Source organism: Amborella trichopoda, chromosome 2, assembly GCF_054954075.1.
Source record: "Amborella trichopoda isolate Santa Cruz 75 chromosome 2, AtrichopodaSantaCruz75HAP2 v2.0, whole genome shotgun sequence".
Lineage (NCBI taxonomy): Eukaryota > Viridiplantae > Streptophyta > Magnoliopsida > Amborellales > Amborellaceae > Amborella > Amborella trichopoda.
The window spans coordinates 13,095,543-13,156,490 of record NC_142337.1 but is presented as its reverse complement, the minus strand read 5'-3'; the positions used below and the strand labels follow the sequence as shown (position 1 = coordinate 13,156,490).

General features: G+C 34.5%; 3 protein-coding genes, 1 non-coding gene and 1 pseudogene across 19 annotated transcripts; 2 read left to right on the top strand and 3 right to left on the bottom strand.

Annotated features, from left to right (window-relative positions):
- The first annotated feature begins 2,164 nt into the window (after positions 1-2,164).
- Positions 2,165-15,507, top strand: AAH (allantoate amidohydrolase). Of its 15 annotated transcripts, none has more exons than XR_016049200.1 (13): positions 2,165-2,502; positions 3,114-3,239; positions 3,508-3,599; positions 5,436-5,539; positions 6,952-7,036; positions 7,136-7,252; positions 9,255-9,364; positions 9,700-9,788; positions 9,896-9,982; positions 13,784-14,026; positions 14,306-14,431; positions 14,623-14,784; positions 15,161-15,507. XR_016049200.1 is itself a non-coding variant. In XM_088858079.1 (12 exons), the coding sequence occupies exons 6-12, from the start codon at positions 9,349-9,351 to the stop codon at positions 15,287-15,289; spliced, it is 852 nt and encodes a 283-aa protein (XP_088714205.1). In that variant the 5' UTR covers positions 3,156-3,239; positions 3,508-3,599; positions 5,436-5,539; positions 6,952-7,036; positions 7,136-7,252; positions 9,255-9,348; the 3' UTR covers positions 15,290-15,507. The 15 variants fall into 15 exon arrangements, 13 of the variants coding, with proteins under 13 accessions (XP_088714205.1, XP_011628473.2, XP_088714207.1 ...); XR_016049199.1 differs by having other exon boundaries at positions 2,284-2,566; XM_088858079.1 differs by lacking the exon at positions 2,165-2,502 and having other exon boundaries at positions 3,156-3,239.
- A 3,275-nt stretch (positions 15,508-18,782) lies between these two features.
- Positions 18,783-24,935, bottom strand: LOC18448078 (actin). Its single transcript, XM_006858154.4, has 5 exons — positions 24,852-24,935; positions 23,940-24,026; positions 22,949-23,342; positions 19,321-19,934; positions 18,783-19,003 (listed from the first exon to the last, which is right to left on the bottom strand). The coding sequence occupies exons 2-5, from the start codon at positions 23,997-23,999 to the stop codon at positions 18,938-18,940; spliced, it is 1,134 nt and encodes a 377-aa protein (XP_006858216.1). The 5' UTR covers positions 24,000-24,026; positions 24,852-24,935; the 3' UTR covers positions 18,783-18,937.
- Positions 24,936-33,047: 8,112 nt separating this feature from the next.
- TRNAM-CAU (transfer RNA methionine (anticodon CAU)) lies at positions 33,048-33,119 on the top strand. Its single transcript has one exon. It is a non-coding gene; the product is annotated as a tRNA-Met (tRNA).
- An 11,315-nt stretch (positions 33,120-44,434) lies between these two features.
- On the bottom strand, positions 44,435-44,874 carry LOC148783113 (PRA1 family protein B3 pseudogene; annotated as a pseudogene).
- Positions 44,875-53,541: 8,667 nt separating this feature from the next.
- Positions 53,542-57,530, bottom strand: LOC18448073 (zinc transporter 8). 2 transcript variants are annotated; one of them, XM_088858072.1, is made up of 3 exons: positions 56,811-57,145; positions 56,465-56,614; positions 53,542-53,943 (listed from the first exon to the last, which is right to left on the bottom strand). In XM_088858072.1, exons 2-3 carry the CDS (start codon positions 56,489-56,491, stop codon positions 53,638-53,640), a joined length of 333 nt encoding a protein of 110 aa, XP_088714198.1. In that variant the 5' UTR covers positions 56,492-56,614; positions 56,811-57,145; the 3' UTR covers positions 53,542-53,637. The 2 variants fall into 2 exon arrangements, with proteins under 2 accessions (XP_088714198.1, XP_020531515.1); XM_020675856.2 differs by lacking the exon at positions 56,465-56,614 and having other exon boundaries at positions 56,811-57,530.
- Between the last annotated feature and the right edge of the window lie 3,418 nt (positions 57,531-60,948).

Here is a 60,948-nt window from a genome sequence, read left to right as displayed (position 1 = left end):
TGAATTTCGGATCTTCAACATATGAGATAGGGGCATTTTGGGCAAAAATTTAAAATACAAAAAAAAGGCGTGCAAACATAAATTTGAAAATCTAAAAGGGATGTTTTTAATAATGATAATTTAGAGGGATATGCACATAAATTCCTCTAATTTATATCTGAAATTGTAAGCATCAAATACCCATATAGAGCAAATGACCAAATTGTCATTTGGTCAATTTTTCCTTGATTTATTTTCCTTTTTATGGGGCCTTGGCCAAGGCCTCTTTGGCATTGTCAGGTCGCCCCTACGCGGACTAGGGCTAAGGCCTGCTCCGCCTAGGCTCTGCCTGTTGCCAGCCTTATTCGTAAGGGATTTCAATCCCATAAATGATATTTTCCCAAAGTGAAATAGATAAATGCCATTCACTCCCTCAAGTAAACATCTATTTGGGGATGTCCTTACGATCCAATTTTAGGTATATAACTTCCTCAACCTAGGGAACAACCTCAAGAAAACAAGAAAAAGAAAATTGGAAGGCACTTTCTTTGTGTCTTAAAACAAATAATGTGATAATTTTGAATAGAGATCATTCAATCGTTGAACTATCAGATCTAAGTAATACACTTTCTCTTTTTAATCCTCTAGTGATTCTTTCCGAAATTTCAGATTTAAAAAATCATCTAACTAGCTCTTTTGTAGGAGGGAGCAAATGTACACTGTGGTCCCACACGAGAATGCCATCTGCGATAATAGTACCTCTACGATGTGATACTTCCTTAACGTGGCTGTCCATCTAGGGCTCACAATGGGCCGGGCAGCCTGGAACAGTGGTCCGAGAGCCGTGCTAGGGTCAATGCCAGCCCATTACTTTTGTCCCAGCCTGCCCTCTTTATTTATTTATTTATTATTATTATTTATATGTTTTTGTCTCAGCCCTAACATTGTCAAGGCCATTGCGATGGGGACAAGGGTTGGGCCAGGGCCAAGACATACCCGGCCCATTACCACCCATACGTCCACATGGTTTAGAGAGATTAGTTTGGCCACCAACTAATTTAGTTACCCACTCGTATCATTTGAAAAGGGAGGGACCAAAAACTGTGTGGGCAAAGTACAAAGAAAATGGACTATCGTGACTAGCCTCTTAAATTAATTATTGGTAGTTTGCCACAACTTTATATCCTAATTGCGTGGCCACATTGCCACTTAACCCAAGTGACCCCCCACTTTTATTTGTCAATTCACCATTATTCCTCACCATGTATCCAAATTCTCTCTCTCTCTCTCTCTCTCACACCTTTCCACCACTTTATAAGTACAGGAGGAATGGAAATCTCTCTCTTTATCATATATATATATATATATATATATATATATATTTTATTGGTTGAGGTTTGTACAATGTATCAACTTTATATTATTGAAATAAAGTGGTCCATTCATTGCCACAAAGCCTAGCAATGATATAAAAATCTATTGTTGTTTCCTATTATGACATTTGAAGTTGGTGACGATCAAACATATCTATAAATACTAGAACATTTTGAAAATATACCATCCAAATAATATTTTAAAAAAGTGATTATTTTTAGGACTAGAAACGTCATTTTTTTCATGTCTATAAATCTTGAGGTCGAGATTATTGATTTGAGGGTTTTCCAGCATTTGAACAACCTTCACAAGTGGGATTTTTAAGTATAATGTACCTGTATAATATAAGGTTGAGACCTTATATACACTTTTTCAAGGTGGAGACCTTATATACACTTTTTTTCGTATATTTTATTGAAAAAATATATATATAAAGGAGAACTATCCCTCTCCTCTAATGATGAACATCTCGCTCTAAATATTTATAAAAAAGGGTGCGGTTTTCATAAGGTTGCAAACTTTAAACAATCCAGCTCATGTGTGACTTCAAATTTTATCATAATATATAATTTCTAAACATTTATAAAAAAGGGTGTGGTTTCCATAAGATTGCAACTTTAAACAATCCAACTAAAGTGTGCTTTTAAATTTTATCATAATATATAATTTTGATGTGAAATGTTTTTAGTATTATTTCAAAATCTATTTTTATATCTAATTATAAAATTTTAAATTTCAAAAGTAAGTAAAATCATGCAGATCCATAAACAAATGCATATCTTAAAAATGGAGGGTGTAGATAATAGGTTGTAAAATGCATATTTTTTATATTTAAAATCTTTTTATTTTTCACGGTCATACATCTAATATCAATTTCGAGATGATCAATTACTTTTCCACATTAAAACTACGGATTTTTGAGGTGCATCCGTAGTTCTACATTATAAGGTTGCATCCTTAGATAAACTTTTTCCATAAAAGGAAATCCATTCCTCTCTCTGATGATGAACATCTCACTCTAAATATTTATAGAAAAAATATACGGTTGAGTGCTCTGCAGCTGCCATGGCTTCTGGTTGTCAATAGCTTTGGTTTCCAAACCATTGCTTATGAAACCAACATTTTTCTGTCTTATTTCTCTCTTCCATGGTAGGAGCAATGTTACCTTTCATGATTTCAACCCTCATCCTCTATCCCTTGTTCTGGCTACCTGGTAAAAGCACTAATTTTAATAAGGCAGCCCTCCACTAAAATTTTCGTCTTCACCATCACAGTTCTTTTTCTCCAAGTTTCATTTCATATGTTTTGTCTCCTTTTCCTGTTACCCACTTTACATTTGCTGCTCTCTCTCTCAGCTTACTTAGTCATGCTTTCCTTTTTTTTAATTTATTTCTCCTTTCTGTTTCTCTTACTGTTTGGGAGGAAAATTCATCTTTCTTATTGTGAGATTTATTCAATTCTGGACCATGGGAGAATCCTTCTTCTTCTTTTTTTGAAACCATTTGGGTTATGTGTTCACTTTTTCAATTATGGATGAAATGGGTTGCTCTGAATATCTATGTTATATGTTTCATTTCTTGAAAGAAATGCATTTTACTACCGAAAATAAGACAATGCATATAATTGAGCTTAAGCAATCATTTGATTTATTGGTGTAATCGTTCAAATTTCAATGAGGTTAGTGGTGCATGTATGTGTTTTCCGATAGCAAACTTTATAGTAGTGGTTTTCACTAACTATAATTTGATGCTGAGTTTTAGTGGTCCATTCGGAATCTACAACTTGGAATACAAATTCTGAACACCAAACTGTTGGAGAAAATTTGGGCTCTAGACTTTGCATCGAAGAATCTGACACTCAAACCATGCCTCGTCATCCTTCAACTGGTAACTAATAACTTTGATCCTTAAAATGTGAAAATCTTTATGTTCTATTTAAAATCCAAACTTTTAGAATGTTTTGTATCAATAGGAATGCAACTAAAGAAATCTGTCATATCCATGGCCATTGTTTTGTACTATGATTGGGGTATTGCTTTCCTTTCTGATTTGGCTAATTCGATTATGATTGGTGTAGTATTTTTTAATAAGCATTTTACGAAGAACTCTTAGTTGGTACTTTTGTACTGTTTAACTGTTGTGTGTGTTGGAGCAGACTGGGGCTTGCAAATGGTTCAAGGAAGAGATGAAATGTACAAGGCGATATTAAGAGATGATGCAGTTGCAAAACTTTATCATCTTGGCAAGGTATTGACACTTTTCTATATCTTAAATTAAGTTTTCTTTTCATCGTGCAGTCTATAGTGGCTTAATTTAATGAATTTTTTGTGTCAAATTTTCATGACAAGAAATTCAACCCATTTCGGAATCTTTTGTGGTGCACTCAGCCCTGGCGATAAATTTCAGATTGGATTGAGACTTCAGACTTCTTTTAAACAGTATTATTGAATATTGTATCATTGAATGAGTGAAATAATCAGAATAACTTAATTGATAAGAGAAGGTTCATCTGATTATTGCAATCCAATTTACAACACGGGGGCCTGTAGCTTGTTGAATGCTTATTTGACTATTCTGTAGAATTCGTAAAACCAAGTTAGATGCCTTTCTCAACTGTGTGGCAGTTCAACAGTTGCATTTATACAGCTAAAGGATTATCTTTTAATATCTTGAGTGAGGAGCATCATATTGCTTCTATAATGCATTTGGTTCCTTATTTGATATTTACAATATTTGTGGAAGACATGGTTTTCTCCTGCATTTAAGGTAGTATTCAGGGACTTACTAATTACAGCTCCGTACATGTATGAAAAACAGGTGCAACTGTAAAAGTTCTCCCATCTAAGGAATGGCTTAGATATTGGTATTCTCACTAGATATCATGTTTTCTGATTAATGGAGTTCCGGAAATTAGAATTAGTAATGGCGTGAACTCCCTGTATTTGGATACCATAGTTATTGAGATGGCAATGGCAGTCAACAATTGGTCACAAATTTTCAGTGCTAGGGATTCTTGCAGCCTAGATATTTTGTTCACATTCCATCAGAACATGAATTTCATTTAAAACAATAAAATGTTAGTCAATTGAACAAATTCTCTTCATTTATAAGTGCCAACAAATGCCGTTAATTATTTATCATAAACAGTGTTTCAAAAAACGTTGGGCGGCGCCTAGGCGGCCAGGGGGTCCAGGCTGCCTAGCGCCTAGGCGGGCGCCCAAAACTTGTGTCGCCCAGTGAAGTAGTATTTCTTTTCCTTTAATTTTCATAAAACGCAAGATGTACTTCATTTTCATTGTTGTGCAAGATGCACTTTAATTGCTTGCTAAAACGAGGCTAGACAGAAGATCTCCATACTCTAAAAGAGGCTCAAATGAACCTAAAACCCACCATTTTCCCCCTTTTTTTATTAAAAATGACCCAAAAATGCTCCTCAACAAGGGGTATTTCCTCCCCTGGCCCGCTTATTTGGGCCGCCTAGGCCTGGGCGAGGTGGTCAGGCTCTCTGGACCGCCTAGGTGCTGGGCAGTCCGGTTGTGGAAAATTGATCATAAATTTGTGCTTCAGATGCACCAAAAAGCATCTTTTTACCTAAGAACTCCAAACTTATTGCTTCAATACGTGTAATTTGTAATAAAAATGATGAATTAGAAGGAAATGGTAAAAGGAACGGAAACAGAAAAGAGAGAAGCTCTTATGTGATACTGTTCATTGTACATAGGATTATATGATACCATTCATTTTTTTAGGAACCCTGAATGCTTTCAGTAATGGTGACGGCATAAAAGTTAGCTACACAAAAATATTATCAATTGTGCCATATACCTCAATTGTGCAGTTGAATATTACACGTCAAAGTGATTCAGTCTGTAGATTTAAAATGAGATTTCAGTTATTTACATTGGTGATATATCACATTGTACTTCTGAATTGAAATTGGAGTCTGTAGATTTAAAATGAGATTTCAGCTCTTTACGGGTTGTTCGAGAAATGGATATTATCGGTTACATTTATTTGTTGTTTCTACTTTCATGCATGTGGAATTCTTCTAACCATCATGTGTCTGTGTATATGTTTTATCAGATAAGTGATGCTGATGGTTATCTTGAGCGCACATTCTTAAGTCATGCATCCATACAGGCTAGCAGTGTTATACGTGGCTGGATGGAGGACGCGGGTTTGACAACGTTAGTTTAGTTTACTATGCTTTATGTTCTTCTTTGATATATTCCAAATTTGAACCAATCATCATATACTTTTTCTTTATTCAGGAATTATTTGGAAAAAGTTGCCAATAAATGCTATACACAACCTGTCAATATCATGATAAGATGTGGCAAAGTTTTATGCTTGCTTGTTGCTCACCTCTTTACCCTGGCTTGGGATGGGCTAAGGGAAAGTTTATGGTCCTCACCGTTATTTGACCAAAATAACCAGTTAATATGTTTTGAAAATTTTGTTGAAGCTCCAAAAGACTTTATGGGAAACTTTCAGTTGTAAACAGTGTAAAAACTTGGGGGTGAGCCCGAGTGAGTTCACTTGGACTCGCCTGAGTCATTGGTACTTTGTACTGTCCCAAGCCCGGGGGAGTAATTTACACAAAATAGCTTGAGTTAATGAAGTAACTCAAGCGAATTATTAGAAACTCAGTGAGTTTCTTACAGACTCGCGGAGTCCGACGCATTTTTCAGTTTGAATGGGGCGGAAAACCTACCGACCCTCCCTATTTCTCCCAACTGAACATCGTTATGCTCTGAAAATTAGGGATTAGTGTGGTTTTTGCATCCTCTGTTTATTAGAAAGATCAGAATGGAGAGAAAAATTAACAACTCTTGTTGGATTTGTGAGTCTATGATTTTCAAACTAGGGTCTGGCTGACATTCAAAGACTTGTGATTTCTTAGCAACCCTAGCTCGATCTTCGTAGAAAATTTCCGCTAGGCCTATTTTTTATTTCTCTATTTAGTCAGAGGCTTATTCTTCAGAAAACCACTCAAATCTCAAATTTGTGTGACTTTGAACACCCAAACACTCTTTGGCTGAAGATAGTGTTTTATGCTTTTTTTTTTTTTTTTTTCAATGTCACCCAAAAAATAGTGGTTCAGTTCCGAAAAAAAAAAAAGGAACTCAAAATCAAAGACTTGCTGTTTTTTGTTTTTCTTTTGTTTTTCCTACTTTTCGAATTTATATGGTGTTTCCTTATTTTTTGACTCATCCAACTCAACCAGACTTGGTGTGTCCGTTCGGGATTCATCTAGCTGACTTTCTCCAGGCCTTTGGTGAGTCCTAGTTAGTCCAAGCATTCCTACATTTGTACTACATGTCACAATTTTATGGTCTATAGAAATTGATAAAAAGTCCCTGCACCCACCAATTTTCACATGGTATTTATCTGAGTTAATGTCTTACATCCCTTTTTTTTTTGGGGTTAGTCAATGGGGAGAGGGCTCCTACCCTTTGTAGGAATTGAGCCTAGGATGTAGCGTTGCAAATCGTCAAGTGCTAACCAATTAAGCCTGGGCTCTTTTCCTAATGTCTTACATCACTTGCATTAAGATAAACTGGGAATGTTTGAACTGATCCTTTCAGCAGATTTCCAGGTGGGTGGACCAGATGGGCAATGTTCATGGACGAACTGAAGGAATGAATGCTAGTGCGGAAGCTCTGCTTATTGGCTCTCACTTGGTTGGTATAAAACATGACTTTTTACTCAATTGCCATGCATAAACACAAAAACAGTTTTTTGTTATGACTTGCTTTTAACAACTTGCTTGTATCAAACAGGACACTGTCATCGATGCTGGAATTTATGATGGGTCCCTAGGCATAATTTGCGCAATATCTGCAATGAAGGTATTGAAGATGAGTGGGATGTTAGAAAAGCTTCGGCGGCCGGTTGAGGTCAGTTATTATCCAGCCAATATTTATCCAAGGCATCCTTTTGAGAATTGTATACCTTCTAAAGGTTATATATTTACATACAATCGAGAGGAAACACTGACTAAGCTAATGTTTGTCTGTTTTTCCTTGATGAAATTTGGCTAAGAAATGCTTCATGGTCATATTTCAGGATTTTTATTGTAGGGTGTCTGTGCTGAGGTTATGCTATATCTAATTCATTAGCGCTGTGGTTTCCTGTTATTGTCATTAATAATATTTTGAAGATGTGTATCTAAACGAAGCTCACTATATTGAGGCGGCTGAGGTCCCTTATGAAAAGTTGTAATGTCTGTAGAACTTGGGGCAACTTCATTTATTGTCATAATCCTCTCCATTAAATGGAAATGCATTCATTTGTCTATTGCCATAGTGGGTAATTGTTTGCATCTCTTATTCCAGCTATTAATATGGTCAAAGTAACATCTTGATATGTTTGTATTTTGTTTAGTTTGAATATGCTTGGTGTCTTATCATTCATTGAATCTTTGCACATTATGAATAGAAAATCCGTAGTTTTCAATTTGTTGTGAGAAAGCTGGACGTCCACTTGTTAAAGATCATTACCTCCTAGGTTTTACATTCGCGTTGGGGATTTGTGCTCTCCTCAAAGAAAGCATTAGTGCATTACTAAAGAAACGATGCACAATCATTTGATTCCATTAACCTTGCACTTTCTGTGCCTCTTTTGGCCAATAACAGAAACTATTGTACCCATTTTCCCAATGGTTGTGGTTTTTGGCTGGTGATATAGGATAGGATACAAATTATTTTAAAGCATGTCCTTTTTTTCCTTTTCTTCATTTGTTGTGTTGAGTCTTTCACCCTTTCTCATCATATTATTCTGTACATTTTTTCATATACTCTGTTGTTTCTTTTCTTACATGCTTAATCAGTTAATCCACTTTAAAATGGACTATTATCTTTGAGCAATTCCCTTGCTAGCTTACATTTCACCGAAAGCCCAAGGAGAAACTAGAAAGTAGTTGGTATCTCCTCCTTGACATTGTGGGTCTGAAGCCAGCTTATTCCCATTCTTTATGCATGATCGGCATAGTGGCATGTTGAGAAAACGTGTCCATGTGTGTGACTGTTGTCATTTCCTGATTTTCCAGTTGATTTCCACGTGGGTTCTACAATCCATAGTGATTGACTTTGGTGTGATTTTGAAGCTGAGAATTGACCAAGGCAATCCTGTTTTATTACTTCTGTAGAATGTGATGTAGTTGCAATTTGCAGGTGCCTCTTTTAGATGATACATGTGCATTGTATTTTGATTTTAATCATCATTCTATTTTTCACAATTTAAGGCATACCTAAATCGGTATATTTCTATTGGATGTTGTACAGATTCTTGATATGCTTAATGCACTGTTGTCATTTCATATTGGCAAGTGTACTGATACTGATACTCATAGGATAATTGTAAATAATAAATTACAAAAGTATAAAATTATATAATATGATTTGAATTTGATATTAAACATTTGATGCATATATTTATGACTCTACAATAAATGCGAATTCACTCATATCCATATGTGTCCTAGATTTCAAGAAACACGTATGTATTACCTTATTTGGGTGTTTTGAACCTGCAACTTAATGTATTATCAATACAGAGATTTCATAAAGCCACAAGCCTTTGATTTTATTTTTTCTTTTATTTTTTTTGTTTTGTTTTACTGCTTTCTATTTGCTTCAGTTGATCTTAAGTAGCAATCATACCATTAGCTGCAGCAAGTGCATCATGGAAATTTAAAATTTTCATGCAGTTACAACAGTTCATAAGAAGCTTGTCATTTTCTTTGTCTTGTCACTTATTTTGATTTCTAGGTCGTGTCACAACATGACCGCTAGAGTTCCATGCCTACCAAGGTCAAGCTAACATAAAAAAAAAAAAAGAGAGAAAAGAAATGGATATGAATTCTTGGTCTACATTACCATTATTGATCATGGTCAGCAGATTATTGCTTTTAGCGATGAGGAGGGTGTACGATTCCAGATGACTTTCTTAGGAAGTGCTGCTATATCTGGAGTTCTTCCAGTGACAAGCCTGCATGTATCTGACAAGAGGTATCTCTGATGCGTACCATGCTTTGAATTTAGAAAAGTATACTAGTCCAATGGACTATGCAAAGACATCATTCAATGGGCCATCACTTCTCTAATGGAATGATGCATGGTGATGGTAAACAATAGACGCAACATTGGGATCATGCCATGTTCTTGTAGCAGCCATTGTGTTTACATCTCCATCCCTTTCATCTGACGGAATGGCCCCATTGGATAATGATTCTCTGTTTCTGATTAGACTAAGTATCCTTTTCCTTAGATTTTTCCTCGTACCACTTTTTCTTCTTTAATCAAGTAACTAGAGAGAATCATTTGCAGTGGCTTAACATTAGCAGATGTACTCAAGGAAAACCATTTTGAAGCTACAGAGGAAAGCTTGCTCCATCTCAAGTATGATCCCATGTCAGTGTGGCGTTATATCGAGGTAAAGTCAGCTTATTTTTCTTACTAAAATCTATAGTTTCGTCGTGTAACAAGTTATTGAATAAAAAATAGGAACTGCTGTCAATTTTCACTTTATGCTTGGGACAGGTTCACATTGAGCAAGGCCCTGTCCTGGAATCACTTGGTGTTGCTCTTGGAGTTGTTGAAGGGATTGCTGGGCAAACACGCATCAGGGTAGACCCCCCTTTTTGTTCTCTCAGTAGTATCAGTAATTATTGTGGTAACTATCCAAATCAATCTTAAAAATTTTAATTATATTATGTGATACAACAGAAATCAATCTTAAAAATTTAAATAATATTATGTGATACGATAGACTTTCACACCATTAGTGTGTATCTAGAATTATCTCTGTTTTTTTAGAGGTCAATTAATGTACTTTGTATGGGTGGTAAACATGCATTGAATGCACTCACTCGTATCCAAATCTTTAACTGCAACATGCACGAGAAATATTCCGGTAACCCACACATAGGAAGCCCTTATATTCACACTTACCCAAGCAAAGGGACAATAAAAATGAGATAAAGGCACCATAAATGGAATTCTGACAATCTATCGAAATCCAAATTTTAAACCTGAAAGCCTAAGGGCCTGTTTGATAATTGGAAACTTGAAGTTCTCTGGGAAGTAGAAGTTCTGAACTTTTAGAAGCTGGATTTTTTGACGTTTAGAATTCATAATATTGTGTTTGATAACCTGTCTGGAATTCTAGGAAGTCTAGGAACCTGTGTTTGATTGAACATGGGATTTTTGAAACCTGGAGATCGGAAAATAAGTCAGTAATCATTCATTGAAGTTTTTATCATGACACAATGATATTTGTTCAATGACCGATACTTTAAAATCATTAGTCATGCACCATATTTTTAACAAAATATACGGTCTAGATCACATAAGAAAGAAAAAAAAATGTGGTTGTAGGTCGTCACAAAACAAATGGTTGAGAGCAGTGTTTAAAAAAACGCCGAGTCGAACCAGACTCGCCCTGTTCGACTCGGGAATCGCCATGGACGGATCGAATCGGCGAAAAAAACGGGAATCGTCCGGTTCTAGAGAGAACCGGACGATTCTGTACAGTGACTCGCCGATTCACTGTACGGAATCGGCGAGTCCGTACAGTGAATCGGCGAGTCTCGTACGGAACTTTTTTTTTTTTTTTCGTAATCCAGGATAGATTTTTTTGTAATACTTGATCGATTTTTTTGTAATCCATGATCGAATTGTTTTTTTTTTTTTTTTGTAATTCATGATCAAATTTTTTGTTTTTTGTTACTCATGATCAAATTTTTTGTTTTTTGTTACCCATGATAGAATTTTTTGTAATCCATGATCGAATTTTTTGTAATCCATGATCGAAATGTTTGTTTTTTTTTCTTGTAATCCATGATCAAATTTTTTGTTTTTTTTTTTTTTTTTGTAACCCATGATAGAATTTTTGTAATCCATGATCGAATGTTTTGTAATACATGATCGAAATGTTTGTTTTTTTTTTGTAATCCATGATCGAAATGTTTTTTTTTCTTTTTTGTAATCCATGATCGAATTTTTGGTTTTTTGTTTTTTTTGTAACCCATGATAGAGTTTTTTGTAATCCATGATTGAATTTTTTGTAATCCACGATCGAATTGTTTTTTTCTTTTTTTGTAATCCACGATTGAATTTTTTGTTTTTTGTTTGTTTGTTTTTTTTTGTAATTCATGATCGAATTTTATGTAATCCATGATCGAATTTTATGTAATCCATGATCGAATTTTTTGTAATTCATGATTGAATTTTTTGAAAATTTGTGATTTTTTTTTTTTAATCCATGATCAAATTTTTTTTTGTAATCCATGATAGAATTTTTTGAAAATTTGTTATTTTTTTTTTTTAATTCATGATCGAATTTGTTTTTGTAATCCATGATAGAATTTTTTGAAAATTTGTGATTTTTTTTTTTAATCCATGATCGATTTTTTTGAAAATTTGTTATTTTTTTTTTAATCCATATTATTCAAAGAGAAAATGAGAGAATGATGATTCTGAGGCCACCCTATCCCAGCCATATTATTCACATATTGAGTCCCAACAGCAACAGTGTAGGGATGAGCATGACAGTGCAGGTGAGCATGAAGGATGGACAATCTTCGGGGATTTTAGATTGGGAACACAACAAAACACTAACACTCAGGGATTTGGGAATAGTCAGACGCCTATTAATATCGATGATTCGTTTTTAGATCGAATCAATGAATTGTTAAACGAATTCAATCAATGGCACCAGCGTGACCAAGAAGAACAATAACGTCGTCTATCATTTTATTTTTAAATCATATGTTACTAATTTTATGCTACATTGTAGTCCATGTATGTTGATATACTTATTCCATGATAATTCTATGTTTATCCTTTTGTGTGATGTAAATTAAATGCTGAATGGCGGTTCATGCAGGGAAAGAACATATCAATATTCGCATATTCATTCAAAAACATGAAAATTCTTAATGGAGTACCCTCATTTCTTATTGAATTCCTAAAAAACAATATTTATAATGAATTTTAATAATTTTTTCGGATTTTTTTTAAGCTTTATTTTGACCGATTCACCCGATTCCCGATCCGGATCGCCGATTCGCCGATCCGGATCGGTTTTTTGGAAGCCCGATCCGGGTCACCGATCCGTTTTTTAAACCATTGGTTGAGAGTATGTCTGATTATCTCACTTTTTTTTCTTCTTTACATTGGGTTGAGCAAATAATTTAGGTATCCGTACTTTTCACCCTCATGCGCCTATAAAAACTATAAAAAAAAATATATCAGAAAATAAGATGCTAAAATACCCCTTAAACTTTGAGGCCTATTATGGTCATTTTATTTTGTTTGAATTGTTTCTTACATTTTTTTTATAGATGCACCTGAATGAGGTGCACACACACTCCACATTTCTTCTTGATTTGATATTGAGAAAATAATAATGAATGAATATACGATGAACATTTTAATTGACCAAATCGTCCACATTGTAGTTCAACTAACAAGCTATCTTCTCAACCATAGGTTAAAATTTATCTTTTTCTGCATACATGATAATGAGGTGAAATTTTGGGCATCCATTCTTCTAGCGCCCACACACCTCCAAAAAAATATGAAATAAATAATTTGAAAAAACTAAAATGAGCATAATACCTTTAAAACCTTGAGGGGTATTTTGGTCAATTTTAATTTTCTCAAATAAATTTTTTTAATGGTTTATAAAGATGCACCCAAATGAGGCACACAAATCTTCCAACATTTATTTAGATTTTAGTTTCATAAAAAATTGAAATAGAAAATGTGTAGAAAACAAAATTGAAAATGATGCCACAGTGGGAGTGGGGTTGAGGTCGTGGTGGTAGCACCACTTGAGTCTCAGCTACCGGTCTAGGTTTCCATTCCCACTGACGCATTCGAAAATCGCTAATTATTTCTAAAAAGGGATAGGGCCTATATTCAAAATGATGCCACAGTCCATGAGCCATTTCCAAATTTCAGTATTCCATGGGGAGCTAGAAAAGGGTAAGGGGTAGATCCAAAAGGATATGGTTAGAAGTAGTGAGAAAAAATATAGGGACTTATGACCTCTCTGAGGGTATGACCCTTAATAGAGTAGAACGACGGACTGAGAATTGTGTAGCTGACTTCAAATAGTTGGGAAAAGGCTCTGATGATGATGAGTAGTCTTCCATGGGGGGCATGGAACTGGCAGTATCCACTTTTTGTTGAAATTGAGAGTTCCAGACAGGCCTCTCATTTTAGCACTTCCTGTTAGCAAACAAGGAACTGCTACAGAAACCTGAAACTTCTGGTTTCCACAGTTTGAAGTTCCAGAAATCAAATGCTCCATAAAAAGTTGCCTTGGAGTCCCGATAAACTCATCTCCAAAATTGAATGCTCACTGAAAACCTGAACGACTTGATTGAAACTTGGATTTTTTGTCCTGATATATGCTTGCAGGTAACTGTGATAGGTTCACAAGGGCATGCTGGGACTGTGCCAATGTCAATGCGCAGGGACCCCATGGCAGCTTCTGCGGAGCTTATTGTTATGTTGGAAGATCTATGTAAACACCCTGAAAATAAAATCAACCATGATCGAGAAAGCAAGGGATTCATAAAGGAAGCTTTTGCAGGATCTGTTGTCTGTACAGTTGGACAAATATCTTCCTGGCCAAGTGCTAGTAATGTCATTCCAGGACAGGTATTACCTCTCTTCCTAATGGTAGACCTGTAATTAACCTCAGAAAACCCTGTCACTGAGCTCATGGTTTGGACATTTCATTTTGTTCTCACTTGCCACTCGGTTGATAACTTGGTAGGTTTCTTTAGCATTTTGGTTTAATGGGTTGTGTTCGGTTCATGTTTTCTCGGGGCATTTTGAGGTCCCCTAGCGTCTTTTCAGTAGTTTACTATTTGGGTGGGTAAGATGGGATTTGAACCAACACGTAAGGACAAATGTCCTCTACCGCTTTGATTACAGGTAACATTCAGTGTGGATGTACGTGCAAGTGAAGACAGGGCACGTGAAGCCATCATTTTAGAACTGGAGAATGAAATGCATCAAATATGCAATCGGCGATCAGTGTCTTGCTTCCTTGAACTTAAGGTCTGTGGGATCCAAAACCTTATGTGCTTTAATTATAGTCATAAGAAAAATGGAAGAAAAACTCCAAATGCTTCTTGAACCGGGTTATCTTGCTGTTATGACTCTAAGCTCTGTGTAGTTTGACAATTGCTGTGGTGCTTGACCCATTTGCTGTGGGACCATTTGACCCATTTTGTTGATTGATGATCCAGCATAATGCTGAAGCAATTCGATGTGACAAGGAACTGAGCTTGCAACTAAAGAATGCAGCACAAATTGCTGTAAAGAGTATAAGCGGTGATATTGGAGACAACATCCCAATTTTGATGAGTGGAGCAGGACATGATGCTATGGCAATAGCTCATTTAACAAAGGTTTAGTTCTTACACTAAATTCTTTTGGGGAAAGGTCCAATGTAGAATGGAAAGTCATACATAACATTCACAACTGTCTGATAAAATGATGGATGATCATGGAGAAAGAGTGGGACCTAACATTGCGGTCATGCCCTGTTCTATGGGGCACCTCTCTCTCTCTCTCTCTCTCTCTCTCTCTCTCCAAGGTTGTCATTTCATGGGATGACAATCGCCCCAATGGACTATTCTTTCTTCTTTTGTTTGGGTGAATCAACTATTCTTTCTTCATAGTTCTTTATACTGTGCTTTCCCTTATTTTGATAAACTTTGTGAACTAAACTTTAAGAAGAAACCCTTCTATCCTTGCTAATGGGTTGAATAGCAATGTTAACAGGTTGGGATGTTGTTTGTTCGCTGCCGTGGTGGCATCAGCCATTCATCTGCTGAGCATGTTATGGAGGATGATGTATGGGCAGCCAGTTTGGCAGTCTTGGAATTTTTGCAGACACAGATGAATGAATGATCATTTGTACTCAGTTGTCAATTCCTGAATCAAACATATTTGTTGTGTTATATTTGCAAATACGCATATTTTTAAACAGAAAATAGAACTCTTGTTTGGATAGAGCGTTTATTTGTGTACTTTCTGTTGAATAGGACTCAATGTAGGGCACCAACTGCAGCTTTGTACAGTTTCCATCTTGGTGGTTCATTAAACTTGTTTGTTTATTCTTCTGGCAATTTGGCTTCCATCTTGGTGGTTCATTAAACTTGTTTGTTTATTCTTCTGGCAATTTGGAGCTACACTGACAGACACAATGGGAAATCTATGATGGCCCTCATGGGCCTAGTCTTGGGCCAGTGCTGGCCGGGAACGGACTAGGGCCCAGGGCCCAAGGCTCTGGCGCAGTTTGCTTAGTTAGTCCTACCCGGCCCTATTACAGATTTCCGGTGCCGGCTTGGCCCCTGTGCCTAATTTAGTAACTTCGGCCTAGGCTAATTAGGTTTGAACTGCTTGGCCTCTCTCTACCCCTAGTTCTAAGCTTGGTAGGGAAGAAAGCCTAAAGAATGAGACAAATTTGTTTAAAAGGTAGTTAAAGCAAATCTATAAAAACAAGAAAGTCTTGGGGAACTCAGAGATTGTGAAACCTTGTAGTTCTCGGTTATCCTAGGGTTTGTTACTGTTGTGGGAAGGAAAGACAATGAAGGAAAAGACGAGAAATAAGAAGGTTGCAATCTTACATAGGTTGCCCTAACCGCAAAGTCTATTTGATTTAGACGGTTCGGACACTTTTTTATTTTTATATTTTTTTAAAGGGTATGGTTTATATAAATAAGGCTGAGGCTCTAAACAATCAGTAAGGCGCACCTTCAAATGGTGTCAAAAGATGTCGTTTCAGTATTGAAAATCTTTATGAGAGTCTGAAATTTTATTTTCATCTCTAATTACAAATTTAAATCTTAAAAATAGTTAAGATCAAGCAAATTTATGAACACTTGAAAATTGACGGTCTAGATATGCATTATAAGATGCACCATTTTAAAAAACTGGAAGTCTTTTTTTTTTTGTCCATATATCTCAAGGTCGAGATTATCGGATTTTAGGATTTTTTAACATCAAAACAACTTTGACTAATGAATTTTTGTGATGCACCTTAGTTTGATTGTTTAGGCCTCAACTTCATATAAACTTTTTCCTTTTAATAACTTTTATTAGTAGTCAATGGAGAATACATTAGATTGTACAACAAAAACTAACCCATGAGCAGAACGCAATGATGTAGCTCCACTCCCCTCCTTGCCAAGCTATCAGCCTCCTAGTTTGCTTATTTATACACATGCTCAAAAGGACAAACAACAATCCAAAATCTGCACCGACAATGACTTCAAAATCCATGCCTCTTCTCTTTTCTACATCATTTAATAACATTGAGAGAATCTCCTTCAACAAACATAGGCCCAACAATTTCTTTATCTCGACAAAGAAAAATATACCTTGTCAAAGAGATTGTAACTGTGCTTGACTTGCTATTGTGGAACCACATTCTGTCCAATTAAAATGAATGGTGTAGAACATTGCAAATCTCATTTTCAGAAGTAAGGTTGCCTCGTACAGATTGCATCCATGTGTATGCGATGTATGGACAGAGAGAGAGATTTTAGATCGGTAATAGATTTCCTTAAGAGTATACTAGGTTTTGTCAAGAAAAAGAAAATTCACCCCTTGGGATGGAGAGAGAGAGAGGGGGGGGGGGGGGGGGGGGGGGTTAAGACTAAGGGAGAGAGGAGGTGGGTTTGTGTGTGTGTGTGAGAGAGAGAGAAAGGGGCGGGGGGGGGGGGTTTAAGACTAAGGGAGAGAGGAGGTGGGTTTGTGTGTGAGAGGGGAAGGGGCTCAAAATAGAGAGAGGCGACTTTGAACATTAGGTTTGCAAAAGTTCGGTTGTTTCATAATTATATTGTACACTTCTATTCCTATATAATGTTTGATTTAGCAGAATTTCGAAATTTTTATACACATTTATTTTATAATGATTATTTAAACAAGATAGATAGCGACAAGTAGAAAAAAGACAGTTCAAGTGTTTCTTTTTGGGTTATTGAATGTGGGTGGGTTTTTCTTTAATACAGTGGCTGTAAATAGTGTGTAGAAATACAACCTAATTTTGCTGATTTTACTTTTTGTTTATTGTACACCTATAATTGTAAATAACACTTTGGTTAATGAAATATCAGTTTAACATTCTGAAAAAAAAAAAAAGAGAAAGGAAAAAAGAGGAATAGGCGTAGATGGGAAAGCATTTAAAAGGAGGTACTATCACTTGGTGTAAAGCTCGTTGCATTTTGGAAGGTTCGTCTCTATTGATTGGAGATATTAAGGTTCATCTACTGTTCACCTATTTCTCCCAATGCATTTAGCCCGTGCAATGCATTGAGTTTTTGGTGAAAGACATGGTTTCTTTGTACTCTCTCATGGGTTTGTAGAGAAAATTTAGGCTAACTAATGAACATCCAAAAAACCTCAAAATAGTTGCAGTTATGTTTGTGTGCAGGGAGTTGAAAAATACACTTTTGATAGCTTACCTGAATTTAAAAAGGAAAAAGTTTGTATAAAGCCGAGGCTCTAAACAACCAAATTTAAGCCTACTTAAAAAATTTCATTAAAAAAGACTGTTTTGATGCCCCAATATCTTCAAATTGATCATCTCGACATCAGAATGCATAGACATGGATTGCAAATTTTAAAAATAGTGTATTTTGTATCACATTTTTTGACCGTCAATTTTCAACTTCTTATAAATATATCAATCTGCACTATATTTAAAGCTTTAAACTTTATAAATAAATATGAAAATATATTTTAAAACTATCACAAAGATTTCCAATATTGAAACCACATTTCTTGACACTAATTGATGGTAGGCTCTAATTTGAAAAATCATGGTCCACAAAAGAATCAAACTGTTGGTTCATTCACTCTTTCACATTGGAGATATAATAGCTAGTGCATCCTATTTTATAATTCTGCTGCACATAAATTGCGGATGTTCCTTCCAACTGAGCCCAAGAGGAGATGATGAGGATGAGGAAGGTACGAGTGACATAAAAAATCGTGGAAACACAGAGAGCACAGGTAGCATTTGAGGGGAGAGAATTGGGGGTTATCTTATAAGAGAAATTGTAAAATAAAATTATTCCCACAATGATCCTTAGCCGTCACATGTAGAATATGGCAGTTGGGGGTGTCCAATTAACCATGTTCAAAGCTCAAAAAATATTCAGATTTAGGGCATTTACCCCAGCCATCCATCCTATGTTACAATTGACAGTTTGGGGTGTGTCTGCCCTTTCTGTGTGCCCTTCCTCTGCGCAACTCTCTCATTGTACAAAATCCCAATAGACATTGACATGCGATGTTCATCAATTGGGACCTCTGAGGCATATTGTCAAAGGGTCCCTCTCTGATATCGTATTGCATTTCAAATAATGAGGTATAAGAGATCTTGAGATTCTAGCCATGCTGTAAGGAACCCAAGCATCATATAGAAAAGGATAGTGAAAACAATAACAACCCAACCAATAATAATGTTTGACATGCATTCCGTTCACCAACTAACAACCACCTAACAAAGCAACACAAAAAAAGAACTGGATGGACGGGCCACTTGCAGCATCAGAAACACTTCCTGTGCACAATCGATGGTCCAGATTCATCGTACTCTGCCTTGGCAATCCACATCTGTATCCATAAATTGACGTCAAATGTTAATAATGACCAGAACAATTACCTTGTTGAGAATGAGAACCAGAAAAAAGAACCATTTCCAGAACAATTACCTTGTTGAGAATGAGAACCAGAAAAAAGAACCATTCTTTTCTCTATCTCAAGAAGATGAATCCTTCTTACACTATACATACATATATACGCACACGAAAAAACAGGTGGGCAACAACCATTTTGCAGAGAGATATTATAGAATAGTTTCAAAAAAAAGGAGGAAACAAAAGTGAAGCTCCTAGGCGAAGGTGAAGAGGCCACATAGAGAGAGAGATCACCTGTTGGAATGTGCTGAGGGATGCCAAGATGGATCCACCAATCCAAACGCTATACTTTCTCTCAGGCGGCGCAACCACTTTAATCTTCATGCTACTCGGGGCCAAAGCCGTGATCTCCTTACTCATCCTATCTGCTATCCCCGGGAACATGGTAGACCCCCCACTAAGCACAATGTTCCCATACAAGTCCTTCCTTATATCAACATCGCACTTCATAATTGAATTATATGTAGTCTCATGAATCCCTGCTGCCTCCATCCCTATCATTGAAGGCTGGAATAGCACCTCAGGGCACCTAAACCTCTCAGCCCCAATAGTGATCACTTGCCCATCAGGTAATTCATAGCTTTTCTCAACAGATGAGCTGCTCTTCGCAGTCTCGAGCTCCTGCTCAAAGTCAAGGGCAACATATGCAAGCTTCTCCTTCATGTCTCTGACAATTTCACGCTCTGCAGTGGTTGTGAAGGAGTAGCCACGCTCAGTGAGGATCTTCATAAGGGCATCCGTAAGGTCGCGGCCAGCAAGGTCAAGCCGCAGGATGGCATGCGGGAGGGCGTACCCCTCATAGATTGGGACCGTGTGGCTCACACCATCCCCTGAGTCAAGCACGATACCTGAAATGCAGTGATACACCCTGATATTATCTTGGTATAATCTTAAAATTATGGAGAAATGCATACTTACAGGGCTGACAATTTGATCAGTCAATGGAAATCTCTACATATATATTTTCTGTTGACAGCTGGTTCTAAATTAAATATGCAAACCATAGGGTGGAAGGATAAATATACAGTAAATCACAGGGTGGAAGGATAAATATAGAGTTTATGAGATGCATGCTGACATACCTAAAGTCATGATTTCTATGCAGATAAATACTCGACAGAGGCATACCTTTCAGAATTCTTCTTTCTTTAACTTTTGTGAATTCATTTTTTGCCGCTAGTTTTACACTGACTTAAAACCGGAACCGGCCAAGGCTTTGTCCAAGTAGGCTAGATGAGTCTTATCTTTAGAAAACCATATTTTTTCAAAAATATTAGCCGCATTTTTTGAAGGCTCAGATATTCTTGGGCAGACTCAAGCAAGACTCCTGTCAGACTCAGATCAAATTTGGATCACACTTGCATAATCTAAGCCTCGGCCATCAGGAATTGGTAGGTTCTGGTTCCGCAAGCAAGTTCGACTTGAGTTTCTAAACTCTTGTTTAACAACGCTTTGTTTACCTCGAATGATTTTGAGAAAAGTCACATTCAATTTTGAGAACTTTGAACTTCTTTGAGAAAATTTACATGAAAATGAATGAACCAAGATTACATAGAAATAGTAATATAAAGATAGAAATAAAGAAACATTCTCTTATATAGATTATTATCAACTATCAAAAGCAAATAAAAACATTCCATAAATTGATATTTATTATCACAATGTTATACACCCTAAACTTGATATCTTTTCTTACAACTATTAATCTTATATTTATGATCAAGTATAAGTGAAATTTTCAAGAAGTTGAACAGAAAAAAAAAATGAAGAGGAAAATAATGCAACATTATGGGTATAATTTCCAGAAAGATTTTAGAACACTTCCACAACATTTAGAAATAGTAGAATGTATGTCATTATGCTTTTAATGGCCCCAGTACTATATGTTAATCACTAAAGTAAGTTCTTGTCTTCTAATCCTTTTTTAAATATTAACATCCCCTTCATCATGAGACAAGTATTAGGGGCCCATGGGTATGAATAAACAAAGAAGCATATGCATAAGATCATAAAATATTTGATTCACATTTGTTTGTCCCACTGTGCATATTACTTTTGCACATGATGGACAAGGTGCAAGACAGCAGCTTTAATTCCATTATCCACCATGTGGGTGTAATCATGTCCGATTCCATATCCTTGACCAACATAGCATAAATGAGACCATTACAAACCAGTAGATGAAACTAATCCATGAAATTGACATTTATTAAGAGTTTAAAAGCTAAAAGCTAACAATGTCCATAAACAATGAGGTCTTAAAGTAATTCTTCTAAATTCTATGCCTCATTCAAGAAGATGGTTGCTTCCAAATCCTGGTTTTCCACTATATTCATGTTTGTTACATATAAAATGTCAAAACCAAGGGCCAAGGACAAGAAAATTTACTCATGGTTTTCTATATAATGTAAGTTGTGAGAGATTTCAAAATAAATTCATATATTCTGACATTCATGCATATGAATTTTCCGATGCGCCTCAGTAATCCATAATATCATTTTTTGACGCGGGGGGGGATCTAACCCAAGCTACTGGTTGTCTTCCAACTGCTGATTGTCCTATTACTTCCTCCCCTATGCAAACTAATACGGCTCCCCCCACCCAAAAAAAGACCCACCAAAAAACCCACCCCCAAAAAAAAGTCCCATCCAAAAACCCCATCCCTGCAGTCATATATTAGACCTAGGGTTGTAGAAGATAAACACCAAATTACAAGGAACCTAGGTCTGATAAAATGGAGTACAACAGTATAAAGATCACATAATTTATAGTGTGAAAGTCATAAGCATACAAGCATTGTCACTATTGTAACATAGAAGAAACCAAATATAAGTGAAAAAATTGGCAATCATAAAGTGGTAGGCCTAAATGTTATAATGCCATGCTTGTCATGATTCCCTTCAAATTTACATTTATGGTTTTTTGCACTAGGTTACAAGGACACGGATAAGCGAACAAGTGTCTCACTCAGATTTGAAGAATCTGATCCACCTACCTATATTTTTGCCAAGTCCAGTAAGACAAATGCACAAGTCCATACAAACACATACACATCAATATACTTACATATAAAATTAGTTTATGACTTTTTTATAATAAAACTATAAAAAATAAAAAAATGTGGATCAAATCAAAGGCGTATGCCCCAAATCAGACACATACCCCAAATTTTGCCAAAACAGGCATTTTACATTATACACGTCTTACAAACAATGTAAACAAACCTATCTTTTTTGTCCTAAATGTGAGCTTGAGTGTCATAGCAGACGCGACATGTCAGGAAAACACAAAAATGAAAATCTCTAGACATGTATGCCTAAATGAAATTTCTGTGTCTGAATGTGCATCTTATGTGTCAACAAGTGTGTCTAAGGCATTTGCTTTAAATTCTCCGGAATGGACATGACACACCTGTCATTGTTACATACCTTTTGCGTATTAATAAGCATTTTGCCACCATAGCTTCATATCAAATTTTCCATAAATACAGGTGAGTTATGTGATGTTTTGTGTTATTTGTATTGTGCAAATGCGACAGAAAGCCAGTTAAAAATTAATGACTTCCGTTAAGTGTATAACTGACAATTTCACACAAACAGTTATCAGAAATTCAATATCTTGCATGAAAAATATTTTTGATTCTCCATTTTGTGCATGTAGGGAAAATAATCACATCAATCTGGTCTCTAAAAACCAACTCTATGTGCGTGTAAGCCCAAGGTATTAATAGAACAACCAAATTCCAATCCACAACCAGCTAAGTCCACTTCATTTAAGTGCAAACCATCACCAGATACAGTTTTGTGTGTGTGTGTGTGTGTGAGAGAGAGAGAGAGAGAGAGAGAGAGCATAATATGCTTACCAGTTGTGCGCCCACTAGCATAAAGAGAGAGAACAGCCTGGATGGCAACATACATTGCAGGTGTGTTGAAGGTCTCAAACATGATCTGAGTCATCTTCTCCCTGTTTGCTTTTGGGTTGAGTGGAGCCTCTGTTAGGAGAACAGGGTGCTCTTCAGGTGCAACTCGAAGCTCATTGTAAAAGGTGTGGTGCCAAATCTTCTCCATATCATCCCAATTGGACACAATACCATGCTCAATTGGGTATTTCAATGTCAAAATACCCCTCTTTGATTGGGCTTCATCACCCACATAAGCATCCTTTTGCCCCATTCCTACCATCACACCAGTGTGTCGTGGCCTCCCAACAATACTTGGAAAGACAGCCCTTGGAGCATCATCTCCTGCGAAACCGGCCTAAATGCCAAACGTCCAATAAGTAGAAGAAAACATAAGCACAGATTTCTATATACTGTATTTTGCCGTATTAAGAGTTTAAAATAACTAAAGGGGCAAAGGCCCAAACTCCTTATGGAGAACCTTCTTGTGACACCAGGATACTTACCAAACACCCATTAGAAACAGAAGTTCACAAAAACTCAGAGTTATAATACATTCTGCAATACGAAGAAAACTAGAGTATATATAGAGTAATGCAGTGTCTCTTACTGAGAACTGTCCAGCAAAACCAGGCTAAATACCCAAACACCCAATAAACAGTACCTAAAAGATCAGATCTCTAATCAATTTCCAGTATTTTAGAGTTTTATGAGATCAAAGATTCTCTCTCTTTAATGAAAACTACCATCAGGCTAAATACCCAAACACCCAAAACACAGGGGACCGCGAAAGCACAGATTTATGTCATGATATGTAGTATTAAGAGTTCTACACTTGTATATATATACTAGACAGATAGAGAATTACCAAAGTGATAAATAAATAAATAGAGAGAGAAAATAAACCACAAAAATCAATGCTTGGGACTTTCGAGAGAGATTGAAGAATAACTACCTTCACCATTCCAGTTCCATTGTCACAAACAAGAGGCTGGATATCCTCACCGTCTGCCATGTTTCAAATTGCCGGTGATGCAAGCACCTAGACATCACATGTATATCTCAGACAATTTATCTTCTTTTTTTATAAATTATAATTACATAATCAGAGATGTAGTTTGAATTTCCCTTTTTTTTCCTGCCATAATTTGGAAGCATTTCCTCTTTGAACTAAGAATATAATCAAGTGAATGAAATCTTGGGGTCATGACCTCAGAATATATATAGATTGATATACATACATACATATAACTGCAAAACCCCATTTCACATCAAATAGAAAATATAATCTGGAAGCAGTAAAAGTTGGGATTCCTCATTTGAAAAACACAAAGCCACCACTAAAGTTATTAGGAATGCGATTACAACAAGAGAGACACATATATCCAGAGAAAGATTCTAAGTTGAAGATCAATACGAAACTGACCAAAAAAAGAAAGGAAAAACAAAATGTCAGATAGCACTATGAGGCCTCTCTCTAGTCAATCACGCTAGACCTTAGTTTTGCTCCCAATAAACCCTAAAAAAAGAAAAAAATGGTGAATTTTCATCCACAAAAAATAAAATTTAAACAAAAATGTCCACCAACTAACCCAACTTTAAACAAAGATCATCAAGCTGAACTAATAATCAATCAATGATCATTCGAACGAATCAACCGTATCAAAACCAGATCCAATCATCCTAAACCACAAGTTCACAACCAATGAACCCAAAACTAACAGAGAACACCCAATCAAACCAAAGAGAAACCCTAGTCTCCGCAGAAATTAAATCAAATCCAGAGAGATTTAGCCTTAAAAAAAAAAAAAGAGCAGCTTTTAACATGCAGAACAAATGCCCCAAAACCTCCATCAAAAGAAAATACCTAGAAAGGAGATCGGCGAGGTCTCTGCAACTCCTTCCAAGGTCTGCTTTAGAGAGAGAAAGAGATAGAGAGAGAGAGAAGCACAAAAGACCAGGCGCCTACTTTCAGGGGTTTTAAAGGCCGAAGATGAAAAAAGCCCCGCTTTTTTTCTCCATCGTTCGGTTACCGGCCGTACGATCTCCGACAGCCTGCTTCCGGTCATCCCTCCTTGGACGTGGGCCCCACTAGCCAAGTTGGTCCCTGCATCTTGGAGCCACGTGGATTCGTGGCCCACCTTTAGGATTTCTATTCCCACTCTGTGTTTTTCTATAACCACCCACATCCACATGTATTTACTTTCGGGCGGGTAATGGGCGAGCCGGCCCTTGTTCACATACGGCCAACCTAGGCTTGGCGCGGCTCTAAACAGGCCAAAGAGGCTCTGACCGCGGCGGGGCCCGCCGCCCTATCTAGGCTGGCCCGTACATGTATTTACTTTCGAGCTAGTAATGGGCTAGCCCAGCCCTTGTCCACATACGGCCAACTTAGGCTTGGCCCGGCTCTAAACAGGCCAAAGAGGCTCTGACCGAGGCGGGCCTATTTAGGCTGGCCTGGGCCGTGTCCAATAAATTTTGTTTAAAAAAAGATCAAGTCGAGATAACAAGATTGACCTTTGCCCAAGCCTAACCTGTCACCATCCTCGATTCATGTTTACCCGACTTTGGCCCAGCTCTCGAGCTGTACTATATGGCCTATGCCCTAACATTCTAGCGGTGTTCGCAAATTCGAACAGGAGCAGTTAACCCGAATGAAGTTGAAAATTAATAAAAAAAATGGAACCCATTTTTTATTTTCCAATGGCTATTTTTCAAATTTTTTAAAAAAGATGGAAAAATATAAAAGTGAGTATTAATTATCAAAACAATTTTTAATCTTTACCATAATGTAAAAAATATTTAAAAATACATTACAAATCAAAAATTTTATTTTTGAGAATTTATATACATTTTTTGAATATTTTCTTTGTTAAATACCGGTTGATCACTCTAACCGCCCAAAACCGGAACCGACCACTAGCCGATTCCAATCTAACTGCGCGGTTAGTGGTTAGATCAAGTGATTTTGCGAACAATGCATTCTAGAACCTCGTTGAACGAGTAGGGCCAAGCGACCATGCCAATTGCCATCCTTGGTCTCTAGGGGTTTGGCCTAGGGATGGCAACGGGTCTGGGTCCGACCGAACCCAGACCTGGATCCGAAAAAATGTTATGGGATCCAAATTCACCAGATACCCAAAAATAAAGTTTGGGACAACCTGATCCGATATGATTGGATCCGACCTAAAAATTAGAATATCAATTTATTTAATTATATTTAAATATATTTCATAAATTGGAACCAAAAAAATATTACTAAACCCGGACCCAGATCCGGATCCTGACCCAAATAATGTTGGAGCCTAAGATTTGGACCCAAACCCGACCTGCCGGTCTACCCCTCAATTCCCAAGTCGCTCCGGCTCTGGCTCCGGGTCCGGGTCCGGGTCCGGGTCCGGGTCCATTGCCACCCCTAGTTCAGCCCAAATTATGCGTGCATCCAATAAAAATGAACGGTGGCAATAGTAATCACCAAGGTTTCTTGGGGTGAATGTTTTTGAGTGAGACAGGGTTGGACAGAGGCAGGTGATGGGAGCATGAAAGGGCCTCACTTTGCTCAATTTTAAAAAAAGGAAAAAGTTAAAACGGGTCGATTTTAATAATTAAATGCAATAATTACGCCCAATTAAATTTCCAACTGGCTGGTGGGTTTTTGCTTTGCTTGGGTAATCACCGCTTTTACTTTTTGATGAGTTGGTTGTGGGTTGCTTTGATGAGTTGGAGCTTATTATTTTTGAAATCTATCCAGTCATTTTTTACTTTTAAGGGAACTGAATTTCTGAACTTTCCTATAGAGAATAAAAATCATATTACTATATTTTATTCAATTTTAATAAATTATTAGTTTTTCAACAAAAATTCTCAAGAAAGAATAAGAAAAGGGGAGTATATCAAAATGTTTATTTTCAAAATTAAAATTAAAATTAAAATTTCACAGGATTTTAATAAAATGCTTATATTTGCCATGCCCGTTTTAACCACTAGAGAGGAAAAAACAGGTAAAATGAAATAAATAGAATAATTATGATAAGCACCAAAATGGAATAATTAAGAAATACAGAGGCCCACATTGTTTAGGCACGATTCCTAAGTTACTAATAGCACTTAATCATCATCTTTACTAATGTGGAGTATATGATATGATATAACATTAATAGATATTAGTGCTGCTAAATTGGGAACGTTAAAAATTCCCGGGAACACAATGAGGAGTTGAGTTGTGACATGAGGAAGATGGGTCAGTATGTTTGTGAGCCATGTGTGGTTACAATCATTATTCGCTGTTATTTAGGTCAGTATGATTCGGCCTTTATGATACCCACAATATTTTTTTTTTGAAAAAATTAAGTATGGGCGGGTCGTTTATTGTAGGATGGGAGACTTTTCTGCTATTTTGCGGATTTTAGCGGGGACGACTCCCACCCAATCGCCATTTTATTTTCCAAAATCCCCTACTTGTTAGATACTCCAACACCAGACAGGTGGGAAACCCTACAAATTTTCTATTTCTCTCTCACTCAGGGGCTTGTCAAATGTTGAGAACACCAAATAGATATATTGTTTGGTATTTCAAATGTCGGACAACCCAATTTCCTAAGTTCTCCCATGTTAGAAATATCATATTTATTACAAATAATAATTAGTATTATTTAAATTCTTACTATTTAACTAGTATAATTAAATTTAATTAGATAATAAAATTTAATATAATAACATATTCTTTCTATTTTAAAATATTTAGTCGTTAGAATATTTATTCTAATATAAGTGTAAGAATTTCTATTCTATCATTTTAGATATTTAATTTAAATTTTAATTTGATTTTTAATTCTGTTTTCTTTCATTTTTAATTTTAAATTTTAATATAAAACTCTGTTATATTTTCTCTTATTTTTTGTTATTTTTATTTTCTTTCATTTTATTTTTCTGATTTTAGAATTAGAATATGAAGCTATATATAAAATGATAGAACAAAAATCTAAAATAGAGATAGAAAATTAGAAATAAAAAAGAAAATATCAAATAAAAGATAAAAGAAAATTACTGAAAAATAAAATACATTCAAACACAAATAATAATAAAAATAATAAATAAATAAAATTAATTAAATAAAATTATATTATATTATATAAATTAACTAATAAGAATATAAATAATAATAATTGCTTATATAATAAGTTTGATATTTGTTAACACTGAACAACTTAGCAAGTCTGGACGGTTTGGTGTTCATAATATCAAACATGCCTTGAGTAAGAGAAATTGAAAACCTATGGGATTTCCCATCAGTCCTGTATTGGAATTGTCAGATAGATGAAAAAAAAAAAAAGGGTCATGGGTGGGGGTAGCCTCCACGTAATTTTTGCCAAAAAGTAAGCCACCCTATAATGAACGGACACAAATATGATCCATATGTAGTTTTTCCTTCTTTATTTACCATCATCCAGTTAAATAAAAGAGTCTCGAATTATATTTTGGAAAATTGGTCCACATATCGGGGGACGCATTTCTACATTTGCATTCCCTTAGATATAAAACATCTATCTTAAAGATGGATGCAAATGGGTGGTCCATCTAAAAATAGTTAACTATTTCACCCATGACAGTTTTCTTCAATGAAAAAGTCTGATGCGAATGTCCAATGAGGCAGATGAGGGAGAGGGAGAGGGAGACCCAGTGTGAGAGAGCGCCAGAGAGTAAGAACAATTAGGGTAGGGGGAAGCATTAAGAGAAGGCATAGCAGAGAGGAAGAATAGAGAGATCGCGAGGAAAAACGGCTAGGTGAAATAAAATTGAAGACCATCACATTATTTCAGATGCTATTATAAGATTGAACACCATTACGGTACTTTAAGTGGCGTGATACTTCTCATGGTCATCAATATGGTTTAAGTTTCGTGATACCTCAAAGCATCAAGACCATCATGGCACTGAGTCTACTGTGATGTCTTCACGATTGTACGATTACCGTAAAAGCTATTTTAATCCAAATAATACAAATAGTGGGAAAAAAAAAAATGTATAGATGAGGTTTAGGAAAGTATGAGTTTTTTTTTTTTAATAAGCCAAAGTTAATAAATATTTTTTTATAATTTTTCTATTTTATATAGGTGCTTCTCATTAATGTGCACACCTCACAAAATTTGACGTCAAACTAATTTCTAAAATAATTATTAAAATTCAAACGCTAGACAATATGATCTTTTAATGGATCATTATGGAACTAAACTGGCGAAGGTGGGAAGGGAGATAGAGTTGTATGCACAAGAAGTTTCGTAACCATGGAAGGGTGTCTTAAAAACCTGTGAGCTATCTCACAACTACTAGTGAACGTATGGGATACCAGTCTAGGTCTAAAGACTTCCGGTTTTGGTAAGTTCTACTAGTAGTTGTCTTAGTTTAGGCACCTTTTGTGGTTTTCACGCAAAATAACTGCAAAAAACAGGCTGAGCCACCAAACCAGCCCGGAGCACGGCCAAACCAATGACCGATTTGTTTAACCGAGCCGGGTTTTTTAAAATACTGCCATGGAATTTTTGAGTTGTCTTCAGAGCTTCCTACAAAGAATCAAGCTTTTAAGGTAACATGGTTTTCAAAAGATGGAAAGGTCAAAATATGCATTAGTTTAAAATCATTTCATGCCTTATTTCTTGATGCAGGGCATCAAAAGACAATTCAAATGTACTTTCAGATGCTTCATGTAAACCCTAAAACCACGTGATTTTCTGATTATTTTTATAAATATTTTTATGTGGAGATGGCACATTTTTGGCATTTCGATTGAAATTTTGGGACCGGAAAGTATTTCCCCAAGTAATTGTTTTCCTCATTTCAAATCAAAAATAAAATAATATGCATCATTGTCTTTACCCTCTGAAATTGTTTTCCAACTAGATTACTTTGGAGACGTTTACTTTATAAAATACAATTTATTCCAAAAAAACACCCCCATGATTTAGAGAGAGAAACTATATCAAATTTTATATTGCAGAGATAGATAGTATCTTAAAATTTTTGAGAGATAAACTATTTCTAATTTTAGAGGAAACTATCGAAATGGTTTAGAGAGAGAAATTATCTCAACGGTTTTATAGAGAGACACCATTTCAAATTTGAAGTTTTAAAGGGAGAAAATATCTTAAAATTTTAGAGAGAAAAACTATATCAAATTTTAGAGAGAAGTATCTAAATTTTTTTAGAGAGAGAAACGATCTCATATTTTTCAAGAGAGAAACTATCTCAAATTTTAAATTTTATAAAGAAACGTACCTGAAAATTCCTAGAGAGAAACTATCCAAGTTTTATAGAGAGATAGTACTTGGAAATTTTGATAGAAAAACTATTTCAAACGCTTTAGAGAGATAAACTACTTCAAAATTTAAGTTTGAGAGAGAGAATATCTTTAAATTTTAGAGAGAGAAGTACCTAAAAAGTTTTACAAAGAGAACCGATATTTAAAGTTTTAGAGAGATAAATTATTTTAAATTTTAAATTTTAGAGAAAGAAAATACTTGAAATTTTTTGAGAGAAAAATTGTCTCAAAATTTTTAAAGAGAGAAACTATCTCAAATTTTATGTTTTAATAAGAGAAACTATCATAAAATTTTTAGAGATAAACTACTCAAATTTTAATTTTTGTTGTGAGAAAGTACCTAAAAATCTTTTGAGAGATAAACTATCTCAAAATTTTTAGAGAAAGAATCTATCGCAAATTTTAAGTCTTAGAGAGAGAGAGAAACTATATCGAATTTTAAGTCTTAGAGAGAGAGAGAAAATATATCGAATTTTAAGTTTTAGAGAGAGAAACTACCTTAACATTTTTTAAGAGAAATTATATCAAATTTTTTAGAGAGAGAACTATATCAATTTTTATGTTTTAGTGAGAGGAACTATCTCAAAATTTTAAATAGAGACACTATATCAAAATTTTTAAAGGAAAGCATAGAATGAGACCATTTACATTTGATACAAGGTGATCACATTAATCTTGACCATTGGATGCGAAATTACCATTGGATGCGAAATTGGGCGGTCGCAATTATTCTATTGACCAAAGTCAAACTTCAAAATAAATTTTTTCGAACTTTGTGACACATCAAATCTAGCAAATTTCACATCTAATGGTTGTAAGGAAGTATGACCACCTTGTATCAAAGATAAGGGTGCAGTTGGCATAGGGACGCCTCCGTAGGTGGAGAGGTAAGGTGCCTTTCAAATTTTATCATGGTATATAATTTTGATGTAAAATGTTATTAGGATTATCTCAAAATCTATTTTTATATCTAATTATAAAATTTTAAATTTAAAAAATAGTTAAAATCAAGTAGATCTATAAACATGAAAATCTTGAAAATTGACAGTGTATTAGATAATATGTTGTAAAATGCACTATTTTTGAGACTTCAAATCTTTTTATTTTTCATAGTCTTACATCTCGATGTCGAGATGATCAATCACGGGTTTTTCAACATTAAAACTACATTTCTTTTGGTAAAAAAAAAAAAAAACATTAAAACTACATTTTCCAATGGATTTTTAAGGGGCATCCCTAGTTCTACATTATAAGGTAGCATCCTTATATAAACTTTTTCCCAAAGATAAATAGTCTCATTGCATACAATTCCATTTTTTTAAAGAGAGAAATTAAATCAAATTTTAAGTTTTAGAGAGAGAAAGGACCTGAAATTTTTTAAGGAGAAAAACTATCTCAAATTTTTAGAGAGAAACTATCTCATAATTTTTATAGAGAGAAACTATGTCAAATTTTAAATTTTTAAAAAATAGTACTTGAAAATACTTAGAGAAAGAAACTATTGCAAAATTTTAAAGAGAGAAACTATATCAAATTTTAAGTCTTAGAGAGAGAAATTACTTCAAAGTTTTTATAAAAGGAAACTATCTCAAATTTTTAGTTTTAGACAAAGAAAATATCTTAAAATTTTAGAGAAAGAAACTATATCAAATTTTAGAGAGGGAGACTATCTCAAATTTTGAGTTTTACAATGAGCAAGTACCCAAATTTTTTTAGAGAGAGATTATATATCAAAATTTTTAGAAAGAGGAACTATATCAAAATTTGTAAGTTTGAGATACCATCTTAAATTTAAGATTTTAAAAGAGAGAAAGTATTTGAAGATTTTTAGAGAGAGATTTGTCGCTAAATTTTAGTCAGAAGCTATAACAAATTTTAAGTTTTATAGAGAGGAAGTATATTAAAATTTTAGAGAGAGAAACCATCACAAATTTTTTAGAGAGAAAAAGTATCTTATATTTTAAGTTTTAAAGAGAAAAGTATCATATAATGTTAGAGAGAAGCCATATCAAAGATAAAGTACTTAATTTTTTTAGAAAGAGAAAGTATCTCAAAATTTTTACAAATAGAAACTATCTCAAATTTTAAATTTTAAGAAGAGAAAATATATTAAAATTTTAGAGAGAATCTATATCAAATTTTAGAGACAGAAACAACTTGAAATTTTATAAAGATAAATGATCTCAAAATTTTTAGAGAGAGAAACTATCTCAAATTTAGTAATAATAAAAAAATATTATAATGAATGAAATACAATAAATATTTTACAAAAAAAAGTAAAAAGGGAAAAGCCATGAAAATTTTATGTATCCATGTACCATCGAAATACCTGAAATCTATTTTATACGAAATATTATTTTTGAAATACATTTCAAAAAAAAAAGATTTTTTCACGTAATTATTTTCCATGGATCCAAGCGGCCCGTATTTTGGTGGTATGAGTAGGAATTGTACCTGTGACGTAGTTGCAATCTTCAAATTATAATCAATCAAGCCTAATTCCTAATTTTGATACTTTAATTGCTACATAAATTCAATGGTCACAAGTGAGACTTCAGATATTTTTGATTTTTTTTTGGAGAGTTGAGAAGGAAAATGGGTAATGTTATGGACAAAAGCAAAATATGGTAACTAAAAAGGGTAGTTGCACAAAGGGAAAAGACGTAGAGAGAGTTGTGAGGAGCAAAATATGGGTAGGTAGAAAGGAAACACGTGAAATAATTAATTTCTCATACATTATAGCAACAAATCAGAGTGGCGCAGCGGAAGCGTGGTGGGCCCATAACCCACAGGTCCCAAGATCGAAACTTGGCTCTGATATGAAAAATAATTTTTTTTTCCCTTCTACTCATAATCTTTTCAAAATTTTTCAATTTCTGTTTTCATTTCTACTCATAATCTTTTCAAAATTTTTCAATAAATTTTTCAATTTTTATTTCTACCTATAATCTTTCTAAAATTTTTCATATCTATTTATAATCTTTCCAAAGTTTTTCAATTTTTCATTTCTACGCGTAATCTTTCCAAAAACTTTCAATTTTTCATTTCTACTCGTAATCTTTTCAATTTTTTTCAATTTTCCATTTCTACTCATAATCTTTCCATTCATTTCTACTCGTTAATCTTTCGAATTTTTCATTTCTACTCGTAATCTTTCCAAAGTTTTTCAATTTTTCATTTCTACTCGTAATCTTTCCAAAAAATTTCAATTTTTCATTTCCACTAGTAATCTTTCGAAAATTTTTCATTTCTACTCGTAATCTTTCCAAAATTTTTCAATTTTTCATTTCTACTCATAATCTCCTAACAAAAATTTTAGTTCCTACTCGTAATCTTTCCAAATTAACCACGTTTTTTGATGAAAATTTTCATTTCTAATCGTAATCTCCTAATAAAATTTTTAGTTTCTACTTGTAATCTTTCCAAATTAACCATATTTTTTTGATGAAAATTTTCATTTCTACTCGTAATCTCCAAATAAGGAGTAAAACAGGAAAGAATATGCATCTTTCATGGCTTCCTACCTTTGCTCTTTTCTGTCTAACTTTAAAGTTCGTGAGATCTAGTGTGGACTAGGTTTGTAAAATGCTATTGTATGTTAATCGTATGAACTCTTTGAAGATGGGCCTCATACTATTGTTCACTACTTGTCGACTATGTTTACTTTGTGTCTATGTGCTTGGACAATTTTTCATGGTTTAGATGATCAAGGAATGGGTTCATAAATTTTTGGTCTAGGCCAAGCCATATCAGAAGCAGGCATACTAATTATACTGAATTGAGCATATTTTATGAGATTGTATACTATGAGATCATTTATTTTTGATACAAAAAAGTCACAATTATTTTTAGTTGTTATTTGTGAAATCTAATAAATAAAAATATGATACAAAATTCGAGAGATTTTATTTTGGGTTTGTGCTCAAACAATGACACATCCTCAACCACCCTATTTCAAGTCAATGAAAAGCAAACGGTCTCATTGTATACATTTCCATATCGTAATCATGTAGAGTTTAAAAAGACATATTTTGTGTTCTTTTCTAGTGAAATATATTTTGCTGCTATAGGGTGGGAGCATGTAGTACATTTGCCCAAAGTTAGTAATACTTTTTGGACCCCAGGTTGAATCTCACTTTTCAAACTAAAGGAAAAAAAAGTTGAATCTCATTTTTCGCGTGCCTAATAAAATAATGTCCAAGATTGAACAAGAACCGTCCAATTTTCAGAGAGCAAGATCGACATGTTAAAGAACTAAAAATCTAGTTTTTTTTTTCCTTGAAAATAATTTAGCAATATTTTGATGGTTCCGAAAATTTTGGATAAAAAAAATCCTTCCAACTAGCTCTTTTCCTCTAAATTTGGCATCTTCCTTTCGATGAAGACCAAGAAAAACGTTTTGAAAAAAAACACAAAAAAATGAATGACAAGAGAATAAATATTGTGATATGGGCTGTCTATTTTAGGAAAGAAAAATGATGCTAGTTTTTTTTTATTTTTTAGTTTTGTATACCTCATATCCTATATATTGTCTAAGAGTAAGAGAGTAATTAAAAGAAAAGTGGTTTTTAGTTCTTAAAGGCTCGCTCATGGGATTTGTTAACTATGAATTTTTTATATTGTGCATCATCATCATCCTAAAATAGCAGCTATTTTAATTGAGGATTACATATCCATTTAAATGATTTTTGAAATTAAATCAAAAGAAATTGACGAGATATTAAATAGTTAATATTTTAGATAATTTTTTATGAATTTTGAAAAGAAGAAAAGATTTTGAGTAGGTGTGGCAATGGGCTGGGTGGCCCGACCTGGCCCTAAAAAACTAGGGCCTAGGCCAAGGCAAAAGAGGCCCGGCCCTTATTATTATTATTATTTATCTTTTTTGCTTTGGTTTTCTTTAACTTTATCCTGCTAAAGCCGAGCCCGACCCGGCCTCGATAGGGCCAAGACCTGGCTTAGGGGAACAGGACCAGGCTAGGGTTAGGGCTGGCCCAGCCCAAGCCCAGCCTGTTGCCGAACCTATTTTTGAGTTCTTCAAGGATAAGATCTAGCCTTCTAAGAAATGGATGGTGTGTGCATCGAGTTAAAAAACAGTCATTTTCTATGATGTTTATTGAAGTTTCATGGGCTTCTTTATCATATCCAAGAGGATAATGCATGCTCCAAACTTAGGGTGAACCAAGTGCCCGTAAGGCACCTGAATTGCTGCTCCAACAGGTTGAGTTTGGGTCCATTTGACCTAGATCGGTCCTGGGTCCAGAGCAATCTAAAGATCCAATTCAGTTGGGTCGAGGTTTGATAGATTGGTGCAACCATGAATTATATTACGTAACAATACATTGGTGTAAAACACGTGGCATGTCATTCACAAATAAAAAAAGGGATTGTATATTATGATACTATTTATTTTTGGTATAAGAAAGTTACAATTATTTTTAGCTATTAGATGTGAAATCTAATAGATAAAATTATGTCACATCAATCGAAAAATATTGTTTTGGACTTTGTATCTAAACAATGACACGTCTTCAATCACCTTATTTCAAATATAATCGTCAAACATGATTGTGATCTCTTGTATCAAAAGTTAATAGCATCATCTTATACAAACCTGAAGCGAAGCCCGACGGATTCCCACCCCTATGAGAGAGAGATAGAGAGAGAGAGATTCAAATTTCAAATCAATGGGTGGTTTTGCTTTTTGATTTCTGTCGTTACTGGGAAAGAAGAAGAAAAATTTGAATTTTCTTTCTCTGTAACGATTCCACCCTCGAACAAAATGTACGCCACCCTCAATCTCGGCCGTCCAATTTGAGTTGATTATTGGGCAACCCCAAGTATAGTGTAAGAACCCCTCACTGGGGCACAACTCATAAATAAAAATATATATATATATATATATATATATATATATATATATATATATATATATATATATATATATATTTGATAAAATATAAAATTTATAGAGATATTTTAGTATTTTTTACTAGAAATACATATTTTTCAATTTTTGAAAGGGAAAAGTCTTCCCAACACCTATAGGTGAAAAATGAACAGTGATTTCACCTACCCTCATCACCGTCCAAAGTTCATCGCACGGTCACGATTGTCTAGTAGTGTCTCATTTTTCATTTTTTATTTCTACAAGTCGAAATGACCTAAAATTTGGAGCGTGTGTACATCTTAGCGAGGCGCAACTAATAAAAATATAAAAAAATAATTTGTAAAAACAAAATTGACCAAATACCCCCGAAATATTTCGGAGGTATTTTTGTCATTTTTTTCATGTAAAGTATTTTTTTGATATTTTTTTGTTGATTCTTCTATTTTTTATGAACACACGCTCCAAAATTTTAGGTTATTATGATTTATAGAAAACAAATGAAAAATGAAATACTATTGGATAATCGTGACTATGCGATGAACTTTGGACGATGATGAAGGTAGGCAAAATCACTGTTCATTTTCGCCTATAGGCATTTTGTAGTATCTTCTTTTGGATAATGGTTAAAAATATATCATTTTCAATTTTGGAAAATGGTTTGATAGAGTTGCAGCTCTATCAAAAATAACTTATCGAAAACTGCAATTAAATCATTAGAAAACTTTTACATCAACCATCTTGGCTTGAACATTATGGTTGTGAAAAAAATATAGGATTTCAAGCTATAAAAAATAATATATATATTGTAACAAATTATTTAGATCATCAATTTCATACTAAAAATAAGTGTTCATAGATCCGCATGATTTGTACTATATTTCGAATTTCATTGTCAGTACTGAAAATTGATTTTAGAGCCACCATGGAGATTTCCGTTGCCAATAATGCTTTCTGGATGAGGATTTGAGATGAGCGCTTATTTAGTTTTCACAAAGCCTAGGCTTTATAGAAACCTCATCCTTCAATTTTTGCTAGGTACGTGACAATTTATAGAAACCTCATCCTTCAATTTTTGCTAGGTACGTGACAATAAGGTAAGGGCATCCCTAAATTTCATGCAAAATTGATTTGTAAAAGAGTTTAAAATAAAACAATGTCATATTGGGATTGAAGTTATCCTAGCATCCGTTTTTTATCGGACGGATGAGAATAAGTTCATATAGAACTTTATGGAAAAAGCTGACATAGGTCTACTAACCTACAACTACATATGAGTCCAACGGTCTAGATTCAATTTGAGTCGATCTAACGGCCAAAACTTCATTTCGTATTGTAATTTTAATTTTTTTTTCTACAAATCCAAATTACATGAAATTTTAAGTTTCTATTCTTCTCATCAAGATGCATCTAATAAAAATATTAAAAAAATAATTTGTAAAATATAAATTATCAAAATACCCTTAAAAAGTTTTGGGGGTATTTTGGTCAATATATTTTTAACAAATTATTTTTTTGATATTTTTATTAGATTATACTATTTTTAAAGAACACACTCTCCTAATATCAAGTGATTTAGATTTATAGAAAAAATTAAAATTAAAATATGAAATTCAATCGTGATCATTTGAAAGGCCCAGATTAAATCTCGACCGTTGGGCTCATATGTAGTTGTAAGCTAGTGGGTCCATGCCAGCTTTGTCCTATATATTCGGGTGGAATTTTCCTTTTAACAAAAGAAAAGTCACAATTACTTTCATGAAAACTATTGGGAAGTAGGGGTGTTGATAGGCCAGGTGAATATGGGTCGACCTCGATTCGATTGGTACTGGCTAGACCGAGAGCTGATCGGACCCATATCTAGTCCCGGTCCTTAGACCCAGGCCTGGGTTTTGGGATGATATAAAATAAATTTCGTTATAAATATTTCATAATAAATAAAGGGATGATATACAATGAGACCTTTAATCTTTGATAGAAGGTGGCCATAATTCCTTACGACGATTTGATGTGAAATTTGAGAGCATGGATGTGTCACAAAATTCGAGATTTTTTTTTTCAAGTTTGAGCTTGGTCAATGGAATAATTGCAGTCACCCAATTTCACATTCAATGGTCAAGATTAATATGACCACATTCTATCAAAGGTAAATGATCTCATTCTATACTTTCCCATAAATTAATGGATCAGTTTTTATTAGGCATGGGTTCTATGAAAACAAAGTAAAGCATCATCTCAAATCCTCGTCCGGAAAGCACTTTGGGTATTGAAAATCTCCTTATTGCTTTAAAATCAATTTCCATTTCCGACTATGAAATTTGAAATTAAAAAAATCGTACCGATCTTGAGGATATGTGAACATTTACTTTTAGTGTGAAATTGATAGTCTATATTATGTGTAATAATATACACTATTTTTAGGGCTTCAAGTCATAATTTTGTCACAACCATAATAATAAAAGTTAAGATGATTGATTTGAAGGCTTTTTGACACTACAAATACAATTTTATGTGAGTTTTGAGATGATGATTTTCGTATTTTGTTAGTGGTACTGCCCTGTGAAAGTATTTTTTTATATAAATAATGCTGCAAATATACAACATATATTATATATAAATATTCGGTTGGTTTAGCTTTGACTTACACCCGAACCAACCCAACCCAACCCAACCAGTAACGTCTAGGATGGATGCAAACCCAGACTAGGCCCAAGTCAAACCTAGGTCATTTACACGAGTATGCAATCCACGGAGTCCAATACTTGATCCCACCTTGAGTAGCTAGGGAAGGAATAAGGGGCATATTTGTACTTTCGTATTGTACCTCAAATTTATATTTTCATATATGATACTTTCCGTGTATTGTGCACATAAACATTATTATGAAATATGTTCATGAGAATTTTGGGCTAATTTATGTTATTGTAGAAAGGGTGAGGTTCGTAAAAGGTGCCCATCTGATACTATACAAGTAAGGCACATCTAAATTTTTCTGAAAGATATAGTTTTGGGTTGAAAACCTTACAATGACTTGAAAACTCATATTTAATTCTAATTATAGAATTTAAATTTTCAAAGACCACGTAGATTGAGCGTAACTACAAAACTTCAAAATCTTTAAAATAGTTAACTCATATAACTTGTTGCGGGATGAAATATTTCTAGAACTTGATTTTTTTTTTTTATACCATAAATCTCGAGGTCAAGATAATTAATTAGAAGATTTTCCAACTTCAAAAAATTCTTTTCTATTGAATTTTTAAGGTGCACCTTACTTTTATAGTATAAAGTTGCAACCTTATATAAACCTTTTCCTTGCGGAAAGGTAAAACCTAATATCATTCATATCTAACTAGAGTACTTAATAATATAAAAAAAAATATCTTTGTACCCTTTATTTTTGACATCAAATTCTCATGAGATCCAAAAATTTAAACTATTTCTTGTAGAATAAAATCTCTATTTTTTCTATCTTCCAAACCTTTAGACCTTTTTTACCATATATTATCGACCTAAATAATTTATAAAATGATTTCATCTCCATCTCTCTTAAAACTCCGTGTCTCCCTCCCCTCTCTTTTTCAAAACTCCATCTCTCAGTCTCTCGCACCTCTCTCTCTCTCTCAAAACTCTGTTTCTCTCTTTCTCTCTCTCAACATCGAAAATTCTCTCCAATTTCAATATAGAGGAGGCCACAAATTCTAGCAAGGGCTTCAACTTCCTACTCAAAGATTCAAGATGAACTCCATTTGACTTACAAACTCTAGAATCAGTTCACTTCAATTTCAATTCGCCGCGGTCTAAAGAGCTTTTATTTTCCGAAAGCTTGGCAATGGAAAAACTAAGGTTTTTTTTTGGGTAGAAAGTGCAATCATGGTGTTTGCAGTACTGGCAGTTGTAACCATGGCTGATGACAATAACAATATGTTCCAGCTTTGCCAAGTCACTCGCATCCAGAAATCAGATGTTGTATCACCTTCCCTTTGAGGTCTTCTTTCTTTGTGAACAGTACCACACAGCTCTCACCTTGTGATCGAAGGTTTTCTCTCTCTATAAACATTGCCCAACTTGCGATGTTCAGCCCAAGGTGAACAAAATCTCTCTCCTCACCATTAATACCACACCGGAGACATATGGTGGGTACATGATAGCATTTGCAGGTCGAAAATAAGTTGTTAGATCTCCTCCCACTTTTGTTGCGAACTCTACATACACTGTCACCAGCTTTACTTTAGTGCTCGAGTAAAGGGACATTGCAAAACTTGTACTGGAAAAGAGATGGATAGAGAGCGAGATATAGAGAGAGGGGCGAGAGAATGAAAGATGAAGTTTTTGAGAGAGAGCAAGAGCGAGAAAGAGAGGGATGAGAGAATGAGAGATGAAGTTTTTGAGAGAGAGAGAGGAAGAGAGGGACGGGAGAACGAGAGATGGAGTTTTGAGAGAAAGAGAGAGGGGCAATAGAGAGAGGGAGAGAGAGTTTTGTGAGAGAGATTAGATGGAATTTTTAGAAGGAGAGAGAGCACTCATTTTATAAAAGGTTAGAAGATAGAAAAGATTGGAGACTTTTTTGTTGTTAAAAATAATTTAAATTGTTGAGTCTTTTGAGAAATAGGTGTAAACAATAGGTATAAAGATATTTTTTCTAATATAAAATGTTATACATATGTGGTGGTGATACACTTTAAGCTAAAACTGTGAGGCCTTTAATTTGAACTTTTGAAATCGAGGAGGGGGAAATGTTGGGTGCCATGGTGGTTGTTAACAGAGAAATCAAGCTGGAAAGCTCAATTGGCTTCTTGCATATTGATATATCTTGAATGTTTATGTATAAAATGATTGAGAATTAGTTCTCTTTAAAAATTTCCATTTTGGATCACTGGGCAAGCTGATTTCAAGAAATCAAGATACCCAAAAACAATATTCTGCGCAACAAATTTGAAAGAAATTTAAAAATGGATTGAACAAGTAAAAAAGGGAATCGAAGAATTACAACACAAGCACAAAGTTTTTACATAACTTCATTTCACCAAAAAAGAACTACATTCATAGGGAAAGGGCAATGATATTTCAGAAGCAAGGGACAAACTTATGCCGTGTGGATATTATAGATGATATATCACAATGGCATTTCATTTCTCCTTTCCATAACAAGACTATCAAATGAACCCCCACTAATATTGTTGCCTATTTCCATCATTTCTCCTTTCCAACGGGTTCAATCAATGGTTGGACCGGTTTTGAGTAAATCAAAGACCCTATGGATTTGGTAGTCGATCCCAATCCGGCCAACATTGGTTGGGGGTTATGCTTTTTAATTGGATATATTTTATTTGGTGGTTTAAGGAAAGTATATCTAATTATAATGGGGAGAAAAAAGAGAAATTTTATTCTTATTTTACTAAATAAGTTTGGGATATTTTTATGCTATTATATCCTTTTCTTTTTTTTAGAAATTGGTCCAATGGGTTCAATCAATGGTTGGGCTGGTTTTGAGTAAATCAAAGACCCCACGTATTTGGTAGCCGATTCCGATCCGGCCAACATTGGTTGGGGGTTATGCTTTTTTATTGGATATATTTTGTTTGATGGTTTAAGCGAAATATAATTAGCGGGTTTCCAACCCATTTTAGAGAGGAAAAGCAAAAAGGAGGAAGAGTATATCTAATTATAATGGAAAAAAAAAGGAGAAATTTTATTCTAATTTTACTGAATAAGTTTGACTAGTATTTGAAACCACAGCTCGGGACGATTACTCGGCCCATGCCTGAGCCGATTACTCCCTTGAGATCGTCCCATGCCTAAGCCGATTACTTACTTGAGATCGTCCCATGCCTGAGCTAATTACTCCCATGAGATCATCCCATACTTGAGCCGATTACTCCCCTGAGTCTGAGTAACTCGCCTGTATTATAGCAAGAAAAAAATGTTTAAAAAATAAAAATACAAAAAAAGGGAATTGTATTTAAAATAAAATTAAATAAAAGACATTGATGAGGTTAAAAAAGTAACAAAAAAAATGGAATTTGAAAAAAATCAGGTTGAGGGTGTTTTAGAAATAATCCAAAAAAAAGAAAATTCAATAATAAATATTTTACGAAAATGACAAAAAATATAAAAAACATATCACAAATAAATTCCTTATTTTTGTGAGGATTTTTAAATATTTTTTTAATATCCCCAAGTGGGACATCGGAAACTCAGGCTTGTAAGTACTTGAAACTCGGACTTGAGTGGTCCAGCATCGATTTTGACAAGGATTGAGGATAGAAGGACGCGAGTTTTGATTAGTGTTGGAAACCACTACTTAGGCAAAATACTCGGCCCATGCCCAATCCAAGTACTTGGATTGAGTTTGAATAACTCGGCCCAAGTAGTCAATAATAATAATAATAATAATAATAATAAAATGTACGTTTACAGTAAGATTAAGTAAAACACATCAAAAAACGAGGTTAAAAAAGTAAGAAAAAAATATAAAAAATATATTTTTGTTAGAATTCGTGGGAGCATAATGGAGAATGGAGAAAGAAGTAGAGAAAATACAATATTTATGTGGTTCAGCCTTACGTCCATGTGGTTCAGGTTTAAGCCTTACGTCCACGGATCCAAAGCCCAACTGGCTACATTTTCAGTATTTTAGATGAATATTTACATCAATAAATATCTCTATATATAGAGGAGAATCACACAATTATAAGAGATAAATATAACAATTACAGGAGATAAATATGAATATTTACATCAATAAGTACCTCTATATATAGAGGACAATCACACAATTACAGAAGATAAATATAGTATGATACATAGTACGATAACTTGATGACCAATTAATTTTGACTTGGTCTTTTCTTATATTTTAAATAACTAAGACATATACACATACATCCATATATCAATATGAACCCGAGATATCCATATAATAACACTCTCCCTCAAACTCAAGATAATTCGACACAAAGCAGCTAGAGTTTGAACAAACTGAGTTCGTTCTTCAAGCCTTAAACTCAAGATAATTTGACACAAAGTCGCTAGAGTTTGAACAAACTGAGTTCGATCTTCAAGTATTCAAGTGCAAGGTGTGATCGATAGAAGGTGTGGTCTTCGATTTTCAAGTATTCAAGTGCAAGGAGTGACTGATAGAAGTAGTGGTCTTCATTCACAGATTGCGTGAACAACAAGCACAAATTTCTTTAACAACAAGTACGAGAGGCGGCAGATCTCAGGAACGACGGCCTCACGAGAGATCTTTGGAATAGATGGTCTTAGGAGCAGCCTGATAGGCCTCAGGAACGTCCGGGATCGAGTAATTAAAAACTCTATCAACAGTAGATAAACATGCATTCGAAACATCCGGGATCGAGTAACGAGAAACTCGATCACTAGACATGATCGAATTATAGAAAAAATTTGATTATCTCAGAGGATGGAGCAATGAAAAACTCCATCATCGAACATGATTGAGTAACGTAAAACTCAATCATTAAACATAAACATCTGAAGCAAGCAACTGAAGCAAACAAGATCGAGTAAACTTGATCATCACACATGATGGAGTAACGGAAAACTTCATCATCAAACATGATCAAGTAATGGAAAGATTCGGGGTTGAAAACAATAAGATCCAAAACAAATTAGAGAGTCGAAACACGATTTGGCAGAAAGACATATCAGAGAGCGAAACACTACTCGGTGGATTTTTTTAGAGAGAGAAAGAGTATGAATCAAAGCCAAAAGTAAAGATCAAGAGAGAGAAAGTCGATATCTTTGGAGCGGGTCTTTGGTTGCCGGAAACCTGTGGTGATAAACCCTGCAAGCATAGTCCTTATGGACCACCTCTATTTTATATAATATGGTCCCTATGGACCACGTCTTTCCCCCCTTTTTAATGCTCCAAGAAAAAGGGATCTCGATTTGCCGTTTTATTTTCTCTCTCTTCTGATTTTCTACTTTCTACCTCTTTTGGTTTAGTGCTCTCTCTCTCTCTTCTTCTCTAGAGATAGATCTTCGTTTCCTTGAAGTGTTTTGTCTCCGGGGCGATCGGACTGTCCGTGTGTGATTGGATGGCAGATGTAAGTTCCGACTAGACGGCTGTGATTGATGGTGTCAATGGACGCGCGGTGATGGTAGTTTCTCGAGAGACCAGGTGGTGGAGCTCCTGTGCGGGGATACATATGAGGGAGAATTTTTGGGGAAAAAAACGAGGGCGTTGTTGAAGAGGAGGAGCAGGTCCCTGAAAAACTCGAGGCTATTTGAGTACGAGCAGAGACCCAACACTCGTCACAATCACAGTGTGCAGAACCATGATACCCAGAACCTCTCTAAAGGATCGATTGAAGAGACTCAATGGCTCAGTCCTGAAAAGTACAAGAAGATCCATCACGCAAGGAAACAAACGAGCATGAAGAGAGAGAATGGATGAGAAACCAGGCTGATCGCTAGGGCACCACACAAGAGAATAATGTAATTGATGCGAAAGTAGGTCCAATTCTTCCAAATTCGAGCAGTGGCTTCAGAGAGATTATCAGGCTTTGAGAGCTGGTTTCGATCTAAGAGCTCCATCCATGGCCGACGTTGAGTCGGGGAAGCAGGTGCTTCATCAGAGATGCGAGCAAAGAATGCACGGGCAGCAGATGTTGCTGCAATGGTCGTGGCTTGGGACACTAGTAAGGGGCTCTGTGTCGCCATTGATGATGGGTTTGATAAACTCAAGAAATTTGTGGGGTGCGTGTAAGATCTGCATTTTTTATTGATCTCTATCTTCTGAAACTCCTACTTCAGTCTACCTTGAGACCATGTTGGTTCCTGCCCCTCTCTCTCTAGAAACAGGGGGATCGGGCGTCTGCCTCCGAGGAAGGAAGGAACCTCGCTCCTGAGACACGTTAGAACTCGTGGGAGTATCCCTTAGAATTTGCGGGAGTATAATGGAAAATGGAGAGAAGTAAAGAGAACACAATATTACATTACTTGGTTTAGGCCGAAGCCTTCCACACATGGATCCAAAGTTGACATCTTGTCCATGGATCCAAAGCCAATTTTGGATCAAAAGTTGTCATCTTCACTATTTTGGATGAATGTAAGTACCTCTGTATACCAAATTTGACATCTTCATTATTTTGGATGAATGTAAGTACTTCTACATACCAAAGTTGGCATCTTCACTATTTTGGATGAATGTTTACATCAATGGATGAATGTTTACATCAATAAGTACCATTATATATTAAAGTTGATATCTTCACTATTTTGGATGAATATTTATATTAATATTTACATCAATAAGTACATCTATATATATTTTGGATAATATTTACATCAATAAGTACATCTATATATATTTTGGATGAATATTTACATCAATAAGTACATCTATATATAAAAGGACGTATGAATGTTTATATCAATAAATATCTCTATATATAAAAGAGGGACACCTCTATATAATGAATGGACAAAGGACAACAAATAGATGAATGTTTACATTAATAAGTACCTCTATATATAGAGGACAAATGGATGAATGTTTACATCAATAAGTACATCTATATATAAATGACGTATGCATGTTTACATCAATAATTACCTCTATATATAAAGGGGGACACCTCTATATATAAAGGAGGGACAAAAGAAGAATGAATACTTACATTAATAAGTACCTTTATATATATATAGGACAATCACACAATTACCAGAGATAAATATGGCATGATAACTTGACCAAATAATTTTGACTTGGTCTTAAATATGGTGTGATAACTTAGACCAAGTAATTTTGACTTGGTCTTTTCTTATCTTTTGGATACTAACTTTATTAAGAGATATATACTCATACATCCATAATAATGTATATCAATATGAACACGAGATATCCATATCCTAACATAGTTCCCATGGAATACACTGCTCCTTCTTGCACCACACGAGATATCCATATCTTAACATAGTTCCTATGGAATACACTGCTGTTTATTACACTAATTAATTACGTTAATATAATCTCTTTCAATAATGCAGTTACTCCTGATGTTTCTAGAGATAAAATTTTTGAACCCGGGCAACAAAGTTAATAAGTTCGATTAGTTATCCATAGCTATACCAATAGGGTCAGCATATGAGAAGATGACCTCTCCAAAACAGTCTCCCACCACACCGCTAATGCATGCCAAAGCTTGGCTTGCCCGGCCTCGATAGGGCCAATGTGGGCTTTAGGAAAACAGTCTCGCATCACACCCCCAATGCTTGCCAAAGCTTGGCTTGACCCTGCCTTGATAGGGCTAGGGCGGGACTTATGGGAACACGACCGGCCTAAGGTTAAGGCTGGCCTAGCCAAAGTTCTGCTTGCTGTCCGGCCCTAATTTTGAGTTCAAGGATAAGATCTAGCTTACTAAGCAATGAATGGTTGTGCATCGAGTTCAAAAACAGTCATTATCTATGATGTTTATTGAAGTTTCATTGGCTTCTTTATCATATCCAAGAGGCCCGTAACGTACCCGATTTGCTAATCCAACAGGTTGAGTCTGGGTCCATTTGACCTAGATGGATCCTGGGTCCAAAGCAATCTAAGCTCCAATTCAGTTGGGTCGAGGTTTGACAGATTGGTGCAACCCATGAATTATATTATGGAACAATACATTGGTGTAAAACACGTGTCAAATGTCATTCCTAAATAAAAAAAAGGATTGTATATTATGAGACTATTTATTTTAGTACAGATATAAAAAGTTAATATTTTAGATAATTTTTTATAAATTTTGAAAATATAAAAAGATTTTCAGTAGGTGTGGCAATGGGCCAGGTGACCCGACCTGGGCCTACCTAGGCCAAGGCAAAAGAGGCCCGGCCCTTATTTTTATTATTATTAATTATCTCTTTTGCTTTGATTTTCTTTAATTTTACCTGGCACCTAGTCTCGATAAGGCCAGAGTAGGCCCTAAGGGAACAAGATCGGGTTAGGGTTAGGGTTGGCTCAGCCCAAGCCCGGCCTGTTGCCGGCCTTATTTTTGAGTTCTTCAAGAATAAGATCTAGCCTTCTAAGAAATGGATGGTGTGTGCATTGAGTTAAAAAACAATCATTTTCTATGATGTTGATTGATGGCCCATAAGGCACCGAATTGCTGATCCAACAGGTTGAGTTTGGGGTCCATTTGACCTAGATCAATCCCAGGTTCAGAGCATTCAGTTGGGTCGAGGTTTGATAGATTGGTACAACCCATGAATTATATTATGGAAATATACATTGGTGTAAACACGTGGCAAATGTAATTTACAAATAAAAAAAAGAGATTGTATACTATGAGACCATTTGTTTTTTATACCAGAATGTCACATTCACTTTTAGTCATTAGATATGAAATCTAAAAGATAAAAATTTATCACATCAAGCGAAAAATTTTGTTTTGGACTTTGTACTTAAATAATGACACATCCTCAATCACCTTATTTCAAATATAATGGTCAATGATAATTATGACCTCCTTATATCAAAAGTAAATAGTCTCATCTTAAACAAACCCGAAGCGAGACCCGATCCATTCTCACCCCTATCAAAGAGAGACAGAGAGAGATTCAAGTTTCAAATCGATAGGCGGTGTTGCTTTTCATTTCTATTGGGTTATTTGGTATTGGGAAAGAAGAAGAATAAAATTTTGAATTTTCTTTCTCTCTAAGGGTTCCACCCTCAAACAAAATGTACACCACCCTCATTCTCGGCCGTCCAAAATAACCCTCATTCTCGGCCCTCCAAATTGAGTTGTTTATTGGGCAACCCCAAGTATGGTGTCACAAGTTAGTTTTGGGAAGTGCACACCTCTCACTGGGGCACAACTGATAAAAACAAGAAAAAATATTTTTGGTAAAAAATAAAAAAATATAAAATGTTGATTATTGGGCAACCCCAAGTATAGTGTCACAAGTTAGTTTTGGGAAGTGCACACCTCTCACTGAGACACAACTGATAAAAAAAATAAAAAATAATTTTGATAAAAAATAAAAAATAAAAAATATATATAGATATTTTGGTATTTTTTACTGGAAATATATCTTTTTCAATTTTGGAAAATGGTTAGAAATATATCCTTTTCAATTTTGGAAAATGGTTTGATAGGGTTGTAGCTCTATAAAAAATAACTCATCAAAAATTGCATTTCAATCATTAGAAAACATTTACATCAATCATCTTGGCTTGAACATTATGGTTGTGAAAAAAATAAGATTTCAAGCTTTTAAAAATAATATATATTGTAACAAATTATCTAGATCGTCTATTTCATACTAAAAATAAGTATTAATAGATCCACAAGATTTGTACTATTTTTTGAATTTCGAATTTCATTGTTAGTGTTGAAAATTGATTTTAGAGCTACCATAGAGATTTTTGTTGCCAATAGTGCTTTCTAGATGATGATTTGAGGTGAAGGTTTATTTTGTTTTCATAAAGCCTAGGCCTTATAGAAACCTCATCCTTCAACTTTTGCTAGGTACGTGACAATAAGGTAAGGGCATCCCTAAATTTCATGCAAAATTGATTTGTAAAAGAGTTAAAAATAAAACAATGTCATATTGGGATTGAAGTTATCCTAACGTCGGTTTTTTATCGGATCGTATGAGAAAATAAGTTCATATATAACTTTATGGAAAAGCAGGCATAGGTCCACTAGCCTATAACTACATATGAGCCCAACGATTCATATTCAATCTGGGTTGATCAACAACTTCATTTCATATTGTAGTTTTAATTTTTTTTTTCTACAAATCCAAATCATATGAAATTTTAAATTTCTATTTTTCTCATCAAGAAGCATCTAATAAAAATATTAAAAAAATAATTTATAAAATATAAATTGACCAAAATACCCCTAAAATGTTTTGGGGTATTTTGATTAATATATTTTTAGCAAATTAATTTTTTGATATTTTTTATTAGATTTTCCAATTTTTAAAGAATACACTATCTAAATTTCAAGTGATTTAGATTTATAGAAAAAAATTAAAATTCAAATATGAAATGCAATCATGATCATTTGATCGGCCTAGATTGAATATCATCCGTTGGGCTCATATGTAATTGTAGGCTAGTGGGCCTATGCCAGTTTTTTCATATATATTCGGCTGGAAGTTTTCTTTGAACAAAAGAAAAGTCAAATTAATCATTTACTTTCATGAAAAATATTGGGAAGTAGGGGTGTTGATAGGCCAGGTGAATATGGGTCGACCTCGATCCGACTGGTCCTAGCTAGACTGAGAGCTGACTGGACCCATCTCTCGTCTCGATCCTTAGACCCAAGCCTAGGTTTAGGAACAAAAAATAAAATAAATTTCATTATAAATATTTCGTAATAAATAAAGGGATGGCATACAATGAGATCATATATCCTTGATACGAGGTGGTCACAATTCCTTACAACCATTTGATGTGAAATTTGATAGCTTGGATGTGTCACAAAATTCAAGAATTTTTTTTGAAGTTTGAGCTTAGTTAATGGAATAATTGCAGCCACTTACTTTCACATCCAATGGTCAAAATTAATTCGACCACCTTGTATCAAAGGTAGATGAATTAATGGATGCAGTTTCTATTAGGTTTCTATACTTTGCCATAAATTAATGGATGCAGGTTTCTATTAGGCATGGGTTCTATGAAAGTAAAGTAAAGCCTCATCTCAAATCTTCTTCCGGAAAGCACTTTGGGTATTGAAAATCTCCATATTGCATTAAAATCAATTTTCAACTCCGACTATGAAAATTGAAGTTAAAAAAATGGTTCTGATCTTGGGGATATGTGAACATTTACTTTTAGTGTGAAATGGATAGTCTATATTATGTGTAACAATATATACTATTTTTAGGGCTTCAAATCATAATTTTTTCACAACCATAATAATAAAAGTTGAGATGATTAATTTGAAGGCTTTTCGACACTAAAAATACAAATTTTTTTGAGTTTTCAGACGATGATTTACGTATTTTGATAGCGCTGCAGCCCTGTGAAATATTTTCTCATATAAATAATGTTGCAAATATACAACGTAGATTATATATAAATATGAGGTTGGGTTAGCTTTGACCTACACCCGACCCAACCAGTAAGGTCTAGGATGGATGCAAACCCAAACTAGGTCAGACCTAGGTCATTTACATAAGTATGCAATCTACCGAGTCCAATATTTGAACCCATCTTAGACCTAGGTCATTTACATAAGCATGCAATGCACCACCGAGTCCAATATTTGAACCCATCTCGAATAGCTAGGGGAGGAACCAGGGGCATATTTGCACTTTCATATTGGACCTCAAATTTAATTTTTCATATATAAGATTTTCCGTGTATTATGCACATAAACATTATTATGAAATATGTTCTTGAGAATGTTGGACTAATTTATGTTATTGTATAAGGGTAAGGTTTATATAAGGTGCCCATCTTATACTATATAAATAAGGCACACATCTAAATTTTGCTTAAAGATATAGTTTTGGGGTTGAAAACCTTACAATGACTTGAAAACCCATATTCAATCCTAAGTATAAAATTTAAATTTCTGAAGACCAAGTAGATTGAGCATAACTACAAAAACTTCTAAATCTTGAAAATAGTTAACTTAGATAGCTTGTTGCAGGATGAAATATTTTTAGAACCTGAACACTTAGATAGCTTGTTGCAGGATGAAATATTTTTAGAACCTGAACATTATATATATATATATATATATATATATATATATATATATATATATATATATATATATATATATATATATATATATATATCAATCAAGATCAAGATAATCAATTGGAAGATTTTATAACTTCAAAAAATTCATTTTTACTTAATTTTTAAGGTGCACCTTATTTTTATAGTATAAAGTTGCAACCTTATATAAACCGTTTCCTTGTGAAAAGGTAAAACCTAATGTCATTTATATCTAAGTACAGTACTTAATAATATAAAAGGAAATATCTCATTAACCCCTATTTTTGGCATCCATTTCTCATGAGACCCAACAATTTAAATTATTTCTTACAACATAAAATCTCTATCTTTTGTATCTTCCTAGCCCCTAGACCCCTTTGACCATATCTTATTGACCTATATAATTTGTCAAATAACTCCATCTCTCTCTATCAAATCTCCATCTCTTTCTCAAAACTCCATCTCCATCTCTCTCTCCCATCTCTTTCTCAAAACTCCATCTCTCTCTCTATTTCTCTCTCAAACTCCGTCTCTCTCTCTATCTCTAAACATAAAAAATTCTCCCCAATTCCAATATAGATGAGGCTACAAATTCTAGCAAGGGCTTCAACTTCCTACTCAAAGATTTAGGAAGAACTCCATTTGACTTACAAACCCTAGAATCAGCTCTCTTCAATTTCAATTTTTCGTGGTCTAGAGAGCTTTTATTTTCCAAAATCTTGACAATGGAAAAACTAAGGTTTTTCTTTAGGGTAGAGAGTGCAATCATGGTGCGTGCAGTAATGGCAGTTGTGGGCATGGCGGATGAGAATAACAATGTGTTCCAGCTTTGCCAAGACACTCACATTCTCTTTGAGGTCGTCTTTCTTTGTGAACGGTACCACACAGCTCTCACCTTGTGATCGAAGGTTTCCTATCTCTATAAACAAAGCTGAACTTGTGATGTTCAGCCCAAGGTGGATCAAATCTCTCTCCTCATCATTAATACCACACCGGAGACAGACATATGGTGGGTACATAGTACCATTTGCAGATCGAAAATATGTTTCTAGATCTCCTCCCACTTTTGTTGCGAACTCTACATACACTGTCACTAGTTTACTTTGGTGCTTGAGTAGAAGGAACATTGCAAAACTTGTACCGGAAAAGAGATGGATGCGCGTCTTGCAAGGGAAACCCAAACCTTACTTTATGAATTTGATAGAGAGAGAGAAGGACGAGAAATGAGAGACAGTTTTGAGACAGAGCAAGAAAGCGAAAGAGAGGGACAAGAGAATGAGAGAGAGAGCTTTGAGACAGACAAAGACAGACAGAGAGAGAGAGAGGGGTGAGACACTGAGAGATGGAGTTTTGTGAGAGAGATTAGACGGAGTTTTTAGAGAGGGAGAGAGAGATGTAATCATTTCACAAATTGTTTATATCAATAATATATGATCTAAGGGGTATAGGGGGTTAGAAGATAGAAAAGATAGAAATTTTATGCTGTTCGAAATAATTTAAATCATTAGGTCTATTGAGAAATAGGTATAAAAAATAGAGGGTTTAAGGATATTTTTTATAATATAAAATTTTATACATATACGGTGATACACTTTAAGATAAAACTATATAAGGCTTTTAATTTGAACTTTTGAAATCGAGGAGGGGGAAATGTTGGGTGCCATGGTGGTTGTTAACAGAAAAATCAAGCTGGGAAGCTCAATTGGCTTCTTGTGTATTCATATATCTTGAATATTTCTCTGTAAAATGATTAAGAATTAGTTATCTTTAAAAACAATTTGCCATTTTGGATCATTAGGCAAGTTGATTTCAAGAAATCAAGATACCCAAAAACAATTTTCTGCACAACAAATTTGAGAGAAAGTTAAATATGGATTGAACAAGTAAAAATGGGAATCGAACAATTACAACACAAGCACAAATTAAGGCACATGCCAAGTTTTTACAAAACTTCATTTTACCAAAAAAAGAACTACATTCATACGGGAAAGGGCAATGATATTTCAGAAGCAAGGGACAAACTTATACGTCTTGTGGGCAAACTAAGAGAGAAGAAAAATTCCCAATCTCTACTTACTGCCATATCTAACCTACTTACAATTGCCTTTAAACAAAAAGAAAATTACATATAGGGGGAAATTTTGGATGGAATAATTCCACAAGTTTATGGTTAGAGGAGGATGACTTTTGATTCTAAGAATAACTGGGATGAAAACCACAAAATCACATACAAAGGCAAAAGTCAAATGAGTGTTTTTTTGGAAAGGAGAGCAAAACTGACAGTATACACCAAGCAAAGAACCCTCATCAGTGTTTGCTCAAGTAGGTTTTTTGGTCGATCTTACTAACCATCATCATTGTCATAGCTTTTTTCTATTTAATTGAGGTCGGTTATGCAAATCCTAGTCCACTGTTCTGCTCTATTAAAGGCCAAATTTTCAGGGAAGTCATAAATCCCCATATATTTTCTCACTATTTTCAACCACGTTCTTTTGGGTCTACTCTTTTTCCTTTTTGAACATTCTACTAAATTTAATTTGTACCTCCTAACAGGCGTTATACTGAATCTGTGCCACACATGGTCAGCCCACGTAAGTTTGCTCTCTCTTATTTTCTTGCTTATTGGTACCACATCTAAATTTTCGATCCATCTTACTAACCGATAAACAAAATCATCCAGAATTTACGTATATGGTCCAGGCTCTAATGTGTTTTAACAGTACCAGAGAAAGAGAAACACAAAAAGCAAACGCTCTGGCTCATGCCCATTTGGCCATGAAAGACATAGCTCCAGCCCCAAAAAGAAGTGCAGCATTCGCAAATGACTGAAGTTTTCCATTGCTTTGCATCTTCGGATTCATGAAATCAGCGGCCAAGAGATCCACAAGTGACATATAAATGAGAATTCCTGCAGATGCTGCGTTGAAGACGCCTTCGACTATGAGAGCTGTACGCCTGTTTTCATGATATCTTGACGCAATTGCTATGCCCACTGCAATTCCAACAGGAGTTGTAATCGAGAAGAAGAGGGCCATAGATGCAGTAGCTCTATTCTTGAACTTTGCCTAAAAAGATAAAATGAAATGAAAAAAAGATACTCATATGTGGAAAAGTTAAGTTCAAAAAGTTGGCGGCCTAGGCTTCATTGTCCCACCTTGGGGTTATATGGCCCAAGGCGTGGTGGTAGCCCGGGGAGGGCACCCAGGTCCTACTGCCTTGTTGCCTGCCCTGAGCCCTTTTGGCGAGCTAGATTGTTAGTGGGAGAGACAAAAGATGTCATTGTTGGAAGTGATGATGAAACCCAATTGAGCCCTTTTTGAGTTCATGATCATTTAATTATTTGTTGTGTTTGGGTGTTGAAATTTTAAATTGGATTTTGGAACTTAGTTTGTGATTTCCATAATTGAAAACCCCATACTCCCACTGTTCTCACCACTCCCCACCCAATCAAAAAATATAAAAAACACAATGCCCACACAGTGGCCGCTCAGTGTAGCCGTTTTTGTCTTCTTGAACCTTGTGGAAAAGTATATAGTAAGATCATTACCTTATACAGTGAGGTAGCAATTACTCTTGCCCTTTGGATTTTAAATTGGGCGGCTGGGGGTGTGCAAACAGGATCAAAGTTCAAAATAAATTTATTAAACATTGTAACAACCCCCAAGCTGTCAGATTTGATATCCTACAACTAAGTGCAACTGTGACGTCCTCGTACCAAAAGTAAATGTTATATAATCTATAATCCCTTATCTTTTTCAATGTAATCTTTTTCTTAGAAAATTTTGCTATGAAAAATCGGATAAGACTTTGCTCATAGAAATAGCAGTAGAAGTTCATTCAATTGGGTTCTTATTTAGCATGATTAATAAATATTTCTTCATATAGCCTCTCTACCTTTACATTGCATTTGGATCAATCAAATCATACGAGGGGAGCACGGGTATATCTTACTTAGGGATGGGTCAGTTCTCACCAATTATTTAAATAAAATAATTGCGAACAACATAACATGGACGCTTGACAGTTGTTCCATATGATTTATAAATTTTTGGATTGTTATTGTTTATTTCAATGTTCAAATATGAGAAAAAAACTCCTGCAGTTGGATTTGTAGAATCCGATTTGTCTGTGTAGTTTTTTAAAATTTTAAGATTAATAAGATTTTTATCAGAAAATTTATCAAAACTTTCCATTATAAACAAATAAATTGGACTTTATGTGTAAGGTGGAGGGTCAGGAATGGGTCAATCAAATCTAATCTTCTTTGATAGATTTAAAATGGATAAGCCGCATTTGAAAAAGGAAAGAAGCATTCAATTATCTAGGAAAAAGTAGTTAAGGCGTGGGGGGACACATGACTATATTTGTGTCCCTCGAGGTATCACATCCATCCACTACATCCATCTTAATGATGGATGTGGAGTTATACTCTCTCCCAAAAAAAAAAAAAAAAAAAGGCAAAATCAAGTGCTTGTCATTTTTTTCAAAAAATTATCATTTTTACCTTTTAAGGTTTATTTATTTATTCACATTCTCCATGCTGGAGATTACAAATAACTAAAAAAAATTAGGTCCAATATCTAACTCAAAAATGGATTATGAAGAAGGGCCGCATATCTACATATGAGTCCTAAGACTCATAACAACCGTGTCCGTTATTTAGAAAAGAGGATAGTCGCCAACAACTCAACATGGACACATGACAGTTGGTCAATGTGAGATATAAATTTTTGAATTGTCATTGTGTATTTCAATTTCAAATATGAGAATAAGCATCTTGAATATAGATTTGTAGAATGTGGATTTGACTATGTAATTTCTTAGTATTGTAAGTTTAATAAGATTTGTAATCAATATCTACAACAATAAAGAAATACTTTTTACTTAGTAATTAGGATCAGGGAAAAGTTTATATAGAGCTAATTAAATTAGAGCCTACATCAAAAATTTCAATAAAAGAGGTTGTTTTGATTCCCAAATATCCTTAAATTGATCATTTCGACATCAATATGCATAGACATGAAAAAAAAAAAAGGATTTCAAGTTTTGGAAATAATGTATTTTGTAACGCATTTTTAGACCGTCAATTTTCAAGTTTTCATAGATCTCTCGATCTACACTATTTCTTTAAATTTTATTTTAAAACTACATTTTTCGACATTATTTGAAGATAGGCTCTAATGTGATTGTTTAGAGCCTAGGCTCTATATTATAATTATAAACAAATAAATTTTAGTTTGTATGTAATGGTATAAATGAATTGGAGTCAAACTCCCAACTTCCAATAAAAAAACACAAAAACAAATAATTTGAAGTATGTTTACTGCTAACAAATAATTTGAAATCTACAAAGACTAAAGTGCAAGAGAAATATATTATAACATAATAAAAAATTTTAGTTGTATGTAATGGTATAAATGAATTGGAGTCAAACTCCCAACTTACAATAAAAAAACACCAAAACAAATAATTTGAAATATGTTTACTGTTAACAAATAATTTGAAATCCACAAAGACTAAAGTGCAAAAGAAATATATTATAACATAATAAAGAGAAATCACAATAAGAATTTTCAATGAATTTACCTGAACAATACAACCTCCCAATCCCATTCCTTCAAAAAATTGATGAAAGCTCAGAGCAGCTACCAAAGGCCTTATTGTTCTTGGGCTTTCTGATGCTCCAAGTGAGATTCCAATAATCACCTAATGGACTATAATACCCAACTCCAAAACCTGAAAATCCGATCATGTGAAATCCTATTGCTTGGCATGCATCACAAAATTTGAAATAATTATTTTTGGGTTTGATCCATCACATGCAATCCCCAAGTCATCAAATTTCATATCTAAGCGACAAGATTGATTGTGATATATTTTTATTATTAGATACCATACAGGAAAGATAAAGATGAAAGCTTGTAGTCTTTACCTGAGAGATGACCATGTGCCTAAGGGTTTCAGCCCCACCATGCTCAACCGCACCATGTGAATGTCCATGAGTCCCATGTGTATGCACATGATCTGCCTCATTCCTCTCAGCATTTTCACCATTAGCAGGAACTTGTGGGCTCTGAAAATGAACCATTTGATAATAACCAGTGGCCAAGGTGTCCACAGTAAGTGTTCCTAGGGCGGAAAGCATGGCCACAAAACCAGCAAAAGGGAACTTATTCCATGGTTTCCTATTCAAGCAGGGATCGACTAGTTTATCAAAAGCATCCGGGAGCAAATGAATAAACCCGGTGGCTAAGATAACACCGGCGGCAAAGGCTTTGATAAGGAAGAAAGGGTTGCGTTCGGGTTTGAGGGCTGGGATCGATCGCCCCACAATGGGAATGCATACTCCCACTGCTCCAGCAAAGAGTATGCAGCCGATGGCGGTGAGCTTGAGGCTCAGGGCTTTGGACCTGTTGAGGTCGGTTTCTTCAGGGGCGCACGAGTCCCTTTCTTCAGCACGGCTGACAAAGGGGAGTAGGAGTAGAGAGAGGAGGAAGAAGGTGAGGAAAGTGAGGGATTTCATCTTAGAGGGAGAGACAAACAAGAGAGAATCCTAGTGACTGAATGCAGAGAGGTAGAACTAGAACATGATTGTATACTCGGGACCATTTACCATGATTGTACACTCGGAGACCATTTAATGACTGTATACTCGGGACCATTTACCATGATTGTACACTCGGATACCATTTACCTGCAGCACAAGGATGTCACTATCAATTATAGTGGTTAGATGTCAATTATAGTGGTTAGATGTGAAATTCAATAGTTTGAGGCATGAGACAGGTCTCGAAAGCTTTTTTTTTTGGACTTTGAACCGAATCAATAGTAGACTCCTAGCCATCCAATTTGACATCCAACAACGAGTGGCCATTGTGACCTTATTTCTCTTAAAAAATGAGTATAGAATATTATCATGGTTACTGGAAAAATGAGGCTCTTCATCTTTGTATTCAGACAAATAAGTGGGAGAAACGACTATTCAAGGCCGTAACGTCTCCTCATTACAACATTAATAACATGAGTCTTGACTTTGATACACAAGTTGGGTGCATTCTTAGGATGTAATTTGATAAATAAATATTAAATTTCTTAAAATTAACTTAGCATTACTCAATTGTCCAACAAATCATTATGGATTTACTTTCTCCAAAGAAATCCACTCCATGCAGGTAAACATTGACCACGATTATCAATTTTTAAGATTAATTTTTTAAATATTAAGATTAAATAGTTATTAACCACCTTTCCTCTTCACCGACTGCCCCAGATTCTTTTTCTTTATTCTTTACGGGAGGATTGGGATTTTTCTTTTCCTAATGGACATTTTATAGGTTCAGGATTCATGATAAGTTTTGTCGATAATGATAATTGACATTTTGTACGTTGATTTAAGGAAAACATATTGAGTGGGTCTCCAACCTATTTTAGAGAGGAAAAGAGAAAAAAGGGAACAATATATCTGGTTACCCAATGATGAGTAAAAAAAGAGAAATTTTATTATTGAAATTGGGTCTAGGGTAAAGACAATAACAATTTAGTTTTCATAGTGCCACATCTCAAGATACATTCCCACATGACCTTGTCAAAATAATGGAGAGTTTATTCATTTTTAATGAATAAGTTTGATAAGGGCTGAGGATAGAAGGATGATAAATTTTATAAGATAAATAATATGAGGTCTTTAATTTGCAAGTGCTGAGAAATGGGTCCTAGGTTCTTGACTCGAAAGGCTTCGAAGAGACAAGAAGAAGAAGAAGTGCGGAAGCTTTATTCTCTTATGTTTTTAAACGAGTGGCGAATAATGGGGGGGAGCTCATACTTCCATTTCCAAGTCTAAGATATTTCTTGTGGCTCAAAAGCCATCCTATGAGCCTGTCGCTTTTGCATTTCCCTTTCTTTTGCTTTTTGTTTTTTGTTTTTTGTATTTTTTTGTTTTGCAGTTCCTTTTCACCTTTGTGTAGTTTAATAGGAGCCTTGGGAATTTTGAGAAAATAGTGAAGGCTTTGCCATGTCCCATATTCAATCAAATCAACAAAAAAGATCATGGGCTGGGCTGGGCTGGGGAGAATTTTCATTACTGGTATTGTTTCAAGACTTGGTTGAGTTATTCGACCTAGTTGCTCTTATTTAAGAGTATTAAAAGTCTGGATATTTGTTTAAAATCTTGGATATATGATTAAAAAATATATTTTTATATAATTTATATAGTTGTTTTAGATGATTTGGGAGTTTTCTTATGGGCAAGCTTTCTATGCTTCCCCTACAGCATGAAATTTATATACTTCCCCTTATCTAACCGTCTATTCTGAATGGAGGGTTAAGATTGCTCCAATCACAATGTCACGTTTCTACACTATTTTATTTTTAATTTTTTTTTTATAAGCTATATTGACACCAAATTCAAATATATAAGAAAAAATTGCCAAAAAAATAAAATGACCAAAATACCCCTAAAAAGTTCAAAGGGTATTTTGGTCATTAATTTTTATCTAAAAATTATTTTTAATATTTTTTATTGGTGCGCCCCAATGAGAAGATGATACGTACAAAAATTTATATTCATGCAATTTGTGTAAAAAAAACTAAAAATAAAATACTTTGAGACATTGGATCTATGATCAAATGATGAGTGATTCTCTTGATCAAAATTGGACGGTTGGATGGTAGGAGAAGCATAGATCTTATATGGTGTAGGAGAAGTATAGAAACCTTTTCCTTTTTTTATTACATGCTTTAATTTTATTTTATTTTTTATAAATGTTTTAACGTGCAAATCAAAATTTTCAATAATTTGTTTTATAATTTTTTTTGACTTGATGAACTTTTAATGATTTTTATTATTTATCTTACTTTTTTATTTTTAAATATTTTTGACAAATCTTTTACAGGTTTTTCTTGAGTATTTAGGTTGGTTTTATCATATACAAGACTTCGGCCAAATCCCCTAGAACTTGGTCAAGTTACTGCCCTTTGGAGTCGAGGCCCAAACTGAGTTTGAAAACATTTACATTAGTAGTAGAGTGACAAAAATACTAATAAAAAAAAATGTGACAAAAATTAACTCTTTAATGTTTTGAGAAAGATTAATCTTTCGAGATGAGTGACCTTTGAGGGATTCAGTTCATGTGACCTTGCTTAACTGTAGAAATGCCTTCTTCCATTAATTAATCAAATATTGGGATTACTTGATTATTTTGGCTAAAACTCGTGGGATTGGATCATGCGAGTAAGGATTAGCTGTTTTTGTAATCCGACATTAAATGTCACTAGTTTTCTATAGAAATATATATTAACTATAGTGGAAGATAAAATCATCCACATGAGATACGACATCTACTAGTCAAATGCCACTAGTTTTTAGTAAAAATATCTATTATATTCCTCTTAGTAAAAAAAAAAAAACCCTTACTAAAAAAAAAATGTACTGCAAAATAAAAGGCAATGAGGTCAAAAAAATGTTGAGTACATTAAAGAAATACTAATATGTATGAGTACCCTAACATGACCATTTTAATAATTAATCAATGTAAAGTATATATTTTTGGCAAAATCAAAAGCATTTAGTAACTATGGTAAGAAACAACATCATCTAAATAGGATGTGATATCATCTACATGGGATGTGACAAGTGTTCGTAAAATCGAACCAGAACAGTTCACCGAACATGGGCCTGAAGCGGTTTAATTGGCCTAACCGATAAACCGGTCAATTTGGGCATTCTAACCCAGCAAGTCCCGGATGGTAAAAAAATAATAAAAAAATAAAAAAGATAAAAAAAATCTACTAAAATATGAAAAACATATAAAGAATGATTACAAGAAAATACATTCAAATGAAGTTGAAAATTAATGAAAAAAATAAATTTTAACGAATCAGTGTTTGAATTCAAGTAAATATTAATGACCAATTTTTTTTTAATCTTTACCATAATATAAAAATATTTTAAAAAAATGCATTACAAACTAAATTCATTATTTTTGGGAATTTATATACACTTTTATTTTTTTTTCAAAATACTAGTCAATTACCAAAACAACCCAAAATCAAAACTAACTAGGCCGTTAGCA

Excerpts from the sequence above, each read along its gene's own strand:
- AAH (XM_011630171.3), top strand. The coding sequence starts at position 3,218 with ATGCCTCGTCATCCTTCAACTG. Across the intron at positions 5,540-6,951 it reads GAGGACGCGGGTTTGACAAC|GTGGGTGGACCAGATGGGCA; the intron begins GTTAGTTTAGTT and ends GCAGATTTCCAG. Across the intron at positions 7,253-9,254 it reads AGCTTCGGCGGCCGGTTGAG|ATTATTGCTTTTAGCGATGA; the intron begins GTCAGTTATTAT and ends CATGGTCAGCAG.
- LOC18448078 (XM_006858154.4), bottom strand. The coding sequence starts at position 23,999 with ATGGCAGACGGTGAGGATATCCAGCCTCTTGTTTGTGACAATGGAACT. Across the intron at positions 23,343-23,939 it reads ATGGAACTGGAATGGTGAAG|GCCGGTTTCGCAGGAGATGA; the intron begins GTAGTTATTCTT and ends TTTGGCATTTAG. Across the intron at positions 19,935-22,948 it reads TGCTAGTGGGCGCACAACTG|GTATCGTGCTTGACTCAGGG; the intron begins GTAAGCATATTA and ends ACTGCATTTCAG.
- LOC18448073 (XM_020675856.2), bottom strand. The coding sequence starts at position 57,401 with ATGAAATCCCTCACTTTCCTCACCTTCTTCCTCCTCTCTCTACTCCTA. Across the intron at positions 53,944-56,810 it reads GGCACATGGTCATCTCTCAG|GCAAAGTTCAAGAATAGAGC; the intron begins GTAAAGACTACA and ends TTATCTTTTTAG.